At 38.9% G+C, this 65,861-nt stretch overlaps 1 protein-coding gene across 3 annotated transcripts; it reads left to right on the forward strand.

Moving 5' to 3' along the window:
• The first annotated feature begins 16,830 nt into the window (after positions 1-16,830).
• SLC27A6 (solute carrier family 27 member 6) lies at positions 16,831-59,912 on the forward strand. 3 transcript variants are annotated; one of them, XM_054055204.1, is made up of 11 exons: positions 16,831-16,899; positions 18,027-18,485; positions 27,457-27,663; positions 30,245-30,403; positions 31,424-31,548; positions 42,222-42,416; positions 50,315-50,405; positions 53,728-53,926; positions 54,611-54,708; positions 56,627-56,757; positions 58,824-59,911. In XM_054055204.1, exons 1-11 carry the CDS (start codon positions 16,866-16,868, stop codon positions 58,998-59,000), a joined length of 1,875 nt encoding a protein of 624 aa, XP_053911179.1. In that variant the 5' UTR covers positions 16,831-16,865; the 3' UTR covers positions 59,001-59,911. The 3 variants fall into 3 exon arrangements, with proteins under 3 accessions (XP_053911179.1, XP_053911178.1, XP_053911180.1); XM_054055203.1 differs by having other exon boundaries at positions 16,897-17,020; positions 17,911-18,485; positions 58,824-59,912; XM_054055205.1 differs by lacking the exon at positions 16,831-16,899 and adding an exon at positions 16,988-17,067.
• Positions 59,913-65,861: the final 5,949 nt, after the last annotated feature.

A 65,861-nucleotide genomic window follows, 5' to 3' on the forward strand; every position in this document is an offset into this window, starting at 1 on the left:
AAGATGGAAAACATGCAAAGAACTTAATGCAAGAAGAAATAAATTGTAGCTGCACAAAACGGAAAATAACTAATCAGTAACTTTTTGAAGAGGAGGGTTTATTGGTTACAGCGATCAAATCAAAGGATGTGTCTTCTGAAGTAGATAAGCATAGAACATTGAATCATAGAATGGTTTGGGTTGGAGAGGACCTTAAAGATCATTCAGTTCCAACTCCCCTGCCATGGGCAGGAACACCTCCCACTGGACCAGGCTGCTCAAGGCCCCATCCAGCCTGGTCATACGCATCACTGGAGGGGGACATCCACGACTTCCCTGGAAAACCTCTTCCAGAGTTTCACCACCCCCATCATTCAGTAGACCAAAGCTGTTCATTCTCCGTTAGGCCAATGGAGCAAGGTAGAAAGCGCAGTGGCCCAGACAATTTCACCTGCACACAAGCTTGTTCTTCTGCAAGGCTAACATGGTTACATAGCTTCCAGAACAGCTCAGAGCACAGAGAGACAAATTCAGCTATGTTTGCATTCATCCATGAAAACACAACCAAAAATCCTAAAAGGTAACTTCTAACAGAAATAGTACGTATCACCCACCTAATAAAGCACACAAGCTGCCTCTGAAAGTGCCTGTCTCTTCCCACTAAAGATGCTTTCAAACGTGGGTGCTTTGAGTTGTACCTAAATTAGATGGAATAGAATAATGGAATGGGTTGGGTTGGAAGGGACCTTAAAGGCCCATCCAGTTCCAATCCCACTGACATGGGGAGGGACACCTCCTACTGGCCTCATCCAACCTAGTCTTGAACCCCTCCACGGATGGTGCATCCACAACTTCTTTGGGCAACCTGTTCCAGTGCCTCACCACCCTCACAGGAAAACATTTCTTCCTAATATCTAATGTCTGCAAAACAGTAAAGTAAAAGTTGTTTTTAACAGCACTTCACTTTTATATTGGTCTCCCTTCATTCTTCCCTGGCCCTGCAAACCCAGAATATGAGTACACACTTTTATGAGCAGCAAAGCGGCAGCATAGAATGTATCTCTTGGTGAAGAGGTCTGACCACTGAACCAAACACTACTTTCAAGATGGGTATTATAAAACAGTTTCATACACCAACAGAAACTGGTAGACTGCTGAAATATTTGTTGTTGGAAGCTTTTTAAAAAAATTCAGCTCAGACGTGCCCTGAGCTTCTAGCCAGGGTATTTCCAATAACTTGTTATGGACTTACATGAAACCATCATGCTGTGACTCAATAAAGCAGACATTATAGGCAATCACAGAAGATTGCATATCTTCATATGGGCATGAGGATGTTATAAGTTGTCTCTGTTGGGGAGATAAATATCAGGAATACTTGACTTACAGCTGAATTACTTTCAAAGCAAAGAAGAACTTGGTGACTTCCTGGGGCTCCTCCTTGCCCTGTGCTTTTTAATTCTTACTAAAAAACAGGAGCAGTTTTATCTCAGGACTAAAAGTAATCTCTCTATGCATCAGTAAGGTGTAGGTGACCTGCCAAAATTCAAGATCTGTAAGGTTATTTTGGTAAAGATTGAAACAGATGTCAGGTATTTTTCCATACTCTTTCATCTGCTTCACAGTTCAAAGCCTTTAGTAATCTTTTCCACGGTTAACCTTTCTTTCATGTTTTTGGTTTCTCCTTCGGTACTTTCCATATCATATCAGACTTCTGCATCTTGTCTGCTTTGTCGCATTGTTTCTTTCTAATATCAGCAAACACCCAGTTCAAAACATTATCAGGAGCATCTCTTCATTTGTTATTTCAAATTCTGTAGGTACGGCTTTGCTTTTGTTGTTGTTCAGGCAGACATTCACTCAATTTTTAAAATTATATTACCTAAGAAAGTTACTTCCATAAAAGAAAACAACCATGTACAAAAACCTTAAACAAATGACAAAATTTGAAACCCAGTAATTAAACCTGAATCAATCCATCATTACAAAAAGTAATTTAAAATACAATAATAAGAATTTTTAGTACAGAAAAGCTTGGAAATATATAATTAATTAACCTACATCACAGATGGGTGGGAAACAAAAGTGACCCTTAGAATAAGAAGACACTTAGAGAAACTGAAGGATGAATATTTCATGTGCAGACCAATATGTTTCCAGCAATAGGAAAAAAAATCCTACAAAAGATAAAACAATCCTTAACACATCAATGATTTCCTCAATAAACAGAAAGGGTACAAATTGCTTCATTCAAAACCTGGAATCCTTTTAGCTATAAAGATACCAGCACTTTTGTTTGTGGTTAACGTGACCTTTTCTTATGATCTGAAGAAAGCAGGTGATATTTGCATGCTTTTGCCATGCTAGAGGCTTTAAGAAATCAGCTCTGGAAAGAAGTTCAGAAAAAAATGCTAAAAATAGACCAATATCCTTCACACAACAGAGAGCAATAGGGGTGAGGAGATTTCAGTCCAAGTATTCTGAGCTGTTGATGAATCTTTATGCAATAAAGCAATATGAAGACCAGACTTTGGTACCTGAACATACTGAAAGTGGACAAAAGAGAGAAATAAAAGTTCTAAGATGAGAGATCATCTTTCCTTAATTGTAAAAAACATGGGATCATCCCAAGTGGACTAAAAGAAAACTGTTTCAAAATAAATTGTTTGCTATTGCTTTATTTCACTGTGACTTCTGTTCGAGAATCATATTTATACCATCTTCAGAGGATCTACAGATTAACCAAAATTATGACAAGCCTCAAGTGCTTACAAAAAAGACTAAGTGTGAATTTTAAACTCCTCCATGTCTCTTATCATCTAGACTTACATAAAATATCTCTCAAAAATTAAAAAATAGGGCAATATTTTAAATATCATAATATGTTTACTGTTGGGCAATGCTTACTTTAGTGTTTGTTTCAACATGCAAGTTTTTGCTTGGACTTTATAAAATTCCTTATAACTCAAAACATATTTCTTATAAAAGCTTGGAGGTATGTATCTAAATTAAGCAATGTTGGCAAGTGATCTGGTAAATAACTACACATATAGTAGTCTTTAAACTACATCACCCTAGAATTAGAAGCAATAAGTGAAGCAAAGTGTTTCTAAACTATTTGATAACCGTTTAAATAACAGAAATGTGATTACAACATAACTCCTGTTAATTTTATGTATACTTCTGTTACTTTTATATACTCCTATTACCTTTTACCTTGTATTATTATTTATATACTCCCATTTATATCTTACTATTACTCCTATCACCTACTATTTTATATAATCTATGTATTGAGATACGCATTTATCCTTCACACAGGAACTATAAAATTTCCCCAGCGACTCTCTGACAGCAGCTATGGTGCAGCCTAAGAAATTCTTTCAAAATAACTAAATTAAATTCGAGTTTCCTCTTAACCATTATCATAATCAACGTAGAGCTCATTGATTCCTGCATATGGTGATGTTTGTAGCTCTTGAAGTAAAAGCACAGAAGAAATCTAGATTATGTTAAAAAAAAACTTCCAGTGTAGGCTGGTTATTGCTCTAAGACACGCAGTCCAAACCACTCTATCACGATTCTATAGTTCTATGATTCTATGAAGTGTAGGAAGACATGAACCACAAATCATTTCAGTCAGACCATGTTGGCTGGACATAGAACCACAAAATGGTTTAGATTTGAAGGGAGCTTAAAGCCTATCCAGTTCCAAACCTCCTACCATGGGCAGGGACACCTTCCACTGGATCAGTTTGCTAAAAGTCTCATCCAACCCGGTCTTGAACACCTCCAGGGATGGGGCAGCCACAACTTCTCTGGGCAACCTGTTCATCTTTGAACATCTTTCCATGGTCAGCTGACCTTCCAAAAGCTTCCAGAATTCCTTTTGCTTTTACTAGTAAGTGGAGCTCACTACCTCACACTAAAGCAATTTTCAGTGCTATCAACAAAGTGGAACACGAGCGGACAATGGACTAGGTGAGAAGACACAAAATGGGATTACCCCAGCATGTATTGGTATAATACTTCACTGACCAGTAACACTCATGCTGCAAGGGGATTGTTAACACTGTTGAAACAGGATGATGAAGCTCTGATTAGCCAACAGGTCATTCATTAAGTGGTTAATGGACTGGTGTAAAATGCATGTTGCTAATGTTCATTACAGTAAGTCCTTTTAAAAAGAAATTGGCCAAGGCACATAGACATATCCTTGAAAATTGCTTCTTCAACACCCTGGCATGAAAGTTTGCAACAAGATCATTCCTATAGATATAAAAAGTTATTAAACTGCATGTAGCTGAAGTTTTTGGCAAGAAAATCCTTTTCAGAAACAAACACGTAGTTATTTGCTCACGCAATGCTGAATTTTTGTTAAGTGTCTATACTTGCCTTTTGGTTACTACTTTCTTTTATTGCCAAGCTACCACTTGAAGATGCCTACATGTTTACCTCCTCATCTTTAACATAACCATTTAATAACAAACACACACGCTCAAGGCAGATAGAAACTAAGAAAATGGCCAATCTTTCGGACATGTTCATGGCCTACAGCTTAGAAACACCATAACAGGACATATACAAAAAATATTTTCTGTGCATGTAGTCCAGACTATATCAAATATATGCAAAGTTAACAACATTAAAATGCCTGTTTGGGTTATTCTGTACTTCCTCATTAACTTCATGAGGTTTATCAATCAAGGTGGTTGAATCTGACAGATCTCACTTACATTTCATATGACAAGTTACGTGAATTAATACAAAGGAATTTTTTTTTATTTCAAAAGCACTGTTTAGAAAACAGATAAACACATGAAGCTCCAGCTGGAGTCAAGACAGCATTGTAGCTTTTGAAAAGAATCATGTGGAAATCAAGAAGAATCTGTGGGAAGCCTTATACAGAGCAGTTGAGGGAGCTGGGGCTGTTTATTCTAGACAGGAGGACACCTCATTGCTTTCCACAGCTGCTTGAAAAGAGGTTGTAGCGAGGTATGTGTTGGTCTCTTCTCCCTGGTAGCCAGTGACAGGACAAGGGGAAATGGCTCAAGATGTACCAGGGAAGATTTAGGCTAGACATTAGGAGGAATTTCTTTACTGGAACAGGCTGCCTAGGGAGATGGTTGAGTCACCATCCCTGGATGTGCTTAAAAGAGGAGTAGGTGTCATACTTGGGGACATGATCTTATGGCAGACGTAGCACAGCTGAATTGATGGTTGGACTTGATCTTAAAGGTCTTTCCCAACAGAAACCACTCAATGATTCTATAAATCAAGTCCAAGGCAGTGCCACAATCAGCAAGTGTCATTAATTTTCCTCAATAGCCCTGACCAACAGTCACCCGGGGTCTCATATCCTCCACGCAATGGCCTCAAGAGCTCTATTTAAGGTTAGGCCTGGGCAGTCACCCCTAACTGAAGTGTGTTTTCCTGTCCTGTGGATGGACTTGGCTGTATCCTTGTGTCTACTCCCACATCTAGCTCATCTCTACTTCACACTGGTGCAGACCCATCTCGAGTAATGCTGGGCACCACAGTATAAGAAGGCTCTAAAGCTACTGGAGAGCGTCCAGGGGAGGCCACAGAGTTGGTGAAGGGTTTAGAGGGGAAGTTGTAGGAGGAGCTGCTAAAGTCACTTGGTCTGTTCAGCCTGGAAGAGACCAAGGGGAGACCTCATCATGGCCTGAAGCTTCCTCACAGAGGAGGAGCAGGTCTTGATCTCTTCTTTCTGGTAACCAATGATAGGACCCAAGGGAATGGCACAAAGATGTGCCAGGGGAGGACTGGGTTGGATATTAGGAAAAGATTCTTCACCCAGAGAGTGGTGGAGCACTGGAACAGCTCTCCAGGGAGGTAGTCAAGGCACCATGCCTGACAATATTTAAGAAGCCTTTGGACAACGCCCTCAGACACATAGTGTGAATGTGGGGGTTGTCCTGTGCATCCTGAATGGGTGATCCTTGTGTGTCCCTTCCAATTCAGGTCATTCTGTGATTCTATGATTCCGTGATCTGTCTGGGCACACTGGATCAACCTTGGACCTGATTCATACCCATGCTTTATCTCAAACTGCTGTCTTATCTTGAAGGACCCTGGTCCTCTGTGTATTCAGGTGCAGCAGGAGGGCACTGCTGTTTGTATTATGGGCATCCTCAGTTCCTGGTTTGTCCTCCAACTTGTGAAGTACCCCTGCTGTTGATGCTTGGTGACACTGACTATGTGAAATGGAGCCACAGCAATAGGAACTGGGAGTTTTCTCTTCAGTCATCTCTCAGAGTAAGCTGCATTGTGAAAGGGGAAGGAACACCAGGAAAAAAAAGGGAGCACAAAGAGTAAGTCAAACATCACTTCAAGCAATCCTGAAATTCCTGTGTGCCAGAAAGTGTTACTAGCTGTAAAGAAAACACACCAACTCAATACAGGAGGCTTAATATGTGAACAATTTGCTTTACAACTCATTTACTAGGATCTAGGTACAAGATGCTTGAGTAATGATTCACTTGCACAACAAAATGCCTGTGGTTTCAGGATTCAGAAGGCATGGCCCAAACGTGCAGAGAAGTACAAGTACCTGTAACTTTTAAGTACCTAAAATTCTTTTATCTCTGGCCTGCTATAAGTTAGTTCTTGAACTTTCAAGAGAGTTGTTTCCCCTTGTTTCTACTGTTTTCACACAACAGAAAAGGAGCATGAGAGGAGAGAACTAAGAAAAAGAGCAAAAGGTTTTGCTACAGAATTTAAAGAGATCAGTATCTTAGCATACAGCCCGACTATATCGTGACAATGTCTATCTGAAAGTGGTGTTCCATTTTGAAAACACAAGCTTTTAAAACATAGGAGCAGGTTCAGAAATGGGAGTACAAGTATGGGGAAGTACTCCTAGCAAGAAGAGGCAACAGGAACTGTTATATCAGGTCACATTGATAAAAGCATCTTCAGAGCCATCAGGTAATATTTCTAATGCAATCAAAGTACCAAATAATGAAAGCACAAACAAGGGACAGATGTTCTCTGGCATAGTGTTTGACTCTGTGATGGAAACATAAAAGCTCAGAAAACAGAGGCAAGTTGAAAACTATCTTAGGCATGCCTGAAGGCACAGAAGGCAAACCACCCTGTTCTAATCCTTTGAAGGATGATTCTGGCAGCCCTTTCACCTAGAAATTCAACAGGATGCTAAAAAGACTAAATATTTCAACTGGTAGCAATTCAAAATACCCTGACAAGAAAGATTTTTATTTTCTCTTAAATTAACTTTGGTCTTCCTAGTACATACCCACAAATCAGAGGCAAACAGAATGGAAACAGTATGTGTCTAGCACAGAGGTGATTTCTTAGAGCCAGCTCACTGTATTTACTCGTTGCAGTTTTGCTCAAGATCGTCATGCCTCAGATGTGTTCCATGCTCATTTGACCTAGACCAACACCCCAGAAACTTCCCTGGCAATCACTGGAAGGCTTTCTGCTAGACTCCAGTGTTCTCCTACTTCTAGCCAAGATAACATTACATAAAAGTATGTTTTTATTATCTGACAAAAACTGAATTGGAATACTGCGCTCTACATTAGTAGTCTAGAGCAGTAGCTATAAAAATAACCAGAAATTAAGGCATGGAATGCCTATACGTTAGATACCTTCAAATCACCCATAACTTAAGTAAAGTTAAACAAGTAGTCAATAAAATACCTATTTAAACTATGTGAAAACTACCGCACTTCATACTAAGAAATGTGTTTCCTTCTCTACTTATGTCCTGTCTGGGTTTTCCCCATGCTTTCAAGACTTAGTTTTCTTGCATCCCTTACACCTGAGACTGCACCAGAATATTGTTTCTAAAGGATTTAGATTCAAATCTTCATCTGACTCGCATTTAAGAGGTGCTTTTGATCCTTCTCTACAAATGATTAGCTGTCCTCAAGAGTCAAGTAAGGTAAGTGTCCCTTTGACAGGTCAGTGCCACTTCCCACACTGGATTAGCAAGGCAGGAGCTGTGCAAGAAGAAAAACTAAAAACATTGTCTTGCAGATATATTTGCAGATTGCTATCAGTTCTTGACTCCGATAACTTCTGCATGACGGTGAGACTGAAACCCAACTCTATGTTTGCAGGACCTAAAACCTCACTGTTGTGATATTACTCTATCAGCACTCAACATAGTCGTTTAAGCTGTGAGAAAATCTAAATATTTTGCTTGCTTCCCTGGGAGGTTATAGCTATAGCAATACGTTGGCATGAAACATAGGCAAATGGCTCTGAGCATGAACATAATTTCATGAATTCAGGCAGAATTAAAGATTCACACATTGAGCTTATTCAAAGCAAATTAATAAATAACAATAAAGTGAGGTTTTTATACTGGTCTACTACATTAATAGTAAAGGATTCTGTTAATAAAAGTATACATATCAGAGGTAATGTTTCTTTCCATCCTTGAAAGTCTGACACAAGTCTTAGTGCTGACATGCTGTAAGGAACAATATCAGCCAAGATAATTGATGTAATATAAATATTCAAAATGAATGTCCCCACAGAACTACAGAATAAAGAAGCACTCCAAAATATTACAAAAATTATTTTTCATTTCCTATGGATTTGAGTTGTAAATGCTTTCAGTGACCAAAAACTTCCATAAGGTCCTGCCTTTTCCACCAGATCGACTTTAGTCTTTACCTCCTCAGGCTCCTGCAACAACCGTAGTATGACTACCACATTCATTCTCCAAGTCTCCATGTGACATTCTTAGTCAAGAATAAGTTTTGTGTGGCTGTGTGCTATGGATTCCTGGTTTTCCTATTACTTGTCTAGTTTTAGATTTAAGATTCCAGACTTTGCTAGCTATAAGTGCCACAGATAAACTGTGGAAATTAATAAACACAATTATTTGATATAATTATTTTACTTTAATGAGGGTGCAGTTGAACAGTGAGATGTGAAGATCTTAGAACTGCATTTTCAAGGTATGTTTATTTTTGTACACATTTTCTAGAATATATGTTTCTATTTTTTAAAAAACAGAGAAAAGTATTCAACAGATACTAAGGAAGAATTCAATGGTGGGGGACAATCTGCAAGACCATCTTCAGACTGTAAGCAGTTTTCTTCCTTTTCTATATTACATGATTTTCTGACAATCTAAAAAGCTAGCTGTCTATTTTTAAGTCATAGACACTCATTTCTTCTACGAACTTCTATTTCAACCTTTTTTTGATGTAAAATTCTAATCCTTTATTCCAGAAGAAAAGTCACTACTTTAAAATTACTTTAATAAATAATTGAAATAAATAGCTGGCACCTCAAAATTTGTGATATTACTTACCCTGCAAAAAAAAATTCATACATATAAAATACTTTATTTAAAACAACCTTTTTTTTTTTAACACGAAATTGAAATCTTTCATTTTGTTGATACTTACGCTACTAAAATAGCACAAGCTAATTCCCTTAGGTGTATTATTAATGTTCAGAGTTAATGCAGATATACATGCAATACTATATTGTCTTATCTGGATTTTAGAAGGCATAAACAAAACTACATGTTTTTTACATTCCAGAAGCACTTCAGTGATTTTTTTATATATATTCTTGCTACATTAAGATGTTTCAGAGAAATGTTTTAGTTTTATCTAATCACATTTTTCAAAAATAAATTTTTGTTCCATCTGAGTTCCACCAGAAGCAAATTAAACTCCTTTATATTTAATTATTGGGTCATACCATACTCTCAGGCATCAAAATGTTTTCTGTTGAAGTGAAATTGAGCAGAATAATTACAGCATACTAAATAATTCAGGGCTCAGTGGCCATGATATGAGTTTATGAGTTCTACATAACAACAAGAGTAAAACAGAATCCTGCTCATGATACGCAATGAGAAGCTGATTAACAGGTAAATCTCTTGCTATGCTTTTGGGGGTTTATTTACTTAAAAATAAATATCACTACATTTAAAACATAGGAGTTTTTAAAGATTTTTTAAGAGTTAACCTTTGAAATATCCTACATTAAGCTTTTCCATAATATGAATCTAATGCTTGTAAGTTAAGTGTTACATTAGTAATTTGAATCTAACAGCATATAATATTCCCTAGACAACTATTGTTTTATTCAATGTATATGGCAGCTTGTATTTACTTAACAACAGCTCAGCACCTTATGTTAAACTCACTGACCCATGCATGCAGAAAATTTTACCTTCACTGCTCATATTAACTAGTTAACATGAAACATGAAATAAATGTATTAAATTTGTTGTGGTCCTTTCAAATACTCTGCTATTTACTTTAAATAACATAAATATATGTGAATACATTTCCATTGGATTAAAAAAATGAATCAGTAGAGAGCAAAAAAAGTGAAGGTAAATTTACTTCTCTCAACTTTAGGAGCTAGACCAGCTACCTAAACTGAGGCATGTAAGTGCCTCTTGGGATGCATGAGACTAGCACCTATGACTCAAAACCTCAGCATCTTCTGTACAGGCACCTAAAATTTAGGTATTTATTGACAAGGAATATAGAATAGTACTAGATCCCTAATCATGGGCAACTGATTCAAACCCAGTGCATAATGATGCCTGTGTGTTAAGTCACATTCTTACAGTTAAGTTGAGACCTTGTTGGGATAGTGAAGCAAGCAATTCAACTCATCCCAAACTAGACATCAGCATTTGGTCAGACAAGCAACTCTAAATTCCCTTTGTCATATTCAATTTTCTTTTAAGCAATTTCCCATTATAACCAGTGCTCACATGCAGACATTCATCTACCTCACAGATACCTATGAGCTGACTTAGGAAAATTAGTCAAATGCATCTGATATTTTTTAAGTGTTCAATTTGTCTTCATTCCACTTACCATACTGTAAAAGCATGGCTCCTCGCGTCTTAATTGATCGTTGTTTAAGTAATCACCAAATCAAGAGGCTTAGAGGGTCTTACAGTCTAAGGTCAGGCAAATGGCTTGGCTAAATCACTCAGTTTGGGGAGGGCATGATTAATCCAGTATCACATGGGAATTCTGGCATAGGCAGGGATCAAATCCAATTCTGGTATTGCTTCACCTGAATTCTGTGACTCTTTCACTGCCTACTAAAAATTCTTGCTTCAACTTATCCATTTTTATAACACAGTTGAGAGGAACAGGCAGTTTGGAGATCACAAAACCACAATCTCCCTTAGAAACTAAGCATTTCAGTGTATCAGCGTCTTTATGCTAGTATCTGGCTCATCATTTCTGTTTTTTGGGGGATTAGCAGCACTGATAATATATAAAGCAAAAATTCTTCCTTTTCTTATGACTAATGTCTTTTGTGATGTGCTAGTCATTAGCCACCTTAGTAAATGCAATCTCTTGCTCACTTGCCTGTCTGATTTTCAGCTCACACACAAGTACATTTAAAATAGATCTCTCTCATCCATCCACAGGCCAGTACATATTTATCTCTCTTTTGTGCTACCCATGACCTATTGCTTTTCCTTTCACTCTCACCAGTACATCCAGAGCTTTTCATAGATCTGACTCTTTGAATACTTCCGTTCTCATTTCCTGTCACATCTGTACTACACAGCAGAATGTCTCCCCTTTTACTTTTTTCTGCCGTCTTCGAAGTAATCCTTGCAAAGGAGTACCTTTCAGCCTTCCTCCATCTTCTTTCAAATCAAAGTGTAAGTTGATACATCTTCCTTACAGCTCACAGTCTGCCCCTTTATTAATGCATATTTACATAGCAGTTAGCAATGCCGAACACTAGTCAACCAAATAATTGTATGGTTATTTTACAGTAGTTTAAGTACACGTGACTGCAGCATTTAATTTATTTATTGAAGTATGCTTACCAGCTGAAAAACTATATACTTCTGTCTTCCTGTAAATGTATATGTGTATGGGATACAACACATATAGACACTTCCATTGCACCTTAAAAGTAAGGAACACTAGCATATCAATAAAAAACTATCAGTCTACTACCATTATCTCATAGAATCACAGAATCATTTGGTTGGAAAAGACCTTTGAAATAATCAAGTCCAACTGTACCTGTTCACTACTAAACCATATCCACGAGCACCTCATCTACCGGTGTTTTAAACACCTCCAGGGATGGTGACCCAATCACTTCCCTGGGCAGCCTCTGTCAGTGCCTGACAACCCTCTCAGCGAAGAAATTTTTCCTGATGTCTAATCCAAACCTGCCCTGACGCAACTTGAGGCTGTTTCATCTCAGCCTATCACTTTTTACCTGGGAGAAGAGACCAACACCCACCTCACTGCAACCTCCTTTCAGGCATTGGTAGACAGTGATGAGGTCTCCCCTCAGCTTCCTTTTCTGCAGGCCAAACAAGCCCAGTTCCCTCAGCTGCCTCTCATAAGGCTTGTTCTCCAGAACTATCTCCTTTAAAGAGCCATGAGATCTACTTGCAATCTAGTTTTGCCCTATTTAATTTGCTTCAGTTTGTTTGATGTCAAGACAGCACTCATATAACAAAAATGTGTTATATATTCTTAATCTACTCAGGCCTTAGTCTTAGTGGTAAAACAGAAAATAACTGAGAACACAACTCAACTCTTCAAGTGTTTTATGTCCTCCATTCCCTTGGGGAAAATTAACTGAGTTAGCCCAGATGAAAAACTCTATGATAAAAATTAGTCAGAACCATAGAGTTAAGCTGAGCTAAACTGATTGCTTTTACAGTTGGAGCCGACAAAGACCATTCATGATTGAACGTAGTTTGACTATACAACGATCTAAAGGAGAGATGTCCCAGCAGTATGGAGCATTCTCAGCACTGAAAAGTGAGTAAGAAGCTGTTGCCTGCCACTTCCCAACACATTTGTGGCTGCCTCAGCCCACCTTTTTCCCTGATCTTCTCATTCAATTCTTAGTGCATGTGGGCCCACAGGAAAGACAGTTCATTTGATTCTCAGGGTTTTAAAGCAAGAGCTACAAAGATTTTTCAAATTACATGAAGAAATCATTATGAAGCTGAGTTTTATCTTGAGTCAAATGGCCAGAATTAAATTCCTATTATTCCTTGTTTTCCTGTTTCAAGAACAGAATAAAACAGAGTACACTCAATTCTTCCTGTTAAGGTTAGTGGGGCATTGGTACAAAACGTGCCTTCAAAAGCTATTGTTGAGTCAGGTCTTTTCTCTCAGCAATAAAGCACAAATTTTCTGACTGCATGATGTGGAACATAGGCCAAAAAGCCTGAGAAACTTACCTGTTATTATCCTTCTGTAGCCATTTTTTCAAACACTGAGAAGGCTGTGTGCACTGTGATTTAGAGTGATTTACAAGGTACGGAGTTCGTAGAACAGAAATCTGTATCACGTTTACTATGGAAGAAATGGTCTCATTGTAATAACACAATATTTTGAGGAATCTATTTGCCGCATTTGAGTTGCATTCTTTGTTAGTTCGTTGTTTTCCTCCCACCTGTTGGGTAACAGAAAAGCAAAGACATATGCAATACACTGCAACCTTATTATCATCCCCCTCTGGTGAGAGAGCACATTTGTCCCTTAATGAATCATTTGTGCCATGGTTTAATCAGTGTGCAGGCCTCCTCAGCTTGCCAGAAACAATACATTCCTCAATTTGATTGCCTGGAAACTTTGTTCCTCATTATCAGTACAGATCATCCCTCCAGCTCTTTTGGAGCTGTTGCTTCCTCACCCATAAACATTTCCATTCGCATTTCACTGACACCAATTTTTCTTGCTTTTTTACAAGGGTCTAAAAAAGGTTGAGGAGATCCTTAGACATAAAGCGGAAGACTTGGGCAGAAGAGGGGAAGAAGCTGACAGGAGTTTCTTGCTTAGGTGACTCACATTAGCAAAGAAACCCACAAGTCAGAAAAAGCAAGCTTTGCAGGAAAAATGTCATGGTTCAGAATAAGTTATAAGTTTTGTAAGGAGGCCTCTGGACAAATTTGCTTTAATGTATGAAATGTTTAAACCATAACTGTTGCATATATTTCCAATATTTAAACATTTCAAATTGGCAGATACGAACTGCCCCTGCCCTAGAAAGAAAAGCTGCATAGTTTGGGATGGTTTACAGGCTCAAAGGGCCTGACATTCAGGGAAGGGAAGGGAGGAAAAAAGAAAATAGAACAAGTTGTATACTTGTATCAAAGGAAAATGGTTGTGGGTTTAGCAGAAGAGCAGACAGGGCCAATGGTCTATTGCAGGGTCAATGAATGGGATATCAGACAAGAGATTTAAAGAAGCAAAGGCCTGTCGGGGCTTTTATGCTCTGAGTGTGGAAGCATGAGCAGTGACCAGAAGACCTGCAGCACAGAAACTTAGAGACGTTGTCTGGTTGCAGTAAGGGAGGATTCTGGGAACACCTGAGTGATGACTTGCTTTTACTGCTCATGTTTTACTACTCTGTTCAGAGTTTCTACCAACACTTGTGCTAGAGAGTCTCAAGCAGAAGGTTAGCAAGTCCGTTTAGATACAGAATTCCCTTCACACTATTAATAAAATTCAAGATCAGTCTGGAAGAAATATCCTCTGGTACATAAATTTCATCTTTGTCCAGAGTACCAAGACATCTCTCATTGACTCCAAAGTGCCCAAATGACACAGCAGGCTGGCTTCATAGCTCAAGAAGACAATGGAAACAAGGGCTACACTGTTATTCAGATCTCACAATTGAGACATCATTTTGGGAAGGAAAAAGACTTAACTATTGAGTGTCAATGGATGGATGAGAAGTACATTCTTGCAGATATTACACCAACATTCTGGAGCACTTTGCAAGAGAACACTCTGGACCACTAGCCCAGTACAAGAGGCAAATGACAGGATGGAGTGTGGAAAATGTCAAGAGGCTAGATTATTCTGGTGTGATATTGGCGATAGGAAGACAGAGAAGTTTCTACTGTAAACTATCAGTACTTATGGTCTTACAACTTCAGAAAAATCAAAAGAATTATCCAAAAGCATATTCACATCCTGTAAAAATAAATACTTACAGGCTAGTTTTAAAATAACTTTAATTTAAAATAATTTTTGACACAATGCACTGGGGTCATGAATTCAAACTGTTTGTAGCCAACACAAAGGCAGAAATTGTCACTTGTAAAATGACCTCAGCTTCTCACAGCCCATGCAACTCAGCTACTCAGCTGCACTAAACCACACAAACACCACATTACACATCTCACCAAGAGCAAAGGCCGTGGATGCTTTTGGACAGAAGGGAGCCATCAGTGTGTTGAAATGGTGCAGGTGACAGACCTCAGTGGCAGTGGGCTCAGCACTGTGCTGAGGTGTGACTACTTCTTGCCCATGGCGCTCCTGCAGCAGGAAGAAGTTTAGCTTACATAAACTGATTCCTCCATGCTGGATGCTTTCAAGGCTCAGCTTGAAAGCTCAGGGGTTCCTGGCCTTCTCATTTAAACCATGTATTACTGAAAAGGTTGGACCAGATGACCTCTGAGGTCACTTCAAATCTAGCATCCTGTGATTCTGTGAATACTTTGTTTCAGAGTTCAGGGATAAAGAAAGGCCTGTGTATTGACAGAGAAGCTTGAAAAAACTTAATTGAGCATTGAAAGGGCTGATTGTTTACTTTACAGGGTTTTAAAATAAACTGTATCTGTTCATCTGCTGCTGTCTTGAAGACTCTACTTAGTTATGCTTACTGAGATAGCTACCCTAAAGCATGTTACTGACACAAGCTCCCTGATAGCTGAGGTGAACAGTTCTGTTGTGCTAGGGGAAGTTCAGGTTAGACATTAGCAAAACTTTCTTCACCAAAAGGGTTATCAAGCATTGGAACAGGTTGCCCAGGAAGGTGGTGGAGTCACCATCCCTAGAGGTGTTTAAAAGACAGGCAGATGAAGTGCTTAGGGATATGATTTAGTAGTGGACAGGTGTGATTGGGCTTGATGATCACAGAATCATAGAATCATCTAGTTCCAACTCCCCTGCTATGGGCAGGTACACCTCCCACTAGATCGGCTGCCCAAGGCCCATCCAACCTGGCCTTGAACAGCTCCACAGACGGGACAGCCACAACTTTCCTGGGCAACATGTTCCAGGGCTTCACCACTCTCATAGTGAAGAAATTCTTCCTTATGTCTAGTCTAAATCTGCCCCTCTCCAGTTTATACCCATTTCCTCTCATCCTATCACTACAAGCCTTTGTGAACAGCCCCTCCCCAGCTTTCTTGTAGGTCACTGGAAGACATCCTCAGAGCCTTCTCTTCTCCAGGCTGAACAAGCCCAACTCTCTCAGCCTGTCCTCATATGAGAGGTGCTCTAGCCCTCTGATCACTCTTGTAGCCCTCCTTTGGGCCCATTCCAACCGATCAATATCCATCTTATGTTGAGGATTCCAGAACACAATATGAGGTCTCACAAGACAGGAATAAGTCTCACAAGAGAGGAGTAAGTCTCACAAGAGAGTAACCTCAAAGGTCTTTTCCAACCTAACGATTCTGTGATGCTATAACTATTCTTTCTGTTGGTGGTTATCCAGATGGTTGAAGAACAATGCTGTCTGTATCTGTAGTTTCTAACTGACATTCCAGACCTTGAATTTTTTAAAGCAATCTGGTCTGTCAATAAGGGTGACAGCTACAAGAGGTGTCTTGCAGCTGGCTTGCTGTCCCCCACACCAGCTGATGCCCAGCCACCTGCTTTGGGTCAGGCAACCTCAATTCAGGGAACCAAGGGAGAAATGCATCCTCCTGACTGACAGGCACAGTGTGCTGACCGATAGCCTTCACCCAGCTCCCAGCTGGACCAAACTGGTCTTGGAGGACTTCCCAGACCCAGCTTAGCTGGCAGTGCTGGTCCTCCTGGACCAGAGCTGCTCCGAGGAGCAAAGGGCATGTGAGGAAGGACAGCGGGCTGCGGTGGGGACAGGGCATGGATATTTCAGCACAGGGACCAGCGGGAACAGGTATTCTCCCCTCATCCCCTGCAGGGATGGAGGAAGCATCCCATGCCAGCGCCCTGCCGGTGACCCGGAGGAGGCAGCGGATCCGCCTTACGCAACGGGCTCAGGGAGCTTCGCGCTGTCCGTGAGTCCCGGGGCGGCCGGGGGTCTGTATGTCCCGTCTGCTGGGCGGTGAGAGCAGGAGCTGCCCGTCCCTCTCCCGCGGGGTGGGGGGCTCTGCCTGTCGCTTTTCCCTCGGAGTCCGGGCAGGAGATGCATCCCCGCCTGCCCGCTTCTCCCTCGCGGGACCATGGGCTCCACGGGCAGCCTCTCCCGCAGGGACGGCAGGAGCTGCTGCTTCTCCCCGGCGAGGTGGAGCGACTCTGTCTGTCCCCTCTCCTTAGAGGTTGCGGGGATCCCTCTCTCCCCCTTCCCACAGGATGCAGGGGCACTCTCTGACCCTCTCTCGAGGGATGGAGGAACTCCGTTTGTCCCCTATCCCATGTTTGGGGCTCCCTCCTTCCCCTCTCCCTTGACTGAGGGCTCCCCCTCTCCCTTCTCCATGGTTGGGGGCTCCCTCTCTCCCCTGTCCCATGGTTGGGGGCTCCCTCTCTACCCTGTCCCATGGTTGGGGGTTCTCTCTCTCCCCTACTCGGTGTTGGGGGCTCCGGGGGATGGAAGAGCTTCCTCTCTCCTGTGCTGGGGTCTCCCTCTCCCCCTCTCCCGTGTCGGGGGTTCCCCCTCTCCCCTTTCCCATGGCTGGGGGCTCCCTCTCTCCCCTCTCCCGAGGTTGGAAGCTCCGGGGGATAGAGGGGCTCCCTCTCTGCCCTCTCCCGAGGTTGGAGGCTCAGGGGGATAGAGGGGCTCCCTCTCCCCTCTCCCTGGGCCCAGCAGCAGCCCCACCCCTGCCATCCGCTTTCCCACGGCGGCGGCTCCTCCTGCCTGGCCGGGGGTGGGCGCACGTTTCCCAGGGCGCACCTCTCCGGAGGAGGAGAGGGCTGGGAAAGCCTCAGCCCCTCCCGGCTTTCTCCCCAGACTCCACACCCTGCCTGGCTGCTCCCGCTCTCCGCCTGTCAGCCCGCCGGGGTGCCGGGAAATGAGCGGCTGGGAAGATCTTTTTCCTCTCCCAATGATTCCCTCCTGGGCACCAGGCGCTGCCGCTGGGATTGTCTCCTTGCACCTCATCCAGAAGCTCCTCTTCCCCTACTTCTGGGCTGACCTGAGATACCTCCTGAAGGTGTTCATCTATGGGTTGAGAGTGGAGCTGTACCAGCGACAAGGGAAGATTCTCACCGTGCTGGACAAGTTTGTGAAGCTGGCAGAGAAACAGCCCCGCAAGCCTTTCCTTATCTACGAAGGGAAGGTGCATACCTACCAGGATGTGGACAGGAGGAGTAACAGGGTAGCACAGGCCTTCCTACATCATGGGGCTCTGAAGAAGGGCGACACAGTTGCCTTGCTGATGGGCAACGAGCCGGACTTCATCCATGTGTGGTTTGGACTGGCCAAGCTGGGATGCGTGGTGGCTTTCCTCAACTTTAATGTCCGCTCCAGGTCCCTCCTGCACTGCATCAGTAGCTGTGACCCCAAGATACTGATTGTGGGAGCAGGTAGAGTATATGCCCGATTCGTACATCCGAAGCTTTTAATGCTGCATCACCCTGGTGTACGCTTGTCCAGGTCCTTTATTGAACACTGGATTTTCAGATGTTCACAGAATAAAAGAAACCTATGGCTACAAAGGGCTTCTAGAGATTATAAAGCTCAAGCCTCTCAGGCAGGATCAAGTGTATCCATGCTTTGGAGACATACATTTAACCTTTTCTTTAAAAATACACATTGCAGGGAGGCTTGCAACATTGAAGTACAGCCTGTTCCAAGCATTTAAACACTTTAGTAGTTGCTTAGTGTGTCTCAGAAAAGACTAAAATGAAGTATGGGTAGTTTCCCTTTCATTTTTAAATAGCCTAATTTAAATTTAAGTCGTGTATTCTATTGTCCTGTACTATCATCTCCCCATAATTCTAGTGATCAAAATCACTGCAAACTAGCAGGTCTAAGCTTAGACTGTACAACTTGTGCTGTACCACTCTTCAATGAGGTATGATAGTCTTCCAGGGACTAAAATTGACTGGGGTTTTTCTTACAGGTATAGCACACAGGAGGTTGATTTGTAATAATCCCAAAACAAATGATAACCATACTTCTGAAGTGATAGTTTTTAAGTTTGCCTTCTTACTTTATTTTTTTTTTAATCTCATTTAACACCCTATCATGCATACACACTTTTGAGTGTATGGGTTTAGGAATGGAATTAATGTTCATGAAATTCTTATTGATTGTGGTGAAGGAGAACTCTGAATCAAAAATTGTGTCTAAGAGTAGTCTTTATTAAAAGGAGAGGCTAATGAATGAAAAAAAGCTTTTGCAAAGCAGGAATGGAGTCAGTGTTTCTCCACTTCATTTATTACCAATGGGTGATAGCAAGAACAACCATGTTGAACTAACTTGTTATAGGAGTCTGCTTCTGCACACACAAGAGCTGTGCGCAGTCACATAAAACAGCAAAGAAACCAGCAAATTAGGCTCTCAGTCTAATTTGTTGTTGGTCTTTTATGTGTTGGTCTTCCCTTATTCATGGGGTTCGGTCTCTGCTTAAAGTCTGGTGGACCCTTGAGCCTCAAAGGCTTCACAGTATTCTTCTTCAAGACTTAGAGACTCTGTTTTATCTGTATCTGTGGAAGAAGTTGAAGTTCTGTTATGTCCTTGTTTCTTGGCCACATCCTGTGGAAAAAGAGCTGCTCCAAAGTAGTCCAGGTTTTGCAATTAATAATGCTACTCTTGAAACAAAAACACTACACACAATTAATGCACATAATAATTTCCCCCGATGTTTATAAAAATTGCAGGGAAGTGTTTAATGCTGAGGTTACACAGGCAGTTAGATAATTCTCAGAGGTCTGTTAAACATCTTTTTGTCCAGTATTAGTGTGTGTCTCAAGCAATTTGTCCCTGCCAGTAGGCATGGCTTGAACTTTCTTGTGTGTTTTGCTGTTGTGGCACCATTTTCCACAGTATTGAGTGTAGCTTGAACATAATACATTCTATTGTAAAATATTTGCACTAAAAGCAGTCAACATGTCGTCCTGTATCTATCGCTGTCATAGTCAGGCATCATGTTTGGCAAATGAGATTGTTTACTTAATCAGAGATTAGTATGGAATGGTATTTTTTCTGGATAAAAATTTTAAGAAGTTTTAGATATTTTCAAAACTATGTCGTTTTTTCACCCTCCACAAACAAATATAGGTTTGACTGAGCTATTCAATTTACAAACTATCTTTTCAATATTCTGGGTGACCTTCAATCTTGTCCATGTACCACAGCGCAGCAGAAATATCCCACTAACAGTTTTGCCATTAGCTGCCTGTGCTCAGCAAGACTGTATTTGCTCTTGAAATTCTTGTTGGTAGTGGCACATTAAATCAGGAACCTATATTTGAATGCACTTAATATTAAGGTTTCGTTTGTGCCAAAGGGAACCTTCCACTTCCTGCTTATATCTGGAACAGCTCCCACAGATAACTTGTTGATTGGTCAATCTCCCCTGCTCAGAATGGTGGTTAGCATCCTCTGCACGAGATGATTTCATCCTGCAGCTTCTTTTGGAACATCTTGTAATTTTTCCAAAATGCTTTTATTTTACAAATATAATACCTCTATCCAAGCAGGCTGTTGACTATTTGTGATTTTATTTTCTTCCATCCCTTGTTTGCTGCCTTGCATGTTTCCTCTTGCAAGATCACTTTCATTTGTGGAATTTGTGATCTTCAGTTTTATTTTGTGCCAAGATATTTTCAGAGGTTGTGGTTTGTAGCCTAGTCCAATTAGTATCATCTTATCTTTCCTTCAACACTTACAGGCAGACTTTCTTCTGGTCTGACAGTTCGCTGATATTTTGGTTCCTTTTTATAACTTTAGATGGGAGTCTTTCCAATAGTACTTAAGTTCTGGGAGTTTGGTTTTGACTTGCTTTTTCTAGAAACTCTACAATTGAATGTTTCATTCTTATGCCTCAGATACATTATTAAAAATTTCAAAATTTCTCCCTCTTGTCAATTTTGTTTATAAAATGGATATCTGTAGAAGGTCTAATTTCCTCCATAACAGAAATATTCTTTAATTCATTTAGCACAATCTAGTAACTTGGGTTTCTTGCCCTGCTTCAGACTATAGGACAAATGTAGATTCAATGATTTGCCAGTATTTGGACTCTGTATGCCTTTCCAGTATTTCCACTTGCCTTTGTGGTAGAGGGAGTTTTTGCTTTACCTACTTTAATTTGTATGCAGTGTTTCAGAGCGTTTAGCTCTTGCTTTAATTTGTTATGTAACATTCTCACACTTTCATTCCCAGAAACGCTGTCTACCACCACTCCCATTCTGGGGAATGTTTCTTGAAAGAGATTCAAAAGTTGGAGTTTAAAGGTGCGTTTTTAATAAAGCAGCAATTAACTAACATATAGGTAAATGAACTTGGAAAAGAAAGAAGCTGTATGCCTTTCTCTCCGAGATCAGACTGCCAGCAATAGCTTACTCTAACAGCAATCGGAGCTTTTTAAAAGGTATTCACCCTTACTACACTTGTGACCAGATTATGCCATCGTTATTAATTTTAAAGTTAAAGAGAGAAGTAAAGTAGTGCTTAGAATGAAGGCAGCTTTTAGGGTACTGTGTCCAGTCTAAGGAATGTTTCTATTCACTGGAGTCTTGCTTGAGCAAAGGATTACATTTATCTTCTGGACAGTAGCTTGGTAACAGCAACGGAGCACTTACAATCTAGTGACCTGCCAGAAAGGTACAAATGGAATTGGCCAGTGCATTTATAGTGTGTTGCTACTCGGAAGGGTTCAGCTCTCACTGAGACATCCCAGGTTACCACCATGACTTCTGATGCAAGGATTCAACTGTGACAGGATTGCAGTACTAAACTCTGTGAGATTGGTTTATGTTGATTCTGATACCAAAGGCTATCAGGGGGTCTATGTGCTGCAAGGACACGTGTGCGCAGCCTGCTCTACATGGGCCTGCTTGAGCAGGGGTGCTGGACTAAGGGGACTTCCAGAGGCTCCTTCCAGTCATGGCCATTCTGCGACTCTGAAGTTCTGTAAAAGTTTACATCCCCCAGCTGTGCAAGTGTGGCATTTTCCTGGCCAGAATTCTTCACACTTTGGGTACTAGCAGTGCTTTCTGCTGCTGCTGAGTGCATTTTGAACTTCTCACCATCTGAGCTTAGAAACAGGGTTTACGCTGGCAGGAGTACAGTTCAGACAGAGTTGTGTCTGTATCCTGGAGAGAGAGAGAGAGTAAACATAGTCTTTTCTGGTATTCATGAATTAAGATCATATGGTATTATATACAAGTAGGGGTATTATATACAAGTATCACATCGTCTCTCGTATGTTAGTCACTGGGTGAAAAAAACCCAATGGATTTTATCAAAATCATATTTGCTTATCTATTTGGGAAAAAAAACCCCTATTTAGACCTAAACATTTAGGACAAGGAAACCATAAAAGGCTTTCACAAGACAGTCTGATGTGCTCTGTTAGACACCATATCTCTTTGATCACTTGCTTTTCCTTAGGCTGTGCCTCTGTCCCAGGTGGCCTTTGAGTGGATAATGGTACCAGCCGCAATTTGAAGCCAGTTTTACTACCTTTACTGGCTTCAGTGGCATTTCAAGGTACCAACATTGATCCTGAGCCGAAACTGAGTGGTAATTTCTGTTATTATGACTTAGTGAGAATAGGTAGTGAGTGTAGGGAGTTGCTTGGGGGATCAAGTACAAGTAAAAAATATTTTCTGAGGCCAGACAGTGTGGGGAAGAGTTAGGGCTTGCCATGACTTACTGAGAACATCAGCCAGGGTACACATCAAAGTTATGTAAGAACCACTTCACACAGTTTTCCTTCTAAGTAACTTTCTGTTCAGTACAAATTGATCTCATAATCTGAGGTATTCCTTTTGTCGGCGTCAGACTGTGTCCTTGCCAACAGGCTGCATTGTTTCTTTGCTAGAAAATAACATTAAAAAAACCCTTTTCTGCTACTTCAAGCCTAGGATGGCAGTTCAAAACCAAATATCTTTGCATTGCTTTCTCTAAAGATATAACTGAGTTACGCATTCATGGGGATTTAGTGTAACAGCTTCACATGCTTTTTGTTGAATAATTAAATGATTTAAAAGCCGAGGGGGGAAGGCAAAAAAAGTGGAGAAGCATATTCATCTTGATCAATTACAGATATTTTTTCTCCCAGTAGAAACCAGATAGTTAGCAAATGGTCAATATTCAGATACAAACTATGTAGACACTGCACACAGAACTGCTAACTGCATTGCCAAACTTTAGATAGTTATTTCTTCCAAAACAAATAAACTAAGACCTGAATATACTTTCATAGTGTAAAAAGCAAACAAGTGCTTGAGAAAAACCACAGGCTTGAAGAACTAAATTGCTTTAACTTTTGCTTTACTGTTGCTTTCCTACATGTAAAGCACATGTACTAGGTACTTGTGGAAATAACCAAACTGCAGTTCCTCCAAGAGGACTGTTTTTCCCTGAAACATGGACAAGCTGGTATGTAAAGACCAATGAGACCCACACAGTGTCTGGCACAGGAGTTCATTGTTCATGGAACAAAATACTGGTTGACTATCATCAGAATTAATCTTAGAAATATGTTAGTACAACTGAGAGTTATTTTCAAACACTCCATGACCCTGTGTGTTCCAGAGGTAATTTTAAGTTTCTGGCACTTTGAATACAGCTGTTTTAAATTACACTTTCTTATTCAGGAAATAATTTATTGTTTCCGCTGTTCTCTACTGTCTAACTAGAAATTTCTTTCAAGATAACATATAATTACAAGCTGTTCATGTGTTGCTCCAAGAATTAGATTCCTGAGCACAACAGAAAAATTATATTGTGTAATTGATTCATAGTTCAATAGTGGTTAAAAAACCAAGCAAACCTCTATGCAAAACAAAAACCTGTAGGTTTTGTGAGTGTTTAGAGAAACAACGAATAGTGTGTATGTTTAATTAGAAGGTCGATCATAGTTATTTAAATATGTTTCAGTATGCTAAAAGGGAGCTGCTTTCTCCTGTCATGCTTGAATCTTAAATAATTGTGTCCTTAGACTTGAAATTAATAGTTGCCATATTTCTTCCTTTGAAGGAATGACAGAAAAGAGGGTAAAAAGAAAAGGGAGAAACAAGTCTTTTTTTTTTTTGACAGACTTGTATTTCACATTACTCAGGTACACAAGGAACTCAGTGCATATCTTATCTAGAGTTTCTGAATACTAAAAAATTAGAAATATTTATTAATTCCTTCATGTGGTGCAGTTCTAAACAAAAATGTCTTCTGTAGAGAAATCAGAATTTGTAATACAGCTTCATCTCCATCCCTTTCAAAAATGTAAAAATCAAAATAATTTAAGGAAATGCAAGAAGAAATGAATTATCTATGGAAATAAGGAAGTGCTGCAGTGTTCCTTTGGTAACAGCAGCGAAGGCTGATATTCACTGAGGGTTTTTTTGCCAGGCTTTTTTGCAAGAAAATAATTTACAATTAAACAACAGGTGAGTTTTTGTTTCTATTTGCACTTTATTTACACAGAGTAATTTTGCATGATGACTTGTATTGGGCAGTTTTTCTCAATATTTGCACCTCACAGTTGTTATCTGCTGAGGACACTATGCAGCATGGGCAGCTGAATCTGGTTCAAATGGTTACTGGAAGCTAGAGGAGCCAGGAAATTCTTAACAGTCCTTAACATCTTTGCTGCCACTGTAGTTGGAGCCAGTGCACCAATAAAGAATGGCAGAAAATGCTCTATTCTTTTACTATATTTGAATACAGTAATGGAGCTCCAGCCGCTTCTAACATCTGTGTTCCTTTTGCTTGCTCAGCCCAACTTGTACCTACACAAACTACCATTAACCTATTTAGGAGACATGTATGTGTACATGAGCGTAATAGGAAGACACAAATCAGTATTAGAATCATAGAATCATAGAATCATAGAATCATAGAATAGTTTAGGTTGGAAGGGAAGTTAAAGCCCATCCAGGTCCAAACCATGCTGCCATGGGCAAGGACTCCTCCCAGTAGACCAGGCTGCTCAAAGCCCCATCCCGCCTAGCCTTGAACACTTCCAGGGATGAGGCAGCCACAACTTCCATGAACAACCTGTGCCAGTGCCTCACCACCCTCATGATGAATAATTTCTTCCTAATGTCTCATCTAAATCTTTCCTCTTCCAATTTAAAGCCATTCTCTCTCATCCCATCACTACATGCCTTTGTAGAAAGTTTCTCCCCAGCTTTTCTGTAGCCCCTTCCGGTACTGGAAGGCTTCTATAAGGTGTCCCCGGAGCCTTCTCTTCTCCAGGCTGAACAACCTCAACTCTCTCAGCCTGTCCTCATAGAAGAGGTGCTCCCATCCTCTGGTCAGCTTCATGGCCTCCTCTGGACCAGTTCCAGCAGTTCCATATCCTTCTTATGTTGGGGATTATATACTTACTCTGTCATACTTGGTTTATTAATAGCTGTTTTTTATTAGAACTAATACTGCTATATTTTGATATTTATTATTTGAAAAATGGACACTAATTTTATAATACGACAGCAAAACAGAATTAATATGCCAATGAATCTTGACTTTCAGTGCATCTGGTTTTCTGCAGGTAGAGCTAATATCCTTAGCATTATTTTTTGTTCACATTTTTCTTTCTATTGCTGTTTGTACTTGGAGGAGCCATCGTCCGATCATTCAAACAGGAGGTGATATATCTTTTACATATTCATAGTCCTTTGGGTGGTTCCTTCTTGATACCATCCTGCAGTGCAAGGAACACAAAAATTTTAATGTCACTATCAGATCGATTTATTAAAGATTCATAAAAGATATAGAACAGGTACTCTGAAAGCTTTACTTCTGTAAGGTGTGTTTAGTGGGTAACAGTAGGCTGTACCTCTGTTATGGTAATAGGGATTAGTATGTCATTCATTAAAATACGTACAGCAGTCTGTCATTAGGAATGTAGTTTTATGAGAGAATAATAATCTTCAGCCATTTTAGCGTAAAATTTATGCAAGATACTTGTCTGTTAGTGGTATCCATGTTTAATATTTGCAAAAAGAGCTTGGAGTTGACATCAGGATGTCAAACGCTGGCCTTGGCAGTGCCTCATAATGAGGTTCTGGGTGACTCATCTACTTTGTTTGTTTATTCATCTATGAAAAGTGAGATAATAACGTAAATTTATACCCACAGGGATATTTGCAACATTAATTACATAGGCGGAGATCCAACAAAGCACTTAAGTGTAAACGAGTCTTTAAGTATATGAATAGTTCTACTGAAGGCAATATTATTCCTGTTCTTAAGAATTTTGCTGGATTAGTAGTTTAATGTCTGTGCAGTGTTCCGAGAAAGTGACAGGTTGTAGGGATGCTTAGAAATAGAAACATAAATACCAAATGTATTACTTAAGAATTGGCCTCTATTTCTGTTTTTTTCCTTTTGGTTAGTGTGGGATTCTCTCATGGTTTCTTTTCCAATAAGCCAACAGTATAGATCTCAGTTATGCTGCTGTTTTTACTTTTAAAAAGTGAGTTTGTATTTAAATTCAGGTAAAAAACAATAGAAGGAATGGCTTGCAGTGAATGAAGATGTCATTAGATTCGTTAAGGTACCTAAACAGCTCAAAGCACTATGTAAGTAACCATGTGGTTCTTTGACAGTGTCTGAATAAGCTACAGGTCTCTATCATAGAATCATAGAGTGGTTGGGTTGGAAGGGACCTTAAAGAACATCCAGTTCCAGCCTTCCAGCCATGGGCATCTTCCACTGGATCAGGCTGCTCAAAGCCCCATCCAGCCTGGCCTTGAACACCTCCAGGGATGGGGCAGCCACAACTTCCCTGGGCAACCTGGGCCAGTGTCTCATCACCCTCATTGTGAGAATCACTCCTCTGTGAAATTCAGGTGCCTACATACATAATACAGGTTTTCGTGTGTGCTTTAAAAAAAAAAAAATAGTAGTAATGTGTGTGCTTTGGAAAAAAGTACCGCTGAATGAGAGATTGAGGTTAGGGACATCAGGGAAACCTGCACTGTAATTACCTGCTATGTATGTATTTCTCTTGCAACTTCAACAGATTTCTTCATTATTTATTTGATGTTGAAACTTGACTACACTTTGTTCCAGTCTCAGCAATGACCAAGGATTATCAAAGATGGAGCGGGAAGCAGGAGCTATTTGTAAAGGCTCACCATTTTGCCTTGAAGGACTAGTTGGCAATTAGACCTTCTGAGGGGCTTATCACATTGTATCCCATTTTCAGTGGATTTTTATTCTAGTTCATCATTATTTTATTGAATTTGTTTATGTCCATGGAGTTGACTTTCACTCCTTCCTGTATTATAAGAAGTAAAACTTTCAGAGGAAAAGTACTTTGCCAGTTTTGTGAAGACATAATGTAAGTAACATTATTTTATGTTAATTTTTAAGATTTGCTTGGGACATTGGAAGAAATTCTTCCTAACCTCGAAAAAGATGTTACTGTTTGGATAATGACCAAAGATTCCACTTTTCCAAATGTGCACAGTCTGTTAGACAAAATAGAAGCTGCACCTGAAGACCCTGTTCCAGTTAATCAACGCTCTGCCAACAACCTCAAGTCATCTGTTTTATATATATTTACGTCAGGAACAACAGGTACGATATATTCCTTCAGCTTTCATCTAAAAGCTTTATTTTCTGGAACGCTAATATTTTGGTTTCTCTTTTCATGGTGGAATATCACTTTTACTGTCTAGAAACATTGTGGTAGAAAATGAACATGTTTCTTGTCAGTGGCTTTATATTCAGTGCTTTGTGAGCTGCTTTTTTTGTTTCCTGCCACATTGTGCAAATACTATGAGAAGGTTTAGCTCTTATTACTTTGCAGGTAGGATGTTTATAAAACATTTTGCTTTTTTTGATGAGTGTACAATGATACTAAATATTATTTTGTGATCACATACTACCACTGCCTAGCTAGTATGGCTAACATTGTATCTAGGACTTTGAAAAACAATCCTCAAACAAGCAAATAGATATTTGTCTTTTCTTCATTAAGTCGTGTTCTGTGCAGGTCACTGCAGAAGCAGAGAATAGGATTAAGTTGCTAGCCTTTTAGTTTAGAAACAGATGGCTGAATTTATTACCAGTTAAGAAGCTAAGACTTTAAAAAAAAAATTGATCACCGACATGAAAAGCAGCATGATGTTGTTAAGATAAGCAGATTAGCATTCTCACTCAGCTGAACACAATAGTTTTAGTCACAGAAGGTTTAGAATAAAGATGTTTTTTACAGCTTTGTTCCCTTATATAAATAATTATTTCTTTTATATGCTTTGGCTTTGGGGGAAAATATAGGAAATAAAGATGTCAGTCTAGAATAAAAAAACTTAGGGAATAAATTTTGTCAAGAAGTTAGGTCTGTTTGTAAAACTACTATTATAATTATGGTCAGGCTCGCTCATTAAAAAAACACTACAGAGTTCTCCAGGTAGGAGGATTTTGTTCCCATATTTGCATTCAGAACATCTGTGTGAAGTCTCAAATTTTAGTTATGTAGCATTTAAAACATTTTTGAATGCTGATGTGTATTACATTAATTTACGTTGAATATCTTTTATATATCATGTAACTGAAAGAGTGAGAGTCTGAAGGATATGGCATATGTACATAAAGAAATAACTAATATAGTAGTATAACTATGTATACTGGTATAGTATTATATATAAAATATACATACATAATATATATTATAATAGATATAAAAATATAATTTGTATATTGTATATTACATCTATTGGTGTAACTAATACACAAGTATAACTATATAACTAAGATAACTGTGGAATATTGTAAGGATGGGATAACAAATTCTAATCTAGAGTAGAGGAGCATTTTCACACTGATAAAGCAAGAGCATAGTGTTCCTCCTAAAATCAATGACTGTACACTTAGTTAGGGAGAGTCTTGCATGAACTGTAGTTAGCTGTGTGTGAAGACAGAGGGAGAAACCTCAAAACTCTGTAGAGCACTTCTGCTGTAAGTGGTTCATTGGCAACATTGCCTTTTCTCTTTGGCAGTAATGGGTTTTGGAATAGCTCTGAAGTGTAGCTAGAATCTCCATAGATTACACTTCCAGAGTTGACAGCTCTAGTTAAGTCTTCAAATGAACAGCAGCTTTGCTAAAATAAGTGTCAAAACTTTCTAAGCCATTTATTTTTTTTAAATTTTTAACATCATCAGCTCTCAATCTGCAATTTGCATATACATGTGAAAATATGTACGAAAGAAGAACACGTCCTCTACTGAAATGAATGACTACAAGAGTAGTAGCCCAGGCAGCTCTTGCATGTTGCTTAACAGAAATTCTGTGCTGAGCCTGAAGAAACCAGTTTAGAAGAATCTAACTGGAGCGGACTTCTTGCTGGATTTTTAATTTTTTTAGCACTAAATAGTCTTCCAAAAAAACAGGTAGACTTAGATGTATACATCTTAGGTAAACACCCATTGCCTGATCTACTTCATGTAGATCCCATACCTTTCTTAATTACAGTAGAGTCACAATGACTGCTTTCTTAAAGAGGTCTAGTGTGGTGCCTCCTTATGTTTATTTATGGAAAGGGCCTCAACATGTGCCAGGGGAGATTTAGGTTGGATCTTAGGAGGAATTTCTTTACTGAAAGAGTTGTCAAGTATTAGAATAGGCTGCCCAGGGAGGTGGTTAAGTCACCATCCCTGGAAGTGTTTAAAAGATGAGTGGATGTCATACCTGGTCTAGTGTCAGACTTGACAGGGCAGGATCTATGGTTGGGCTTGATCTTAAAGGTCTTTTCCAATCAAAACCATACTGTGATTCAGTGGTTCTGTGTTAAAGGAAGTCCATATGTAGAGTAAATGATTCAGGTGCTTTGTTGGCTGTATATAATTTGGTTGCATGCTAACCATGGAGTTTCTTCATGTTTTCATCTGTTTGAATTGACTTGACATCAGATTAAATAACTGACAAGGTTACAACCTGAGTTATGTGTCTTGATGTATACAGAACAAAAATGCAATATTGTTTTAAACAGACAGTTGTCTATGAGCAACCATCTAAACAGGCTGAAAATTTGGATGTAGAAGAAAGATTTGATTATTTTATGATTTTACAGACCTTACACTGGAAAAGAAAAAAATAAACGGTATATTAAGTTTCTTTAAAAGAAGTGTTATGCATGTTTTTTTCTTCTCACTACAGGTCTTCCAAAGGCCGCCGTCATCAGTCACATGCAGGTTCTTAAAGGAGCTGCTGGGCTTTGGGCTTTTGGTGCTACAGCAGAAGATATAATTTATATTACTCTGCCTCTTTATCACAGTGCAGCATCTCTTCTTGGCATCGGTGGATGCATTGAATTGGGTAGGATTTGTTTAATTGAATTGTGTTGTTAATACAGAATTAATTGTTATAAAAATGTATAATGCACACTTAGGTTCACTGCCATTAGACAAACTCATACTTTGCTGAAATCAAATTAATGGTCTTTTCAAAATAGCTTTGTATTTCTGTATTTTGGAGATGGGGGGGCTGTTGTAATAGTGAAGGTTTTCTTATGAGCTGTCTTTGTGGTAGAGAAGAAGTAGTTATAGTCATTTCTGTAAGAAATACTTTTGTATTTAGGTAAAAAAGGAACTTAAGGACATACATAACATTTTGGCAGTGTGTATAGTGCATTAGTGTATGTACAGACTAAGCATTGTATGGTGGAATAGAACTAAAATGTATTTTAGTGACCTTAAAAAAGTCTGACAAATACTTTTGTAGTAAGCATTTATCTTTGTCATGTATTGTCAGATGATAGATGACATTTTCCCATTTAATTTGTGTGCTGTTTTGGCACAGACAATATAATTCATATTTTACTGAGACTGTAGGTGTCCTCAGTGACTCTCTTACAAGATTTATTTGGAACTTGATGTCAAATATTTCCTGTTTCCTGAAGCATCAAGGACAAATCAGAGCAAGGGAAAGATCACTGGCTTCTGGATTAATTCTGTCTCAATCTTCATCAATGAATACCTTCTTGGTTGAAAAATGAGGTGCCAGTGATATCCAAATGACTTGCTAATTCAGCTTCACTTTTCTGGATGTTCTCAGTTATGCTCTTTTGAATAATGCTACAACACCAACAGAGAGAAGCTGTCTTCTTGCTTTTAATTTCTTAACTATAGTTTTACTGTCTCACAAACGAGAAGACTAGGTTCATCTCCCTTCTTTGTCTACCAGATTGGGACAAGTCTTCTAATAAAACAGCCATAAGATTCTCTGAAAGATGCTGCTTTTAGTTCCTTTTTTGTTCTGTTTTGTAGAAATAGTGAACATAACCAAGGTCCCATATAGAGAAAATGCTTAATTTCATTTCCTGCTGTTTCCATAAAGGTGCAACCTGTGTATTAAAAAAGAAGTTCTCAGCTAGTCAGTTTTGGAATGACTGCAGAAAGTATAACGTGACTGTTATCCAGTACATTGGAGAGCTTTGCCGTTACCTTTGCAGCCAGCCAGTGGTAAGTGGTAATATACTTCATTTTCTATAACAACCTCTTTCATTTTTAAATCCTTACCAAGCCATCATGCAATTTAATAAGTTTTAAATTTTGCAAATAGAGTTATTTATGCCATCAATAACTATTTGTATTGATGATATTGTATATATATATGATATAAGCATATATAGTATGCTTATACCATCATTAACTATTCATTAACTATATAACTATTCTGTTTAATATTTTGTGTGCATACATTCTAAGAAGCTGCCATATCTAGACTCTTTGCTCTGTGAGGTTACAGGATTTTTTATATTCTGGGCTTTATTTGCTAGCTGGCTAAAGAGAAAGTCAATGTACCTTGTCAGGAAAAATTAAAGTGATATAATGAATCAGTTTGACAGCTAGGTACTTGAAGAAAAACAGTAAGTATTTGTCATGTTGGAGCTGGAAGAGAAACATGTTCACACAGATAAGTGAAAGGATTGTAAATATGTTATGCAATCCGTTATTGTTTTTCCAGAAGGTGAAATAATTTGCTGAGTTGTTATCTCTCTTGAAGTTTCATTAGCTTAGAAGTGCTATATATACTGGCAGCATGAGAAAGATGCAGATAATATAAGATTTAAAGCTCCATGAAGGTATGTGGGCAGTGTTCTCAAGATTAGAGTGCTATAAAGCCCTTCTAATGTACATAGATCAAACCCATAGCAATCAACTTAAGTGCTTCATTTGTTTCTTTAACACTAACCTTTAAATAAATGGTATATTTCTAATAGTTGGAGGCCACAGTGTGGCCTCTGATTTCGTAGATTTAGAACAGAACTTTTAGCAACTCTCTGTGGTAGCTTATAGACTCTTGGCTTCACTTTCTTTTTTAGCTTTATCCTGTTTGTTCTTTCTCCCTCCCACTTACATCTGCAACAGCTCCTGAAGACTCTTCTGCAGTACAATTTTTCTGAAACCTGTCTGGATCCAGTTGGCTTTAGTGACCTGTTGTCTGGAAAGAACATTTAGAATCATAGAATGACTAGGTTGGAAGGGACCCACTGGGTCATTGAGTCCAACCATTCCTAACATTCCCTAAACCATGCCCCTCAGCACCTCGTCCACCTGTCCCTTAAGCACCTCCAGGGAAGGTGACTCAACCACCTCCCTGGGCAGTCTCTTCCAGTGCCCAATGACCCTTTCCATGAAAAGTTTTTTCCTGATGTCCAGCCTGAAATTTGGTAGAAAAGGATATTGTCTTCTTTCCTAAAGTATGAGTACAAAGGCCTTGCATTATGTGACATTCATACATTATGCTGTTGCCCCTAAATGAATGAGTAATCCTCATGCCTGCCCTTTCCCAAGCTCTTTTTCTGAAATCTTTTCACAGAATCACAGAATACCATCTGGAAGAGACCTCTGTTTTAGGTGATACGTAGTTTCAATGAAAAGACCCAGCACCCTGTCAAGCTGAGCCATAAAAGTGTCCAGTGTAGAGAAATCCACCACTTAACATGGAAAATCATTACAGTGTTTAACTGTTCTCATGGGGAAAAAATTTCTTCTGAAATCCAATCAGAATACCCGCAGGAGACTTATACCCATTACCCCTTGTCTTTTCCATCTGACTCCATCCATGAGTCTCCATCCTCTTGGTAGACACCTGTTATGTACTGGTACATGGTAATAAGGTCTCCCGTAAGCCTTCTCTTCTCAAGGCTGAACAGACCCACTTCTCTCAGCCTAACTTTGTGTGGAAGGTACCCCGTCCTCTGATCATTGTAGTGAAAGTCTAAGAGCCAGCATTGATGGCTAGTAGCCATCAGTAGCTACAAAATGGGTCCTGCTCAAAGATACCATCATAACTATCCCAGTGAAAGAAAATATTTAGCTAATTAATAACTTGGTCTTGCTGGCTGACATTGCTCAAAGTCTCTGTTGACAGTGACCTATGATATTTCAGAAGTATGGCATAGAATTACTTCCTATTTTTTTTTTAAGCAAAGGCCTTGAAAATACTTCTTTTCTAATCTGTGGATATATTTGGATATGTTTTCCTAGAGAATTTGAACACACTTAAAATTTTGTATACAAAATCTTCCTAATGCACTTGCAGATTTATTTCAAATTTGAAATATTGAGCTATTTGAATAATACATTTCATCCTGAAGCTCTTTGAAAGATATGAATGGTAATGCATCATCTTATTCCCGCTTTCCTGACTCCTGAGGTGGTTTACAAACAGGGACTAGGAATCTGTTGTCTTGATCATTATGTCCTGTCTTGTACTCTCGCTGTCATACATTATGGTATTAATTGTATGATTTATGATACCTTGGATGAACTTGGTAAGCTCCCTATCAAAACTAGAGTTCACTTCTGTATGTGTTCAAAGTCTGTTTCACAATTAATTATATAATTGCTTAGAAATTTTCTTTCAATACCCGTCCTGTTTTATGCCCATTTGCTATTGAGCCAATGCTATTGGGACCAGTAACATTTCCTCTTTCCTTGGGGTTACACCAAGTGGTAAGACTACAAGACTATGTATATCAGCTTTTAGACTTTATTTTGTTAAGCTGAAGCTTTATTTTGTTAAGCAAGTCAATCTCTCTGATAGATCCAGTTTGGCCAAGGTTTCTTTGGATGGGATTAAGCTCTCTGAAGTGACTTTAGAAAAGATGCTTAAGGATTTATTTTATTAAAACTCTTCTGCGTTAGAACAATAGCGATTTAGAAGGAGAAAATGAGGAAGTCAGTCCTGCTGGAATAAGCAAATAAAAAGAACAGTTATTTTCCTGCTGTTGACTCAAGTGTTGTGGGAAGGGGTCTAAGAATGGAGGCTATGTGTGTTGGATAGCACTGTGGTAGTCAGGCAAGAAAGGAAAAATGAGTCATCAGACAGTTATCTACAATGCAGGTATTACTTGACATTGCATTTTATTCCCCGTTGAAGTTTAGTTCAATTTATGTTACATACTGGAAATTGTTCTTTCTCTTATCATTACAATGTGAAGTGGAAATTTGTCAAGCCCCTTGTGGGTTTTCTGCATAAACTTTTTGTTAATTATCCCAAACCAGTAATGTGTCATAGTTGCAGAAAATCTACCTTTCATTTGAAGACTCTGAATAATTTCTAAACATCATTAAAATTTTATTTACTTGAGGGGATTGTGCAGCTTATTTATTCTTCTAGTAACCTGTGCATTTGTAAAAAAACTGTGACCACTTGTGTATTTTGTAAGCCAGCATCATTCTTAATCCAAATTAACTACAGTGTTAACAGTGCCTAAAAGGAGAATTGAACACTGTTTGTACGTGCAGTTAGAGAAAATATAGGTTTTAGACTAAGAACTTGTTCAGCACATCTGAAATGAAGCTTAGAAATGGAGCTGGGATTTGGAAGTCTGTACTTTTCCCCTCCAGACTATACCAGTAGCTTATTTCTAATATGAAATGCACTTTGTGTCACAACAAACTTTGTCTGTGCTGCTTTAAACCGCCATGACTACAAGAACAATATTATTTTTTAAAAGTGGGTTTAAAAACTGATTATAATCCCGTCCATTTTGGCTGCTGCCTTCTGATATTTAAATATACTTGTATACCTCTTGGACTCCATCCAGACAGTGATTCTGTGCCTGTTTTCTCATTCTTCCCTCTGATTATAGTAAAGAGTTTCAGTTTTTCTTTCTAAAAAAAAAAAAAAAGACTTGTGTAATGTTTGGAGAATTCCTTTGCCCTTAGAAAGCATTGGTTTTCCATACCCAAACGGCACTGAAGGCTAGTTGCAACATCAGCTACTGGTTCTGGCATTGTGGTTCAAGACTTTTCTGAGTCTTTAAGAGGTCGTATATCTTGACCAATTTTCTTCCTTCTAGCTTCTTTTCCTCAGTACTCATCTTTTCAGTTGAGCTAGTGGAGTCATGCAGTCTACTATCCTGGTAGTGCAGCCTAGAAATCACAATCATACTTCTACAGAAGGAAGCTTCTTATTGCTTACAGAATACTGTGTGCTACATGGAGTGCAAGGAATAACCCGTGCATGCTTTAGTTCTCTGAAATGACCTTGAGAAAGTTTTGTGTGATTTGTTTTGACTTGTGGGCTTCTGGGGCAATCACCAAAAATACAATAGTCTACTTTGTATTAGTAGGTGGAAGACAGACAAAAGTAACTATTTTTTTGTTCGTAGGTATTTTTTTGAGGAAATAGAAGTAGCATTAAAGAAAACATTTCCTATTAGAAGAGCTGAAGGAAGAAAACTCCTGTTAGAATCTAATCATGGAATCATAGAATGGTTTAAGTTGGAAGGCACCTTAAATAGCATCTAATTTCATCTCCCCTGCCATGGGCAGGGACACGTCCCACCGGATCAGGCTGCCCAAGGCCCCATCCAGCTTGGCCTTGAACACCTCCAGGAATGGGAAAGCCCTGACTTCCCTGGGCAGCCTGTGCCAGTGCCTCACCACCCTCATTGTGAAGAATTTCCTCCTTATTTCTAGTCTAAATCTTCCCCTCTCCAATTTATACCCATTAACCCTAGTCCTGCCACTACATTTCTTTTTACAAAGTCCCTCCCCAGCTTTCTTGTAGCCCCTTCAGGTACTGGAAGGTCACTATAAGGTCTCCTTGGAGCCTTCTCTTCTCTGGGCTGAACAACCCCAACTTTCTCAGCCTGTCCTCATATGGGAGGTGCTCCAGCCCTCTGATCATCTTTGTAGCCCTCCTCTGGACCCATTCCAACAGTTCCATATCCAGATATGTCACAATCAATTTCTTCATGTCAAGTTTCTCATGAATCCGCAGGAGATTATATTATCAGGAGATTAATTAATGAAAGTGATATGAGAGTTCTCCATAATAAATAATGCAAAAACATGCATCTTGAAGAATTTATTATGTCTGCCATCATAATGACAGTAGGATACCTCTCACCTTATAGTTTCTCTGCTAACTACCTAAGGACCCTTTTTGCAGAGCTAATGTGTCAATAGAGAACCAATGAATGTGTTACATGCATTTCTTGTAATGGATGTAAATCCTATGTGATTTTATACTTAACAGATATTTGCATTTCTCAGGCCCTAAGATTATTTTTAGTTTCTTCAAGGCCATAATACAGGAAAGACTTCATACCTCGTTTATTTGAAGTTGCCTTTGCTTCCCTCCATTTGGCTTTTCCTGCTACAGAAATGGTAAAAGCAGAAAAATCAGCCTATTTTCCTGTATTCTTTTAAGCCAACTGCTAAGTTCATTTTTATATAACTGCAGTCATTAATCCTTCCCGCACCAATTAATACACTATTGATGGGACTTTAAAAGGCATTTATTTTATCAACAACTTAGTTGTGCAGCTCTCCCACATAGTTTACAAAGAACACTTAAGGGCGATAGAGTGGCAGAAGAAAAATCTCAGGTATGTGGTATTCAGTGTAACAAGGCAGATCTTGACTTGTCAGTTAATTACTATACAAACTAAACAAGCAGTCACAATGGAGAAATAGTGTGCCAGAGACTGTTTTATGATGTATGCAGATATTTGGTACACAGTACAAAGATCTTGGCAGAATGAACTGAAGAAAAATCCAAGTGTAAGGAAGAACAGTACTTGTTTATTAATGCACAAAAAAAATTGGAAAAATGTTTCACATTTACTGTTAGAAATAAATGGATATAGACAGAATTTCTATTTTATTTCCAAATCACTCTGTAAAAAAAAAAATGGTGCAGGAAAATAAATAAATAAATAAATATTCTAACATTCTGTTCTAAAAATTTGTCTTCCTAATTATCTGCAGAGAACTATTAATCACATTCAGAAACACTAAGCATGAGCATCACAAGACACATCCTTTAAACTTATTTATGATAGTTGACCAAGGCAAGGCACAGAGTCCTTTGCAAATGAGATACTGTGAGGAAATATAGCTTTTAGCGAAGGAAGTGTTAACTGGGTACTGTGCTGTTGCAGCAGGCTAAGGAAACACTCGCAGACAATTCTGCACACCAGCTGTTGCACAGTAAGTGGCTGACAACGTGCCACAGCTTCTTCAGGTGTCAAGAAGATAGGCATAGCAGGGCTTATCTCCCAGAACAGATGTGTACTAGGTGACTCCTTGGAATTCCTTCTACTCCTATAATCCTGTCTGCTGTACTGAGGGGAAGCTAGTTGATGAAGTGCTGTCAGAATATGGCTGTAATTCAAAGCATGACTGTTTGGTGTCACTATCTGTTTAAAGCACAGGTTCTAGCATGTTTAATTTACTTTGTTTTTCATACAGCAGGACACCCTAGATGTGTATCATGCAACCATGTTTCTAGAGTGTGTTGGAATTATCATCCTATTTCCTTCCCTTATCTTATTTATTGCATTTTACTTATGCATAAGTTTTCAGCCACAGTGCTCATGGATACCAAAATGACTGCCCTAGAGTTAGACTCTGGCAGTGATCTGCTCTGTAGTACAGATGATAAATATATAGAGGGAGTCATGAAAAAGATGTTAAAAAGGCTAGCTTCATTTTATTTGCTAGCTTCAGTTTCCATTGAAAGTTAGTTACACATAAAGGTAACATGAAGTAATGTCATGTATTAGTTATACAGAAGTTTGGGTAAAAATATATAAAAAATAGCTTTATGAATTTACTCATATGTAAAACTAATGTGAATTATCACTGTTTAAAGCTCCCTTTGCTATCATCAATCTCTTCATACTTATTAAACCTGCTGTGAGATTAAATTAAATATAATTTCCAGCAGTTGAAAGACTGTTAAATGACAGTTTATAAGCCTTTTCTCTATAAAGCCTGCAGTACTTTTCAGGGAGTCTTGCATCGACAGATGGGTATGTCTGTGAGGGAGCTGACTAAACCACAAGTATGATGGTTACAGCAATACAGTCTAACAGAAAATTTACCTTAGTTGTGAAGAAGTGAATCACTGCCCTCTGTTCTAAGAAAATTTACTTTCTGCCTTCAGTTCTTGATGACATAGTACACCTTCTTTGCGTTTTTGCGGAAGGGCTAAATGCCTAAGGGGAATGCTTTCTAAAGTGCTATAGTCACACATTGCATTGCTGGTCGGTGTTAACATTGCCAGCACAGTAGAATGCTGACCTGTCAGTTCTACTCTGCATCTTTTCCACTAGAGGAACAACTTTGTGCACTCGTAATATAAACCAGACAAAATAACATGACGAATAGAAGGTATCGAGGTAGCTGCATTTATAAATGATGCTGTATTTGTCCTTTTGGGATAAAAACCATAATGCATGTAGGCTGTTCTTGTCTAGTTCATCCCACTTGGTGTCTTTTCAGCAAATAGCCACCCCTGGTTTTATTTTTCTTGAAGTATAAATAGTAGAGGCAAACGCACCTGTTTATTAATTTGGTCTCTAGAGATTTTGAGCATTCTTAAACTGATGAATGACTTCGTTAATATGTGTGTGTGTATATATATATATACACACATGTATTGGTCTCTTGTGTTTGTTGTGGAGCAAGGAATTTCTGCGAAAGAATCTCTCGTGATATTTTTCATATCTTAGCATAAGGCAGTACATTTGAATAATTCAGTGGTGTCAGCCAAGGGGTAACTGCAGTTCAGTTACTGACATGTTAATTTCAGTTTAGCAATGAAGCTGTAAGAAAAAGTAACCCACTTTGGAAAGTAAGTTGAGGTGATTGGAGTATTTTAAAGATGGACAATAGAGGGGATTTAGTGTACCTTTAATAATTTCATGTATGACACTAAGATGAGTTAAAGTGTCAATCTTCTTGAGGGTAGGGAGGCTCTGCAGAGGGATCTGAACAGGCTGGATCCATGGGCTGAGGCCAGTGGGTTGAGGTTCAACAAGGCCAGGTGGCAAGTCCTGCACCTGGGATAAAACAACCCCACCCACCACTCTTGGGGAATAGTGGCTGGAAAGCTGCCTGGAGGACCTGGGGATGTTGGTTGACAGTGTCTGAAGATGAGCCAGCAGTGGACCAGCTGGCCAAGAAGGTAAATGGCGTCCTAGCTTGTATGAGAAACAAGGTGGCCAGCAGGAGCAGGGAAGTGATTCTGCCCCTGTACTCAGCATTGGTGTGGCCACAGTTTGGGGACCCTCACTGCTAGAAAGACTTTGAGGTGCTGGAGAACATCCAGAGAAGGGAATGGAGCTAGTGAGTAGTCTGGAGCACAGGTCTTTATGAAGAGCAATTGAGGGCACTGGGTTTGTTTAGCCTGGAGAAAAGGAAGCTGAGGGGAGATATTGTGACTGTACACAACTCTCTGAAAGGAGGTTGTAGTGAGGTGGGTGTTGGTCTCTTCTGCCAGGTAACAAGTGATAGGACGAGGGGAAATAGCCTCAAGTTGCACCAGGGCAGGTTCAGATCATCAGGAAAAATGTCTTCATGGAAAGGGTTACCAGACGCTGGCAGAGGCTGCCCAGGGAGATGATTGAGTCCCCATCGCTAGAGGGGTTTTTAAAAGATGGGTACACGAAGCGCTCAGGAATATGGTTTAGTAGCGGACAGGTATGATCGGACTTGATGATCTCAAAGGACTTCTCCAGCCAAGCGATTCTACAGTTCTGTAAATTTTCTGGGGGAAAGAAAAGAAAAAAACCACAAAAAAAATCCCCTACACAGTTAAAAGCTTTCCTGACAAAGTTTAAAGTAGCACTGAAACATTTTCTTTTAATAAAAAGGAATACTTTTGCTGTTTGTTGACAGTGTAATGATTTTGATGCTGTCTGCATCTAGTGAAACAGGCGAGATCCTTGTTGAATTATCCCAGCCGGAGGATGGAAGAAGAAAGACACTGAAGCCCAGTAAAAGAATTTTTTACTTTTCTATGAGTTACTGGTTTTGAAGAGGGAAGAAAAATCTTGATTGGTCCTTGTAATTTACAGAAGAAACTTTAGATTTCACTATGCCTGCAGTTTTTGTTACAGAAGTGAGAATTTTTCCATGATCCTCATGAAAAATTGCATTTGGCCAAGACATAAGCCTTAGCGGAAGAGTCCTGTCTACATATTCCGTAGAAGCTTCGCTGTTTGTAACATCCAAAATATTTAAAGATTCCTGTTGCAGTCAGCTAACCAGATGTCTTTGCAGAAATTATTTACTGGGTTTTTTATGCCAGATTAAAGGTGCTAAAATGCATTTTCACTTAAAGAAACACCTAAATCATGCTGAATTAGAGTGAAGAGGGGAAAGGGAAACTATAATAGAAGAACAGAAAATATGGACTATATGCTTTCTTTAATATAAGTATGTGGACACGTGTGTACATACACACATCTCTATAAAGAGTGTGAACATGTGTCTATGTATGTATGTGTTTGTATACATTTGTACAAATATGAAGCTATATGCAGATGGTTTTGTACACATATGCAGTTATGTGCAGATGATTTTGCAGTACCAGAGTGCTATTCTGTTCTAAAGGCATGTGGCAGCAAACTGTACCTGTATTGATTTTGTACTGTCTTCTGGGGCATTCTGTATTGACATTAGCAACGATTAAAATGGGAGTCTTATTTTAAATAATAGGTGATTTTTTTATTTTTTTTTTAAATGGAACAACATTTTACATGTTCTGCCTTCCAGTGCTTCACCTTAAAGAGGGCCACAAAGATGATGTGAGGGCTGGAGCACCTCTGCTATGAGGACAGGCTGAGAGAGTTGGGATTGTTGAACGTGGAGAAGAGAAGGCTTCATGGAGACCTTAGAGCAGCAGGGAGGGACTGTTTACAAGGGCATGGAGCAATAAAATGAGGGGTAATGGCTTTAAATTGGAAAGGGGAAGATTTTGATTAGACATTAGGAAGAAATTCTTCACTATGAGGGTGGCAAGACACTGGCACAGTTTGCCCAGAGAAATTGTAGATGCCCCACTCCTGGAGATGTTCAAGGCCAGGTTGGACGGGGTCTCGAGCAGCCTGATCTAGTGGGAGGTGCCCCTGCCTGTGATAGAGGGGCTGGAACTGGATGAGCGTTGTTGTCCTTTCCAACCCAGATCATTCTGTGATTCTATTTTAAAGGTGCTCCATGCAATCACCAGGTTTGGGGATGTATCTGACAGCTGAGTCTCACTGAACTGGATAAACACGTAATAATGTGTTTCTTGCAGTAAGACACAGGAGCTGACAACAATGAAGTCTCAAAATCACTGAGAAATAGCATTTCAACTAGTGTTGAACAAAACCTTGCAAATCTTAATATTGAAAGAAATACAGATATGACTCGTGCATTGTGTGGGAAGACACAGATATTACAAGTGTGTGAAAATAATTTTTTTCTTATAATCAGTCTAAAGACACAGGAGAGTAACTATTAATCTCTGCTGACTTTAATCACTCAACAGAAATAATTATTGCCTTTCTCTGTTCTTCCCAGTTTTCTAATTCCTCCGTGTGGAAACAAGACTAAGACTACGCAGCTTTTAAAATGTGGAAGCATTTATATCAATCAATGTAGCCATTATTCAGAAAATAATTTGGTTGTTCCACAGATAATAGATTTTTGTTTGCAGTTTGCTACATTGTAGTGGTAGATGAGCTGTGCCAGCCTTCTTTACCTTCTTAATTGTCCAACTTCTAATTGTTGTTTATGCTTGATGTATCTAAAGAAGGTACATTTTCCCCACAATATATGCAACAATCAAATGCAGTTTTCAGTATATTATATTTTAAGTTATTTTTTCCTTCTTTTAACAGAAGGAAGGAGAAAAAAATCACAAAGTCCGACTGGCAGTTGGAAATGGAGTAAGGAATGATGTATGGAGAGAATTTTTGGACAGATTCGGTGCTGTTAAGATCTGTGAGTTTTATGGTTCTACTGAAGGAAACATCTGTTTCATGAACCACACAGGAAAAATTGGATCTGTTGGACGCACTAATTTCTTTTATAAGGTGAATATTTATTTACATTGTACTTTATAAAAAGAGTGCTGAAAGTAAATGTGTTCCTCTGTTTGACCACAGGACATGGGGCTGCAGACATAAGTCCAACGTAAATTTTCTGACTTAATTATTGCAATTTTAATTGACCCTCAGGAAAATCTTGGCTGCCAAAGTATTACAGATAGTGCTTAGCACTAAACTGAGTTACGCTTTCAGCTGTAACTGAATTTTCTTAAAGTCCACAAAAGTCAAAAAAAGCATTGTCACTCTTCTGACAGTTTTGAGTAAGTTCTGAATTCCATTTCAAATCTCTGCTGTAGAAAAGGATGAAAGAGGAGGATGGAATTTTTTAATACATAATAACTCATCATCTGTGAAATAAACATAGAAGTGCCCTGTTTGGATTTAGTGTTCTACAGGTTATATTTAGAGCTGTTTTAAAGGTGTATGTTTTGTATTGTATATAACTATGTAAATATTTGGCATAAATGGGAATTAATACTGATTAAAATAAAGTAACATTACAGGCAGATATAAGCCTAAAATATAACCCTATATTTTTCTACCTAGGTGCAATTAAACAAAAATAAAACAATTAAATAATTCTGTATCTAGTCTATATCATTATTCAGAAATTTGAAAGACAACACAACACAAATATATTCATTGTTAAGCAATTCTGACAGACAAAACTTGCCAAGTGTATTAATTGAAAAATACTACCCCCCTTTGTCTACTAAGTCTGCTGTATTCATTTGGTTTGTTCTAGGTTACTGAAACTAGAAAAAAACCTAGAAAAATGTGTGGTTTTTACTGCTTATTAGATAATCTTTGCTTTGTATTTCATTGGCTTTGGCAATGGAAGTTATGTCTTGAGGAAGAGGAATACATACTACTCATATCACACATGGTGGCGTTTCCTTTATCCTTCTGCGTAATTGAAGAAGAATTTATTTCAGCTAAAAATTCACAGAGACTTTTCCCTTTGGGTCCTGTTAACACCATCTCTTAAATGGTCTGAAAAGTCAGTAAGTAACGTGTCCCAAGCTTTAAATAATAATATGAAAGGCGATTTAGCAAGGTTTCCATAGAATCATAGAATAATTAAGGTTGGAAAAAAACATTAAGCTCATCCAGTCCAACCATTAGACCAATACCACCATACCTACTAAACCACGTCCTGAACTATCATGTCTACATACTTTAATTATTTTACACCTTTTTTTTTATTATTCTTATGAAAGATTAAATTTGTTCCAAACCTGACTAAACTTGTTTTCAGTATTTTCAGAACTTATCATACATTATTAACCTTTTGGAAAAAACAGGTAAGTTTAGGGCGAATAAAGGATTAGACTTGCAATTATGTATTTATTGATTTAATTATCCGTATTTTTTGTCAAATAGTGTGGGGGTTTTACCTGTATTAACAGTCACTTCATATGTCAATAACATATGCTGTTGCTGTTAAGCAAGATTAGAATTATGGGGGGTTTTTGCATATGGAACATGCTACATTTCCTCTTTGATGATTTGAGTTAGTAACAGCATATTAGGAGGAAAAATAGCTCATGCAAACTGCAATTAAAAAATTAAATGTAGTTGTAACTGAATACTTGATCTCCCTAGACATCTTTACTATAGTTTATATACTACTCTGAGTTGGAAATGTTGCAGTCTATGGAAACATCAGTATAAGCTATTAAGATAATTAAGGATTGTCTCTTGCTTACTCAATATGAATATGGGAAGGTCATAAGGTATTTTATGAATCGGAAAAATCCATTCATTCCATTTGGCTAGGCTTGAAATTAGTTTTATTCTGTTGTATTCAGTACTCTTTTTTCCCTAGAAATAAATCTTCTGTTTTTTCTATAGTTTCTGTTATAAGGAAGATCGTTAAATTACATTGTTTATGAGTAGGCTCAATATTTAGCTACCACAATTCTCCAAGGTGCCTGAGACATACTGGCTCCCTGCCCTTCCGCCAATGTGTGTACATTTAGCATACTGTGACTGTACAGCTACAGGGAAGAATGAAAGTTGTCACTGAAGAACAGATTCACTACAGAGATAAACTGCCTTGGCTTTGTTACATAGTGTGGTATGCCACTATGGAGTCCTTTCCAACCTAGTGATTCTATGATTCTATGATTCTATGCCTAGGCAGGTCAGCTGGTGTATTATGTGACTCATTTTTTGTGGCAATAGAACTGCCCCAAATGTCTTCAAATGAAAGAGGTTTTCAGAGACTACTCCAAAGCTTTAGAAGGAGCTCTTGGAACAGGTCAAAGGAGGCCCATGAAGATGATCAATGGGCTGGAGCACCTCTGCTATGAGGACAGGGTGAGAGAGTTGGGGTTGTTCAGCCTGGAGGAGGCTCCAGAGAGACCTTATAGCAGCCTTCCAGTACTGAAGGGGCTACAGGAAAGCTGGGGAATGACTGTTTACAAAGGCATGGAGTGATCCGATGAGAGGAGATGGCTCTGAGTTGGAAGGGGAAAGATGTAGATTTAGACATTAGGATTAAATTCTTCACAGTGAGGATGGTGAGGCCCTGGTGTAGGTTGCTCAGGGAAGTTGTGGATGTCCCATCCCTGGAGGTGTTCAAGACCAGGTTGGATGGGGCTTTAAGTAGCCTCGTCTGGTGGGAGGTGTCCCTGCCCATGGCAGGTTGGTTGGAACTAGATGGTCTTCAAGGTCCTTTCCAACCCAGACTGTTTTCTGATTCTATGATTTATGGTTGTGTGACATACACTGTCTCTGAAAGAATTTATGTCAGTGGAACAATATAGCATATTAATAATATTTCAATAGTTTTATGTCTCAACAGTTCTGCAGTCGGTTAATTACTGGGGTTCTGCTTCTGCCACTGGTGTAATTCTTCTGGACAACAGCTCTCTCAGGCTGCTTCATGACGCTTGCAAGAGCAGCTAGCTCCCTGATATGCTGAAGCCAGCGTAGTGTTGACATGAACAAAGGCTTAGATACAGTACAGTTCCAGAAAAGTCTAGAAGAGGCTAGAGGGAGAAGGAATGTGGAAAATACCATGAGACATAAAATTTCTTTTTTAAAAAAACTACACGTTTAATCAAATGCGCATGTTTGGGGAGCCATTGTGTGTGGTTTCTAATTACTCCACAGTCTCTCAGTATTATGACAAAAGCTATGCATTTTAATGCCATAAATAAGTTAATTTTGGCTTCTTTCAAGCATTTTTTGTGAATTTTTTTTTAAATAGGGTTCACAGATTATAGGTGCCCTCTGAAGCATAGCTGTGTGTTTGTTTTAATTCAGTCTGAATGACAGCCACTGGACATCTAGCAGTATGTAAAGAGGAGCAGCTTAATTTCTGATTTGCTGATCCATGAATGCTCTGAAGTTGGAAAGGGAGGCTGCCTCCTGCTGGAAAGCAGAGTGGCACAGAAAAAGCCCAGCCATCCCATTCCTACAATTTTGTTTCTTCAAAGAAATGCAACAAGTACATTTAAAACATTATTCTCTTGACACATAGTTCAATTTGAGGAGATATCCATAGACACACTCTCTAGGGATTTCCTAGACATCCATTTTTTAAACTGGGAATAGAAAGAAAGATAACTGAGACAGGGGAGGAAGAAATTTATTCTCTTTCTGCTGGTGTAACTGCACAGTGTGAATGAAGTAAATGCAGTACAAATACCCTTACATAAAGATACTGAGAGTACAGTGGGAGTAGCAGCAGGTAGGTAGGTTCAAAGTATAATATTTTTAGCAGAGAAAAAGGAAAAGAAATAGGAAAGCATTTCTGTGTTTGGTAGCGGCAGTGGAGCAGTTTCTAAAGGTGAAAAGCAGACAAAAGTTACAGCTTTAAAAGACAAATCGAGGTCTCAGAATATGCAAAGCATCTATTCTGTCAGTACCTGACAGGGGTTGGGGACAAATAGTTGTGATAAATATTAAGGCTCTACAGAAGACATTTATTTTCATGAATAACTTGGAAGACATAAGTTAATAGGCAGAAATAGATGAATGTTACAGCAGTTGTCAGATACCAAAGGAGTCACTGCTTCTGTGATGTTAAAGTCATGCTCTTGTCTGCATCTGTTTATTTTCACACAACTGTGTGTAAGAGTGATTGGTTTGTGTGCTTGAAATCATTGCTGTGGTGTAGGAATAACAGAATAGGGATATTCATATAGAGTCAATGAACAGAAATGTAGAAGGCTCTTTATATTCTTTAGCTGATAAAATGTTTTACAAAGGAGATAGTGTATAGATCAACATAGTAATATAATAAGTTATTCTTTAATATTTACACCTGGAATACATTTGTATGTAGTTAATATTAATGATTAGTTTTATTCTATTTGACATGCATTATGTGTGTACGATAAGGGAAAAAATCTTTAGGACTCAGTCATATCTATCAAATATATTTAGAACTCTCTTCCTTACACTGAAATAAATTCTGAGTGATGGCAGAGAATATTCAATGGGAGAGCGGGACTGATGGTATCCAAGGTAGGTTGTAAGAGGGGCTAAAAATAACCCATGGCAAATACACCTGAAAAAAAGCAGCATGTAAAAAAAAAATTCCAAACTTTATTTATAAATGCATTTTTTCATTATTGTCAGCACAAGTATTCCAACTGTTACAGGAATCTAAATATCTCTTACTCAAAACTGTGTAGATCAAAATCAGCTTTCAGCTAAGAAACATTTGAAAGTGATAAGAAGTCATAAGTGATTTCAACATATAAAATATTTTTACTTTCACACAGCAATGCAGAATTAGTATTATGCACTTTTATCATGCAGTCATAGTACTTACCTGGCAGAAGAGATACTTCTTAGCTTAAAAGTAAACAAAGTCACGTTTAAGCAAATCTTAAGACCCTGTAAAACTAGATTCACAGGAAGAACATTAGCATATGTTAATCCAGGCAATTAAAGCTCTTAAATTCATTGTTCAATTATTATGGTTTCTGCGCTTTTGGCTGGTTTTGAGGTAAGGTAATCTAAGTTACTGTAAGTGCATTCCAAGATATTTCACTGTAATCTGTGATGATTCAGTTAATATGAAGCATAGCTTTAAAAGGCTGGCTAACAAAACTATGCAGAGGAGCTGTACATCTACTCATTACAACATAAATAAGGCATTATAAGTATATTTTTAAAGCATTTATGGTGATACTGTGCACCATAGCTTTTTTTCTTCATTTCACTTTTTAAGATGCTTGTAACTAAATCTCGTAAATGTAATGCTTTGTTTTATAAACAGTTACTCTCCTAGAGGATTCAATTATATCTCATCTCTAAAACAAATAGCTAAAAAGAAGCAGTAGCTTGAGATCTTTGTTCTCTGATGAAGGTTCTGTGAGTATTCACTGCAAATTGAAACAGCAGGAGTTCCAAGACTATTTTCAAAACCATATTTAAACTCACATATTTAAACTCACATATTCCAGACAATTAAAGAAAAAAAGGGAGGGGATGGGCTATTACTAGATAATGTCCCAGTGGCATTTAACGGACAATAATGTTGTGGTTTAACTCGGTTTAGTTTCAGCTAGATAAATGATGCTTTTTGTTTGGTGCATTTATGGGGTGCTTTAGCAGCTAAAATGTAGATTAAAATGATAAATACTGCATGAAGCAGTCCCTGAAAATAATACGGAAATCCTTCAACAGCCCAAGCCCTCTTTCCCAATAAATTTTAAATAATGAGATTAAATAAATGTAGACCTGTACCCAGACTAAATGCTTAGCTCTGGAGCTTTCATTTTCTGGTATTTAGTATGAAAAGAAAGCTGTTTATACAGTATGTATATTGTCATAGTTCATTATCCATATTTAATGCAATATGTAGTGTTTTATCCTTTTAATTATGTATTTGCATGACTTATTATTTTGAAAAGCTAACTGGTATTGGCATAGCTAATACTCTAAGGTTGCAGGCACTAAGAGCTGTATGCAGCAACATAAAGAGTAAATGTCTCAATAGTTTTTAGATTATCTCAGACAATAAATTAAATTTTCTCAGTACGTTTTAAAATAATGCATCATATAGACTAATGTGCTGACAAGATGCAGCCCTTGAGCGCTGAAGGAATGAACAGATAAAAAAATGGAACTGAACCAGGCACACACATTGAACACAGAAATATCAGAATAACACATTATTTTAATTTCATTCTTATTATTTATGCTATTAATTACATTTGATCTTTCATATGAAATTGTTGAAGTAGTGAATATCAATGTAAAAAAGAACTGATGAAGAATGGCAATTAAATGTAGACAGCCAAAAGAAAAGACTGTAAGAAAAAATGATTTAGTTCATTATTAATACTTCTCATTCTGTTCATCAAGTATAATACAGTTATTTTCTAATTAGGATGAACTTTTTGGTTCTCATATTCTTAACTTTTGTAAATGCTACGGTCTGTAGTTATTAAAAAAATGCTCTTCACTTTATTCAAAGTGTGTCCAATTCTTGGATTGTGACATGATTTTGCACACACTGACCTTGAACTGTTAAAAGTATCTTTTTGCTTCAGACTTAGGGTAGAGTGAGAACACAGTGCAGAACATTGAAAAGACTCCATGAAACAAGGCTGTCCCTTTGAGGCTGAAATTGTATTCTTGATGTTTAATTGAAGTTTACATTTACTCAGACTGCCTTAAAAACAAAATGATGTGGTGCAGCTGCAGCAACACTTCAAATTAGGGTAAACTAATTATGCAACTCTTCATCAAATTTAGTTGCAGAAAAGCAGAAGGCTTTATGTTTTAGCATGCAATCCTTCAGTCACTTTCATAACACTATCCTTAAGTTATATTGTATTCCTTTATTTTGAAGAGTGCAGGTGTATGTTTTTAAAGTTGTTTTCTCTGGTTGCTAGGATTGCTGCAGGTGAAGATAATTGCATATCCTTTGTTTGACTAGTTGTTAAATAGATTGCTGATACAGTTCTTTATGAAAAAGGAAATCAGAATCCCACACTGGGCAAACCGAAGCCTTAAGTTAATAACTACAAACACAGGGGTTCATATAGTACCAGGCATATATTTGTCCCTGTATATCTCAAAGGTCTAATTTGGATTTATATCACAGTAGAAAAATTAAGAGAAATAAGAGTCAGTCCCAGTATATCAAAGTAAAAAAAAGCATTGTGACTTCTAGTGTTGATAAGAGTATCTCTCCCTCTCCTTCACCTTACTCAGAGACACAGTCTTTGTGGTCATTATACAAGAGGAATGTGAGTTGTATAACATAACTTGAGATCAGTTAGGCCAGTAGTGCCGGGACTCAACAAAAACGCAGAACTAACCCTGACGTAACTGTGGAACACACACAGTACGTAACCATGTTAAATAACATGGGAGTACATATCCTTCAGCTGGTGCCCATGACAGGACTTTTCACCATACACCAGCGTGAGAAAGCCTGAGGGAATAACAGGCGCTAGTTAAGTAAAGTAAAGCTCAACAGGAAGCAGGTGTCCTTTTGTAAGGAGATTAAAGCCTTTGCTTTGCCAGTTGTTTTAGGTTCCGGATGACCCCAAGAACATTGTTGATATGAGCCAGCACCATTCAATGTCAGTTACATTCTAGATATGTTTCTGTTATCCTAACTTATGAAGGCTCTTGGATCCCAAAACTTATTTTTAAGAAAATTAACAAAATAACAGTTCTGTGTTTCCCTAAGTATTTTTGAAAGTTACAAGAGTACAAAAATACATTGATGTTGCTTACCTCCAGAAAATGGTGTAACATTACAAAGTGTTTTCCGTTTTAAATGAAACTGCTTTCTACTTTCAGATGAGCAAAACTGGAGTAGTTTCTGAGCTTGTATTTGCTGCCACCAGATGTCACTGTGCAGATGAGTAATTGATGATCTTCTTCCCCCTTTTTTTTTTTAGCTATTTTTCCCATTTGATTTAATCAAGTATGATTTCCAAAAAGATGAACCAATTAGAAATAAGCATGGTTGGTGTGAAAAAGTTAAGAAAGGTAGGTATGTATTTTAATAGGATATGCTATACCGACACTGAATCATAGACTCAGAGAATTATAGAATGTCCTGAGTTGGAAGTGACCCACGGAGATCATCGAATCCAGCTCCTGTCTCTGCATAGGATAACCCCAACATTCGAATGGTGTGTCTGAGAGCTTGCCCAAATGCTTCTGGAATATTGTCAGGCTTAGTGCCTTGACTACTTCCCTGGGGGGCTGTTCCACTGCTCCACTACCCTCAGTGAAGAACCTTTTCCTAATATCCAAGCTAACCTTCCCCTGGCACATTCCCTAAAGTCCCATCACTGGTCACCAGAGAAAGCGCCTCCTCCTCCTCTCCTTGTGAGGAAGCAGTAAACTGTGATGAAGTCTCCCTTTAGTCTCCTCTTTCTCAGGGCTGCTCTCCAGCCTCTTGCTCCTCAGTCTTTATGGACATACAGGGTTAACATGTCCCAGGTGCAAAATCCAGCACTTGCCATTGTTAAAATTCACAGATCTGGGGTTTGCCCGGGTAGCTCTCCAGTTTGTCCAAATCCCTCTGCAGGGCCTCTCTGCCCTCAAGAGCGTCAACAGCTCCCCCAGTTTTGTGTCATGAGAAAACTTAATTATCAACTCTTCAAGTCCTGCATCCAGGTCATTTGTGAAGCCATTAAAGAGTGCTGGTCCTAATGTGGATCCCTGCAGAACCCTTTCAGTAACTGGTCATCAATTATTACTGCTTGCTCTGACAAAAGCAATAGATTTTTGATCTAAGATAGAGCATTATAAGCATATGATTACTGACACCAGAAGAATTTAGGAGGTCTTTGGATATATTCACAGACAACCAACGTTCAAAAGCAATGATGTGATATTACCTCTGAAAATCTAGGCAATAATATCTATGTCTTTTAAAAGAGGTTAACATAGCAAGATGGTTGCCCAACAGATCTACCAGAAAGACTGATGGATTAAAGCAAATGCTTCTTGGTGAAAGATTACATGTTCCTAACCAAGTTGATAAAGCTTATTGATTTTATTTGAAAATAAAAAGCGGTTTCTTGATTATATCTGTCTTCAAAATACTTATCAAGTACCTGGTATCTCTTTTCAAGGTGACTACCAGATACTGAAACTACTCTGTTGTACTGTAGGAAAGTAATAGCTGTAATTAATGCCTGGAAGCTGAAGCGAGAAAAGCTCATATTAAAGGTCAGGCAGACAGCATTAAGAAGGAGCTGAGGAAGATTTTTCAAAGGATTTAAGAGATTCTTGATCAGGTCTTAATCAAAGATGTGCACTTTCCAGAAAATACAGTCCTCAGAATGTGAGAGTTTATAGGAAATTATCTCTAGGGATGTCAGACTTACCTGTGAAGACAACGCATGCTCTAATTAGACACCTGGTCTATTTTTTTTCCCAATTATACATTTCAGTCTAATAAAAAGTATTAACACAATCTATAGATTTTTTCATACCCTGATACTCTATATGCATAACAGGATAATCCTATCCCTATCTCTCCCTATTTTTTGATAAAAAATAATTATATTAGAAGTTCTGTATTTTACTCCAAAAAGAAGGTAATAAGGCTATATCACATTAATGAAAATTCTTAGCAAGTGTTCTCAGAACTTCCAAAAGGAGACTAAATAGAGATTTAATGCCTGGGTTGAACACTTGCTCTTTATTAACACTTGTTTTTCAGTAGGAAGCTGCTGAAGCTGACACTTATCACCGGAGATTCAGTAAGGTGTGGGAAGCAGGACATATTCACTTGAAACGTGCACTTTGAGAGGACAGGTCTGTGATAGGACTTTGAGAAGGAGAAGGTCCTGATAACATACTTAATTTCTTTCTATGACAGGGTTGCCCATTAGTTGACCAAGGGAAGCCAATTGATGTAATCTGTCTGGATTTCATTAAAGCCATTGATGCTGTCTCTCATAGTGTCCTCCTGAGCGATATGTCCAGCGTGCAGCTTGATATAAGCACATAATGCAGTGGGTGAGCAGTTCACTGATGGGTTGGGCACAAAGGGTCACAGCACTTGGGGTTGCATTGGGCTGGTGAACAGTCACTAGTGGGGTTCTGCAGAGATCTGTCTTAGGGCCAGTACTCTTTGATGGCTTCATAAATTACCTGGATGCAGGATTTGAAGGTTTACTAAGTTTGCTGGTGACACAACACTAGTTGGGGCTGTTGACACTCCTTGCAGAGGCCAAAGAAACTGGAGAGCTGGGTAATCACCAGGTCCATGAATTTTAACAAGGGTAAATGCTTAATTTTGCACCTGGAACACGGCAGCCCTGGATGTTCATACAGACCGGGGAATGAGAACCATGTGGAAAGGGGTCTGGAGGCGTTCTAGTCAACAGCAAGTTGAACGTGAGCCAGCAGTGAGCCTTGGCAGCCAAGAGGGCAGCCCTGTCCTGGGGTGCATCCAGCATGGCATTGCCGGTTGGTCAAGGTGGTGATTGTCGCGCTTTACTCCACACTGGTGCGATCTCACTTTGAGTACTGGGTGCAGGTTTGGGCACCACTGTATGAAAAGGATCTAAAGCTAGTGGAGAGTGTCCAGAGGAGGCCGCAAGGTTGGTGAGGGGTTTAGAGGGGAAGCCGTGTGAGAAGTGCGTAAAGTCACTTGGTCTGTCCAGCCTGGAGAAGAGGAGACTGACAGGAGACCTCATCACAGTCTACAGCTTCCTTACAAGGGGAGGAGGAGGAGGTGCAGGTGCTGATCTCTTCTCTCTGGTGACCAGTGATAGGACCCGAGGGAATGGCAGGAAGGTGTGCCAGGGGAGGGTTAGCTTGGAAAAGGTTCTTCCCCCAGAGAGTGGTGGAGCACTGGAACAGCTCCCAGGGAAGCAATCACGGTGCCAAGCCTGACAATATTGCAGAAGCATTTGGACGATCCCCTCAGACACACAGTGTGAATGTTGGGGTTGTTGTGTGCAGGGACAGGGGTTGGACTGGATGATTCTGGCAAGTCTCTTCCAACTCAGGACATTCTTTGAGGACAGTAAACTTACTAATGAACTCACAATTGATAGATGACAGTTCTAGGACAAAACTGGTAAGTCATCAGGAAAAAATATGAAAGACTGGGACTTTGAGTCGATAATGTTGTACTATGTCTTTATAGTCACTGTGCATGTAGAAGTGACCATAGCTTGTAAAGAAGTACAAACAATTATGTTTTTATTATTGGGTCTTATGATCCCTGCCAGACTTGGTTCCTGATCTTGTAAAATTGTATGTGCCAAATTAATTTTAATGTAAAATACAGGAAACGTGCAATGATGCCTTAGCATTAAATTCTTTCAACTTCTCTCTGTAGGTGAGGCTGGGCTTCTGATCTCCAAAGTCAATGCGAAGAATCCCTTCTTTGGTTATGCTGGCAATAAGAGACACACAGAAAAGAAATTACTTTGTGAGGTATTTAAGAAGGGAGATCTTTATTTCAACACTGGAGATCTAATGGTTCAAGACCATGAAAATTTTCTTTATTTTTGGGACAGGACTGGAGATACCTTCAGGTATAGTCATTATTTCTTTACACAATTCTTCATTAAAAAACACGGATGTGCGAAATGGAAAGGGATAGCATAGCATAGCGTAGCATAGCATAGCATAGCACAGCAGAGCGTAGCAGAGCAGAGCATAGCATAGCATGGCATGGCATAGCATAATTTGTTTTCAACCAAAAGTTGGAAATTGTTCGGTTTATTACTATTGTGTTAAAGTTCGTAATGTACTTAAAGTGGATGCTAGTGGCGTAATTTTGAAAAAGTTTCCTGTGCACCTGGATAGCTCATTTCCAGAATGTTTTGTAGGAATTAATGCTCTTTGAGCAGTCCTTCCAGTAAACATAGTAACTAGTGATGGTTTTACTGTGGGCAAGTGGATTGGATACTAAGGTAGAGAAAGATGTATCAAATAGTAAAGACTGGTCACATTTGACATGTTCAGACACATATCAAGATTCTGAAAACCATTATACCAGATTATGATAAGCTTTCATTATGCTTTATAGTGACAGCTAATACCCAGTACCATTTGAACTGCAAGTGTTGTCTTCTGGTGACCAGATCAATATACCAGCATGACCAGTGGGAACAAATTTGAAGTGTTTTAGGTTGAAATGAATGGAGTTCGTACTATAACTAATGTTTTTTGAGGAGGAGGTGTCTATCTGTTTAAATTATTTTTTCATGTTGTAGATGGAAAGGGGAGAATGTTGCAACTACAGAAGTTTCTGATGTCATTGTAATGTTGGATTTCATACAAGAAGCAAATGTGTATGGTGTATCTGTGCCAGGTAAAACAAGCTTTAGCTGTATGTTTTTGTTCCTTTAGGTAAGTTGCTAATGGTCATAGCTCTTTTATTTCATGTTTTAAACCTATGAATCACTCCAAATTGAGTCATCTGTTTAATACCTAGCTAAAACGTAGATGTAGATGATGAAAATGCTAGCAGATTGTGAATGAGCCAGTGAATCATGCATTTTTATGTGTGTGCAGTCATGTATATTTCTGACAAGTTATCTTTCCTGAATTTGTGATAGCTATATAATCTAAATTAAAGCTTAAAGAGTTATTACATTCACATTCATGGAATGGGCAGGGATACCTCCCGCCAGACCAGGCTGCTCAAGACCCATCCAACCTGGCCTTGAACACTTCCAGGGAGGGGACATCCAACAAGCAAAGAGAAAAATAAATAAGTTATTAAGAAAGAAAATACATTAATTTAATTTATTTTTAATACTTTGATTAATTTTCATGAGATCATCTGGGCTTGATTCCCATTCATGCTATATGTTTCTTTTTAAATGCACACAGGGTCTGATTGGGATAGAAATAAGTTTCTTTATAGGAGTCTGCGTGGCGCTGTGCTTCGCAGTGGTGGCTAAAAACAGTGTTGATATCTTACCAACAGTTGGCTGTGTCTGAACAGACCTTGCATGGTACCAAGGCTTTCTCTCTGCAGCTGGTATGCTGGAGGTGGGCAAGAAGCTGGGAGCAGATGCAGATGGAACAGTGGGCCCAAACTGACCAAAGCGATATCATTTGGTCCCATGCTTAGTAATAAAAGCTTGGGGAAAGGAAAAGGGTGAGATGTTTGTGGTTGTGGTCTTTGCCTTTCCAAGCAACTGCTGCCTGTGCTGAGTAAGGCCTTGCCTTGCAGGAGGTAGCTGAACATCTGCCAAACACTGGAGAACAGTTAATGAAGTTTGGGTTTTGTTCTGCTTGTGCAGGCAGCTTTCGCTTTCCCTATTACACTGCCAGTATTTTGACATACGAGTTGTCTTGCCTTCCTTCTATTCCGATCCCATGGGAGAAGGCAGTGTGTGAGAAGCTGGCTGGATATTTGATTGTTTGCCAGGGTGAAACTAGCACAAAATGATAAAAGAGTTTAAAATGTGGAAAAGTTGTCATTTACCGCTAAAGCCATACAACAAGAAAGTTCATAATGAAGAAGTCTGATGGAAAATCAAACAAAAAATGAGAGCTCTAATTTCTTATACATTTACCTGCAGATTCCTACCCAACTTAGGCAATTGTCTTGATAACTGCACTTAAATATAAGCAAATCAAGTTCCTCACAGATTTTGCAGCATTAGCAGAAAATAATATAGAAAGGAGTCATCAAAGGTAACATTGGCAGAATGTCTCTGCTGTTATTACTAGCCAATAGTTAAAGCGTGAAGTTATTTCTGATTTCTGAAATTAATTTCTTTTCTATTTTACCCATTTTGCTATTCCTTATACATCCACAGTGCTCTCTCTTTCCAGGCAAACCAGTAAGAAGTTTTAATCTCTCTCTGTTAACAACATTCAGATCCACAGTTTTAAGATAAGATACTAGCAAGAGAGAAAGTCTAAAACTTAAGAGAAGGCAAAACTGGCTAATCCGAGAAAGAGCCTCGGACTCTTATTTTTGAGAGAAGAATGGTGTTGATGTTTATCCACTTATATTGATGAATATAAGCATGAGACTCCAGCCAAACACCTTTAGAGCATTATTGCTTAACTAGTCAGTTGAGTGATCTCTAAATAGATGTAATACCAGATAAAATATGAATGTAATCTTCCAGCTTTACTGAAACTCAGAAGATGATATATGACAGTTTATTAATGCACTACAGTTCTTTTTCATAAGGTTCATCACTAAATTGTCAACTTTATTGATGTTTCAGAATCCTCAAATTCTCGTCTCACTTCCTTTCCCCTAGATCATGAAGGAAAAGCAGGAATGGCCTGTCTTATTTTAAAGCAGAATGCATCATTAGACTTGGAGCAAATGTATAAGCAAGTAGTGACCTGTCTACCAAGTTATGCTTGTCCTCTATTTTTAAGAGTCCAGGTAAGCTACATTACTGCAGAGTGCATACTAACATGCATCATTTGAACACAGAAACAGCTAAGTAAATAACAGAAAGTGCTTGTTCATAGAGCACTGGCTTCGGTTTTTAACTGGTCCTATTTGCTGTCTTTGTTAATGGAGTCCTGGAAAAGGAATTATACAAAAAGTCAATAAGATTTGCAGGTTGTGTTAAAATAGGAGGAATTGTACAAATGACTAAGGATAGAGGTCATAGAAAAGGATTTAGGGAGATTAGAAGGATGAACACAGGGAAGAAAAAGATTCAGATTAGTAAAATGTGAACAATTGCATCTGGAGAAAATAATCTAAAATCCATTTTATTCAGTGGAAATTAGAAGTAGACCTAAAGCAGGAGACTGTGCACAATAAATGAAATGTGATTGCCGTGTAATGTAATGACAAAAGTTAAAGCATTTGAAAAGATGCTAGGTAAATTGAAAAGATAAATTAAAAAGGTACGTTATTATTGCCACCACCACAATCATAGAATCATAGACTGGTTTGGGTTGGATGGGACCTTAAAGCTCATTCTGTTCCAGTCCCCCTGCCATGGGCAGGGACACTTACCACTGGATCAGGCTGACCAAGGCCCCACCCAACCTTCCCCCGAACACCTCCAGCATGGAGGCATCCACAACTTCCCTGGGCAACCTGGGCCAGTGCCTCACCACTCTCATCGTGAAGAATTTCTTCTAATGTCTCATGTAAATCTTCCTTCTTCCAATTTAAAGCAATTCCCCCTCATCCTATCACTACATACCCTTGTAAAAGGTCCTTCCCCAGCTTTCTTTTTGCCCCTTTTAGTACTGGAAGGCCACTATAAGGTCTCCCTGGAGCCTTCTCTAGGCTGAACAAACCCAACTTTCTCAGCTTGTCCTCATAGCAGAGGTGCTCCAGCCATCGGATCATCTTCATGGTTTCCTCTGGACCCGTTCCAACAGTTCCATACCCTTCTTATGTTGGAGATTCCAGAACTGGTCACAGGACTCCAGTTGGGGTCTCATGAGAGCAGAGTAGAGGGGCAGAATCACCTCTCCCAACCTACTGGCCACATTTCTTTTGATGCAGTCCAGGACATAGTTGGCCTTCTGGGCTGCAAGTGCACGTTGCCAGAGCGTATCAAGCTTCTCATCAGTCAGTACCCTCAAGTCCTTCTCTGCAGGGCTGCTCTCAATAATTTCATCTCCCACCCTGTAGTGAAACCATGGATTGTCCCGACCCAGGTGTAGGACCTTGCACTTGGCCTTGTTGAACCTCATGAGGTTGACACAGGCCCACTTTTCCAGCCTGTCCAGGTCCCTCTGGATGACATACCATCCTGGCATCACAGCTGCACTGCTCAGCTTGTTGTCATCTGGAAACTTGTTGAGGGTGTACTTGATCCCGCTGTTTCTACCATTGATGAAAATATTAAACAGCACTGGTCCCAGTGCAGATCTCCGAGGGACATCACCTGTCATGGATCTCCATGTGGACATCAAGCTGTAGACTGCTACTCTCTGAATACAACCATCCACCCAATTCCTTATCCACCAAACAATCCACTTATCAAATCCATATCTCTCTGATTTAGAGAGAAGGATGTTGTGGAGGACCGTGCTGAAGGCTTTGCAGAAGTCCAGATATATCACATCCACTGGTTTTCCCATGTCCACTGATGTGGTTTCCTCATTGTAGGAAGCCACTAGGCTTGTGAGGCAAGACTTGCACTCAGAGAAGCCATGCTAGCAGTCTCAAATCACCTCCCTATGACTTCCCTGGTTCTGTTGATACAAGCCAGGATGTCATTGACCTTTTTGGCACCTGGGCACACTGCTGTGACTCTGTGGTGAGACAACTGCTCAGCAATGCAGAAAGCAGTGGGCTATAATGGTTTACCACCATGTTCTCTGGTTGTGGTTCATAGCAGCTCAAAAGTTCTAGTTTTCCAATGTGATGAGATTAAACAGTGTTAACCTTTTATCAAGTAATATTTTTAAAATCAGACATGAATATGAGCAAAAGAATCTCTTCTATTGAATAATTAACCTTTCTTTCTTCTCTAGGAAAAAATGGAAATGACTGAAACATTCAAACAACAAAAATTTCGACTGGTAGATGAAGGCTTTAATCCATCTACAATTCCCGATCCCCTATATTTTTTAGATAATTCCAAGAAAGCATATGTCTTGTTAACCAAAGACATACATGATATGATCTTATCTGGGAAAATGAAACTTTAATTACCCTCATAATAGGCTATTAAGGGACAGTCTATACAAGCTACTGTATGAGAAAACAGTAACATGAATTACCAATATTTATACATAGTTATCGAGACTAATATTTTGTATACTTGATATTTACATTATGATATGTTTTCTGTCTTTCCTAACTTGGTCATTATTCACTAAATTTTTTTTTTAGCTCTTGAGATCAGTTTCTAAGTAAATGACCTGTAAAATATGACTGAAATGTATTTTATCTTAGCTTTGGAATATAAATACTGAGTCTGATAGTTTTTCTTAGTACTAAATGAAAATGAATGATATGTGGTATGAAACAGTAAAAAATATTCAACATACAAAGACATTGTGACAGAAGTTGTTTCTAGAGAGAGAAAATCTGCCAGTAATAACTATTTTTAATATAGTTTACATTTCTTATATACTTCTGAATATGTATTTTAAGAAATAAAGACTTGACAAGGATTGGAAGAGAAAACAACTTTTCTGCAGAGGACTTTTCTGATGGACCAGAAGATGAAAGAAAGTTAATCAGAAGAAAGCTCTTCAAAAAGTTTTATAGTAATATGATTGCTGATATTTTTGTCATAATCCATGCTTTTTCACTTGTTAAACTGGTTGTTTGGAGTGTGACATTCTGAACACAGAGCAAACTTTTGTGAAATGTTTAGCAGCAGATCAACAGTGGGCAGAGAAAATGCACACATTTAATGGGGAATATTGCTTATATAGCATACAAAGGCACTTTATGTCATGCAAATTGACTGAAAAATATCTTCTCTCCTGCTAATGACTGCCAGAGATTATTATTTTATGAGTATAAAATATAGCAGAAATCATAAAATTCTAAACCATATCTTTTAATGCATTGCGTTTTAATACTTTAAAATAAAGTATGAAATTATTTAAACCAAATTCTGTACTTAGTTTGATTTAAGCTTGATTGTGTAAAGTCTGTTTTGTAGTCCATTTTCATACACTATTTGCACAACGTCCTCCTCTAATGAATTGTTATGCCAATTTGATCAGCCAGAATGAGTATCATCGAATACTGAAGGGGCTTTAGTCTCTTCAATGCTGGGTATCATAGGCCTCTCTCTTCTGTTTTTTACTGAGGTATGAAACCAGGTCCTCATAAAACAGTAGGATGCAACATTTGATTTGTGATATTTAATACTATTTATGACTACTGAAGAGGTATAACCAGTGAGGTGCAGCAGAAACAGGCAGGAAAGAACATGAAAAAAAGGTTAAAATACCGATTAGATACCTTCCCATATCAGAAAAAAAGAAAGAGAAAAAATTGTATCACCATTTGGTTGCTCATTTTGTAAAGTATCTAAGATGAAGTTTCTGTGTAGAGGTCTAGGCTATGATTCATTTTCGGTATCCTGCGCCCAGCTAACAATGAAACCATTAATCTGATGTGCATTCACACACACAGCAGAGATTTTAAGACACTCCCCCCCCTCCCCCCCAGTATTTATGAAACGTATTCATTATGTCAAAACTAACTTCAAGCAAATAATGGTGTGGCCAGCGGGAGCAGAGAAGTGATTGTGCCCCTGTAACTTGGTGCTGGTGTGGCCACACTGCAAATCCTGAGCTTAGTTTTGGGCCCCTTGCTACAAGAAAGACATTGAGGGCCTGGAGGACATCCACAAAAGAGCGATGGAGCTGGGAAAGGGTCTGGAGCACGGGTTATGGGAGCGGCTGAAGGAAATGGAGTTGTTTAGTTTGGAGAAGAAAGGAGGCTGAGGTGAGACCTTATCATTCTCTAAAGCTCCCTGAAGGAGGTTGTAGCGAGGCGGGTGTCGGTCTCTTCTCCCAAGTGATGAGTGATAGGATTAGAGGAAGTGGCCTCAAGTTGTGCCAGGATAGGTTTATATTGGATATCAGGAAAGGTTTCTTTACTGAAAGAGCAATGAAGCATTGGAACAGGCTGTCCAGAGCAGTGGTGGAGTCACCTTCCCTGGAAGAGTTCAAGAAACACGCAGACGTGGCAATATGGGACATGGTTTAGTAAGCACCGTGGTGTTGAGGTGATGGTTGGACTGATGAGCTTAGAGGTCTTTTCAAACCTGCATGATTCTTTGATTCTAAGATTCTAATGTTCTGTTTAAAGTTTGCTATCTCGAAAAATACTATTTCCAGTAAAATTAGATGCCACGATTCAGCAGATGTCCAAAGAAAGTTGCACGTGAACAGCAGTGATTTTAAGAATAAATGTAGTGTGATGTATTTTATTAGCAGGACTACGAATAACAGACAGCATTGTCTGATAATTAACTTCACCATAAGGGTAACATCATAAGGTCATTGTGCCCTGGTATTCAGGACACAGTACCTTACACGTTACACCCTTAATTAGAGAAATAGATTATATGATGTAGATGCCAATGCTAGTTTTAAATAAAGTCATTATCAGAGTGAAGTCATACTGCTGTCTCACTACCAAATCCCCAAATTCTCTACAGTCTGAGAATCTTTTGCCAGAATAGTCTTCATTCAGTTTCTCCAAAGCCTTCACCAGACACATTTCAAATGGTCAGATCACATTTCGCCAGATCAAATGGTCAGGAATTGCTTTTTATGCTGCGGTGCCCAAAACTGCACCCAGTGCTCAGCGTGAGGCAGTGCCTGTGCGGAATAAAACAGGACAATCACCACCCTTGACCGGCTGGCAATGCCATGCTGGATGCACCCCAGGGTGCCCTCTTGGCTGCCAGGACACGGCTGGCCCATGTTCAACTTGTTGTCGACCAGAACCCCCCCCAGATCCCTTTCCACAGGGCTGATCACCAGCCTCTCACTCCCCAGTCTGTATGTACATCCAGGGTTGCTGTGTTCCAGGTGCAAAATCCAGCACTTGCCCTTGTTAAACTCTATGTAGTCGGTGATTGCCCGATGGCCCAGGCCTCCAGTTTGTCCAGATCCCTCTGCAGGGCCACTCTGCCCTCAAGAGTGTCAACAGCTCCCCCTAATTCTGTCATCCATAAATGTAGTTATTAAACCTTCAAGTCCTGCTCCATTTATGAAGACGTTAAAGAGTACTGGCCCTAAGATGGATCCCTGTGGAATCCTCCTAGTGACTGGTCACCAGCCCAATGCAACCCCACTTACTGCGACCCTTTTAGCCCAACCCACCAGCCAACTGCTCACCCACTGCATTAGATGTTTAACCAGTTGCACACTGGACATTTTGCCCAGGAAGGCACTGTGAGAGACAGCATCGACGGCTTTAATGAAATCCAGACAGATTAAATCAACTGGCTTCCCTTCGTCAACTATGTACGTGGCCTTGTCGCAGAAAGAAATAAAGTTTGTTAAGCAGGACCTTCCCATCATGAACCTGTGCTGGCTGATAAATCCCAAAGTAGTCACTGCGATTTTGAGAACTGGAGGTGATTAAGAAAATCAGATAGAGTTAGATACAGGGAAGAAAGATAAGGTTTCAAACCACTTACCATCTTCCGATACAGACTAGCACTTACTCCTAGCTACGTAAGGTTTCATAAGAAAGTGGGATGAAGCCCTTAGCCTCTGAAAATTCTTTTAAAAATTATAATTCAAAACATTAGCTATGAAAATTTGGACTGTTCTCTAGATTGGTAAGTGGATCCTTATTTCTGTAATAATGCAAATAAAAATCTTGTATACAAAGAGACTGTGTTGTTTTGGAAAAGTCTGGATTAAATTCCAAGGGTTGTGGCACATATTGAAGTCCTACTACTTGGAGCCCCTTGACTTACAAACTTCCACCTTCTACCATCTCTTTTATTGTTTTAAACATATCTATATCTTTACATATAAATCTATCTATCTATCTATCTATCTATCTATCTATCTATCTATCTATCTATCTCTATATCTATATCAAGAGATAACAAAAGAGATCTAAGTTTCTGCTTCATTTGAAGCCGTCACGCTTAGGAGCAAATGTTCCTTATGTTTGAAGCTGGGGATCTGAGGGAAATGGAGTTGCTACAGGCATTGTTTCCGTGCCTAGCTCAAGAGCTCAAATGCTTACTTATGTTCACAGACATCACAGTGGATAACAGGGCCTTAAAAAATGCAAGGGGAGAGTTATATGCCTGAGAATAGGATCTACAAAAGTCAGTTCAAAGAGCAAGAACTGCCTAAATCAATTAGTGGCAAACATGGAGAAGAGGATTATGTCTTTAAATCCCTCTCCCGCCAGCACATAGGAATCTAATTCTCATTTGCTGGTAGGGCAGAGATATTTAATCTCTCTCCTGGAATTACACAAAACCAAATTTGTTGCAAATGCTTGTAATTCTACTGATTGTCAGTAAAAAGATAGTCGTATGCATTCAGCTCTGTTGCTGTCCAAGCATTTCATTAGAATTATGAATTAAAGACAGAAGAGGAAATTCTTTATTGATGGAATGTGAAAGCATTGTAATCAGTCATACGCCACTGCAGTAACAAAGCCATATTCTGTCATAAAATGCAGAATATCTCTCGGAGTAAAGTAATATGATTCCACTTCCATTTTGCTAGCCACTAAAATCCAATTTCTGTGAAGAGAAGCTTACATCTACCCAAATACCTGTAATCTGCCATTAACAAACTGGTTTTGTTGGGAAATTTGTATTTCAAAACAATATTAAGCATCACCCACCATTGTCTTTGTCCATTTTTATACTAGCATGTCTGCTGCAATGAGGAGACCCTATGCCATTTGTCAGGTATATTCTGAACTGGCTTGAGGTAGTAAAATTTCTCCAGATGCGCAGATTATTCTTGGCTTCCTCTTGCACTGCATTAAAAGTAAATATTTTTGAGATCAGTCACTTTGTTTGGCTAGCTCATAACATTAAACAAAAAGAAGCCCTCCCTAACTAAAATGCTGATTTAAATGCTATAGTCTGTATTTTTCTTAAACCTCTCTATGAAATGTTTGGTACAAATATTTGTGGTCTTAGATAACATGTGACTGAGTTAAAATAATCTCTGCCTTGCTTTGACAAAGACCAGTGTCATGAACAGTTTCTAAAAATCTATTTCTAGAGAAAAAGAGTTACCAGGACTGAATGAGGACCCTCAGTGAATTACCAGTAGCTTTTCTACATGAGTCAGTATTTACACAACCAGGCAGTGGATGACAATTATCCTCCTGTCAGCTGCACTGTATGTGTTCTGTTGGCATTTCCCACAATTACATTCAGAAACTGTAAATTCAGGGATCTATAGATCTTAAGTGGCAATGCTTCTCTACGCATGCTATAAATCACAGTGTCTTGTGTCTTGTCTCTCTCTGTCAGATAAATAAGGCTGTTAAATATTGTCAGTACAGAAGGCAGCTGGACCTTGAAACTGCAGAGTGAAATCAACTGAAGCAATATGCTACATAGCACAGGGCCTGTTGAGTTCAATAAAATATTAAAACATAAATGTATGACTCATGTTGATGTCATTCTTTTGAAAAAATAGTCCTACATTGATGTTTCTTGAGCTGCAAGAGAATTACATATTTGCTGTGACATTAAGACTGGAGTCACCCAGAAGCAGTTTATTTGAAAAAATTACTTCCAGTTTCAAAAACTGCAGGATCTTTTAACCTTACCGCAAGCTTTTTCTGAGCAATTAGAATATGTATTGCAACTGCTGATTCACACATCTGGCAGCTGCTGGTCATCACGGAACTGCTCTCCATGTAAATTCTTACAGTGGATAGGGCATCGCACCTAGCAACACGGATGGCTCAAAGCCATTATCCTGCTGTCAGCACTGGAGTTCTGCTCTCCTTTGCCTTTTCTAAACCCTTTTCTAAATAATGCATATGGAATTTCCATTTTGAATAAACCCCCAAGGATTATTAGGAAAAATCAAAAGGATTTTAGTTATTGAAACTTAGCAATGCTGCCAATGCCATTCAACTGAACCCACTGAAAACATGCAGGGAATAATTTCAGCCCTGCATATTCCACTGTATCAACTTTATTAATAAAACTCTGTTCAAACTACTGATGTTTTAGCCCTAACTTTCAAAAATTATTCATGTTATAGCCCATAGTCAGCAAACAGTCACACAAACCATACTCCTAGAAGTAGAAATCCCCTCCAAAGACAAAGGACTTCAACAAAAAGTAAAAGCACCATTTTTTTTTGCTTCAACTCTTTTACATCTTTTGCTTTTCATTGGGTGCTACAGCACTAAAGCCCAAGTCAAAAATCTATTTTGTTACTATTAAATGTCTCAGACACATTTATGTATTTGTTAGCAAAACTGGAAAATTGTCACTCATCTTCTCTGTTAGGAATATAATTTATTAATTGTGCAGGTGTCACCAGACATGGAGTGATGATGAAGCTATTTGTATTCAATATTCCCGAAATATTGATGATAGATTCTAGCGAAAAACATCTGTGCTCTGTTCCTCTTAGTTCTTCTGTGTTCTGTTATTCCATTAAAAAAAAAAAAAAAGAAAAAAAAAAGGATTCTTAATCTTAAGGAAACCAGAGGAAAGGCATAATTCTTTTGTTAATGCGAAATCACTCATGGATTAAGGATTCCTGGAATTAAACCTATGAATCTCCTGAGAGAAAGAACCACATTTCATTCAGTAGCTGCTAATGCAGAAGTTTGTCAGGCAGATGTTCCAAATGACAGTAATCAAGTTAGAAAGCTTTTGCAAGAGCTCTTGAGTTTGTAAATTACATCCTCAAAATAAAATATTTAGAACTAGGAAACGGAGGGCTGGAGTGATTGGTTTAAAAATAGATATGATGGAGATGAACGCTTACAGTGAAAGAGCAGACAGAAGATATTGGTTTTCTCCTTAAAATTCTCTAATAGTTTCCTCTGTGTTATAGTTTGCTGATAGACCCGAT

The sequence above is a fragment of the Cuculus canorus genome, chromosome Z, assembly GCF_017976375.1.
Source record: "Cuculus canorus isolate bCucCan1 chromosome Z, bCucCan1.pri, whole genome shotgun sequence".
Classification (NCBI taxonomy): Eukaryota; Metazoa; Chordata; class Aves; order Cuculiformes; family Cuculidae; genus Cuculus; species Cuculus canorus.

Bases quoted from the DNA above. Each gene is read 5' to 3' on its own strand.
- SLC27A6 (XM_054055203.1), top strand. From the start codon at position 16,926: ATGGAGGAAGCATCCCATGCCAGCGCCCTGCCGGTGACCCGGAGGAGG. The intron at 50,406-53,727 runs GTAGGTATGTAT...TTCTCTCTGTAG, and splicing joins GTGTGAAAAAGTTAAGAAAG to GTGAGGCTGGGCTTCTGATC. The intron at 53,927-54,610 runs GTATAGTCATTA...TTCATGTTGTAG, and splicing joins AGGACTGGAGATACCTTCAG to ATGGAAAGGGGAGAATGTTG.